General features: G+C 41.2%; 4 protein-coding genes across 4 annotated transcripts; 2 read left to right on the plus strand and 2 right to left on the minus strand.

Moving 5' to 3' along the window:
- Positions 1-14,837: 14,837 nt before the first annotated feature.
- Positions 14,838-18,781, minus strand: paqr8 (progestin and adipoQ receptor family member VIII). The gene is made up of 2 exons (XM_061704484.1): positions 18,658-18,781; positions 14,838-17,282 (listed from the first exon to the last, which is right to left on the minus strand). The coding sequence occupies exon 2, from the start codon at positions 17,231-17,233 to the stop codon at positions 16,157-16,159; it is 1,077 nt and encodes a 358-aa protein (XP_061560468.1). The 5' UTR covers positions 17,234-17,282; positions 18,658-18,781; the 3' UTR covers positions 14,838-16,156.
- A 1,141-nt stretch (positions 18,782-19,922) lies between these two features.
- On the plus strand, positions 19,923-30,897 carry mcm3 (minichromosome maintenance complex component 3). Its single transcript, XM_061704259.1, has 17 exons — positions 19,923-20,077; positions 20,297-20,409; positions 22,511-22,719; positions 22,810-22,940; positions 23,165-23,403; positions 23,610-23,718; positions 23,947-24,100; positions 24,660-24,791; positions 24,861-25,069; positions 25,144-25,318; positions 25,407-25,533; positions 27,169-27,319; positions 27,959-28,099; positions 28,179-28,297; positions 28,380-28,453; positions 30,204-30,303; positions 30,390-30,897. The coding sequence occupies exons 1-17, from the start codon at positions 20,003-20,005 to the stop codon at positions 30,586-30,588; spliced, it is 2,457 nt and encodes an 818-aa protein (XP_061560243.1). The 5' UTR covers positions 19,923-20,002; the 3' UTR covers positions 30,589-30,897.
- Positions 30,898-31,968: 1,071 nt separating this feature from the next.
- Positions 31,969-33,617, plus strand: il17a/f3 (interleukin 17a/f3). The gene is made up of 4 exons (XM_061704834.1): positions 31,969-32,133; positions 32,236-32,447; positions 33,270-33,413; positions 33,498-33,617. The coding sequence occupies exons 1-4, from the start codon at positions 32,119-32,121 to the stop codon at positions 33,607-33,609; spliced, it is 483 nt and encodes a 160-aa protein (XP_061560818.1). The 5' UTR covers positions 31,969-32,118; the 3' UTR covers positions 33,610-33,617.
- Positions 33,618-37,727: 4,110 nt separating this feature from the next.
- On the minus strand, positions 37,728-48,536 carry stmn4 (stathmin-like 4). The gene is made up of 6 exons (XM_061704703.1): positions 48,034-48,536; positions 43,571-43,633; positions 43,388-43,483; positions 43,114-43,319; positions 40,321-40,512; positions 37,728-39,069 (listed from the first exon to the last, which is right to left on the minus strand). Exons 2-6 carry the CDS (start codon positions 43,581-43,583, stop codon positions 39,010-39,012), a joined length of 567 nt encoding a protein of 188 aa, XP_061560687.1. The 5' UTR covers positions 43,584-43,633; positions 48,034-48,536; the 3' UTR covers positions 37,728-39,009.
- Between the last annotated feature and the right edge of the window lie 23,553 nt (positions 48,537-72,089).

Genomic DNA, 72,089 nt, shown 5'->3' on the forward strand with positions numbered 1-72,089 from the left:
TCCTTGTCCAATACCCTCAACTGCTCCCCATGTGCAAAGTCTCTCCCTGCTCCAGTGTGTGCCTCTAATAGTGTGTTTGCGGTGATCGTTTTTTTTTTTCATTGTGTCATCGTGACGAGCAGGCTCTCACACAAACAAATCCCCCACAATAACAACTGTAGAGGCAACGTTCATTCCCCTTTGGCTTTTATACAGATTCCTGAAAAGCAGGATAATGTTGTGGTCTCGCAATAAGATAATTGGACGTGTGTGGCCGTCATTGAAAGAGGTACTTGTTGGACAAGTGCTAAAAACGCAGCAGGGCGGGAGACGTCTGTCTCAAGTGCCAAAATTCACACCCATGTCCCACCTTTCCGGGTTTCCCTTACACACAAACACCGTCCCGCCTCTGTTACAAACCAACCCATTCCAAAACGGATCTGTTCATACCAGACCAGCAACAGATTTTGCCGGTAGTGTAAAATGGGCTATCATTAAAGCGGAAGTGTTTTATTTTTTTGCACTGCTACTGATGATTTATATTTCTCGTATTTCCTATGGTAAATATTGTTTTGAAATCCCAACAAATCTGAGGTCTACCAGTGTCCTCGAAACGTTGTTTGACCTTAAAGGTTACACTGTATTTGATTGCAATTATCCGGGCAACTTTTTCTCTACCACATATGTGAATTTAGATATAAAGCATTTGTTTCCCCCCACAACTGAAAACACCTGTTCCTTTATATTAAAAGACCTCTCTAGTCCTGTGAACATTGGCACTTATTCCATTGTTAAAAATGATGTCTGCAGAAACAAAATCTCCCAAAATAGAACCAGTAGTAATTTTAGGATTGTTTTCTAATGACATATTTGATTTTCAGCCAAGATTTGGCCCACCCACATTATGGTTGAAACCTGCTTTCATCTGCTCACGTCAGCGACAGAAGATGAGCACATTTCCTTATTCTAGTCCGTTGCTTGACAAAACGATTGTTCGTCTGTTATTTTTATGCAATATTAACCTATTTAAAGTGGTGAAAATAGTTTGAAATGAATGCTCATAAATGTTTGAGAAGTATTATCAAACTCTGCCATAATTGTCGCTTATATTGATAGTCTGGATGTTTTTTTTTCAACACTAAAAAGTGAAAATAGTGAGGTTAGATACATTTGAGTAGGCTCGTTATTGAGTATTATTGTTATTTTGATTGCATCACTCACCTTTGAAAAAGAGTTTGTGAAGATGACGTAACGCAGAGGTTTGCTTTTGTGACGTTAAAGGCTTTTTCTACGGTCGTTAGCATTAAATCTTAGACTTTGACGGGCACAACCGTCAACACAGCAAACACCAGCCGGCACGGCGCCATGTTCGTACCATTTTAATCAATGACAGCGTTATAAATTTCCAGCTTTTTTTTTAGCATATTCAATTAGCAGTTTAACATAATTTTGGGGTGCTGTTGTGCTGATGTACAATGGTATATGATAGCAATTTAAGGTATAATACCAACTTGAACAAAGCGGTGTTTGGAAACTTTTCCTGAAAAGGTTGTCATTTCGGTGCTGTATATAAAAATAAATATATAATGATAAATATATAACGCCCAGAGTCAACTAGGATAGCCTCTCCAGCTCGCCCGTGACCATAGTGAGGATAAGTGGTGTGGAAAATGAATGGATATATTATGTTATACAGAATATAAAATAAATACTTCCACATTATATTATAGTACATTCCTTTGTCCATACTGGTTATGCAGTGAATTTGGTCTCCAGCTCCATCACCGAGATCACACCAAGACATGGTGACGTATCCATGTTGCCGATGAAAAAGGGGTGTACCCAGTGTCGTTAGTTTTTATTTATTTATTTATTTATTTATTTTTTACCTATTACTGTTAAATAGATTGATATTATTGGAAATGACTGCCAGTTTCATTTTCCTGAGCAAACCATCCATAAAATCAACTTGTTCGGGAAATGTAGGCTATCTGTATGATATACATCCTTTAACTATTTATAAACTGCATAATTTCTTGAAGCCTTTGTGCCATTTACACAATGGTCACTGCACCAGACTATTGTCCTTTTTTTATTTCAAACTGCACTACATTGCTAGAGGAGTCAGCATAGTTTGCACAATTGTCAAAAAAACAAAAAGAGAAAAATAGAGATAAAAAATGTATCGGCATTACCACATTACTGGTAACCTCTTATTGCTCAGTGACTGTGTTTTTATGTTTTTATGTCTCAAAAGTATTCACTGTCAATTGACTCTCCGTTGTCGTACTAGAGCGGCTCCAACTACCGGAGTCAAATTCTTTGTCTGTTTTTGACGTACTTGGCAAATAAAGATGATTCTGATTCTGATTCCGTCTTAACTGGGGTCGCTTTTGGCTTTGACATGGTAGTGTTTCCTTTTAGTCCGGTCCTCGCTTCAAAATGGCAGCTCTTCACCTAACCAAGCACTGTGGTTCAGACAGACATTTTCAGAAATAGACACTTCACAAAACATTTTCTTGGTTATGTAATTTCACACTGGTGGGCAAGCCCGCCACTGACCCAATTTTGAATATAAATACTTAAGAAGCCAATTTGACTAAATATGTAACCTTTAAAAATAAAAATTTCTACAAACGTTCATTCCATTCCATTCCCTATAGATTAATCGAGCCACGTGTGACCGCAGTCAATTTGTAATGTGATGCATGTTTGTGCTGCCCCCTAAGGGCCATAAATAACATTGCAGGAGTCAGCAATGTTCGTGCAGAGGCATACCATAGCCCTCAGGATAGTCACTTGGGTGTGAGCGGAGTAGTATGTCTACCACACATTGGTATGAAAACTGGCATTGCAAGAATAACAACCCCACCCTACTTTGAATGTCTTTTGGTTCACTTTGAATTCTCATCAAAGTAAGTTGCCACTCCCAAGTCATAATAAGTGAAGTTTTAACAATTAAAAGGAGGCATCGACGACACTTTCGAGATTGTTTGTCGACTCGGAGCCTAAAAAGACCTGAAGAAAATGAATACTATAAATTCATTTGCATAATCTGACCACACTTTCATCAACAGACTGGGCCACGTATCAATATCAAAGTAGAATTTATTATATTAGATAAATGATAACAAAATAATACAAGCACAAACAGAGGTACAGTATCCCTGAAAAGAAAGCAAGCTTGCAACAAATGTTTAAAATGTCCCCTCTTAAGACAACGGAACACATGCGTAACATATCCAAAATCAAATTATTTTATGGTTAGCAGAAAAATAACACTCACAGTAGAAATAAAAAATTGACAGACAATATACAGTATTTTTTAACTTTTAAACCAGACCACCAGAGCAAAAATCTCTTTTTTTTTCATCAAATTTGCACTACCATTTTACAAATGTCTGATGATTTCTTTTCTCATACCACAATTAATTCATGTGCAACAATTTTTGCACAACACAAAATCAATGTACATATATACTTAATATATATAAATCACAGTCTTTGCATTCAATTGGCCTGTCTGATTGTATTTACTTAGTATGAACTGTGATATTTAAAAAATAATGATAATCTGAGAGTTTAAGCTCTGCAGTATGCACCTTAAAATCTACTTCAACATTGTGGGGGGAAAACACTGAATTATTGCATGGCTATCACTCTGATGTTCCTCTGCAAAAAAAAAATAATAATAATGGTATAGAAAATGGGAAACAATAACAACAATAAAACGTTTCTTGCTGAAAGTAGCCATATGTATGAATGAACATTAGATATTTGATTTGATGGCCTATTTCAACGGTGTCAAACTCATTTTGTCACGGGCCACATTGTAGTCATGACTTCCTTCTGAGGGCCGTTATGACTATGAACCCATCCATCCATCCATTTTCTGAGTCGCTTCTCCTCACTAGGGTCGCGGGCGTGCTGGAGCCTATCCCAGCTGTCATCGGGGAGGAGGCGGGGTACACCCCGAACTGGTTGCCAGCCAATCGCAGGGCACATACAAACAAACAACCATTCACACTCACATTCACGCCTACGGGCAATTTAGAGTTGTCAATTAACTTAGACTATGAACCCATATAAATGAATTATTGCCTCATATATTTATATGTACACATCAAATTGATGGATAACGACTTTTGAAATCAGAAGCTTATATAAATGTTTTCAACTATTACATTTCTTTTAAAAGGGGTGACTGCAACAACAAAAATGCTCGCAATATTGAAACAATATTACAAGCCAATTTACAATTTGGATATTTTCCTAAGAAACATGAAGTCGACGCACATCATTTGCTTCTGCGGGCCACATAAAATGATGTGGTGGGCCAAATCTGGCCCCCGGGCCATGGGTTTGACACCTGTGGCCGATTTGGTCACTGTAAAATCTGTTTCACCTTCATGAACAAGCAAGTAGATGATTTCGGATGGTGTCAGAATGCTTCATGACTAAACATCTTCTATATCCCAAATGAAAATAAAATAATAATAACTTCCTCTCAGTCAAACTGATTAAGAGCTGTCTGCTGTTTTTATAACACGTTTTTATTTTCCCAATTCACAATTTGGCACAGTTCCATTAGTGTTGTTTCAATGTAAACTTGCTTTTGTGGGCCCACAAAACAATTGTGCAGATAGTGCCACACTCAAAAATGTACACATTTAAATTGAATACTTAGCTAATTTGGGCAAATTTATGGCACTTTTTGCTGCATTCTTACAATCTAACTCTCTCAATAATGTGTTTTGATGCGACATTAGGTTTTAAAGTTTTTTTTCTTGAGGTCTGCCATTTAGCTAAAAGCCTGACATGGTGAAGTCAGTCTTGTAAAGCTGAAGCTGCCTCCATTTTGGACAAAGCCAACAGTGGGAAAACTGGATTTCATTGTAAAGGAATGCTCAGTGTTATTTGTCCTTATTTATGCCTCTTGAAAATCGGTGCTTCCTTTCAACAACATTGGGGGTTAGTGTAAAGGAGCATTGTGAGCGGGGGCTTAGTGGGTTATGTGGGTCGATCTTTCCAGAGTACTTTTTGGCATGTTTTTATGGTCCCTCCATGTTGCATAGTTTGAGTCTGGAAATTGTCAAGAGAATGTAAGCAAGTTAGAAAATGCAGTTTGCCCGACACTTGATAAAACGCTTGATTTCATGAGATAACTTACCTCTGCCGTCAACCTGTCGCAAAGATAGAGAAGAACAATCAATGCACAATGAATGCATTGTGTTGCCGTGCACACAGCCACGTGAGAACCACCTTCTGCTAACTAGCGACAGCTCTGTTTGCCTACTTTGAATTACATATAGTGGAACGTCCAAAGTCAAACGCACATAAAGTTGTAACATTTGGAATCTTTGGCTTTTCAAAAATGTCTCAAAAGTTGAACAAAGCATCAGAGTTCAAACTGCCGTCAAGATATCTATGAGCACATCATCAATGTAACTTTTTTTTTTGTCAGAATTTTACTATAAAAGTATTGTCAGATTAACAAATTAAAAAAATTCTCAGGAGCAAAGTAAAAAAAAAAAAAAAAAAAAAAAAAAAAAAAAGAAACTGTTTCCGTTGATCAGTGTTGACATGGATTTGGGGAGATTACACATGGTTTGCATACTTGGTTTTGATCAGACCGTATCCGTATTTGGTGCTGGTGTAATAATACTGCATTGTGTCAGACAACAATACAATACATCACTCTAATACGTAATACTATAATCACTTGATTTAACACTTTGAAGTATACCTGCGCTTAAAAAGAAATTACAAACATATACAGTACATTGGAGTTCAATCATTAACCCAACGGGGTCGATTACGATAGAGCAGTCCTGGGCAAAATACGGACAACGGGGCACATCGGCCCGTCCAGTCTCTGCCCGGCCCTCGCTGTCTTTATCAAGCCAAAACAAAACACAAAATATGGAGTGCTTTTATTTTAATGTGCGCACATGTGAGGCAGTACAAGCGAGCAAAAGCAACAACTTGTGTCAACTTAGCAACTATGACTTTTCCAACCACTCGAGGAACTATTTAAGTAAAAAGAAAAAAAAAAAAAAAAAAAAAGAGCCCCAAGCAACAACCTCTTGTGCTCCTTTGAGAACCAGACCAAAATGATGTGTACCCCTGTTTATACAACTACATTATATTAATATGGAACACAACTAAGGTTAGCATTTTGGCTTGGCCCTTGACAAACTTTCCAGTTTCTCCCAAGGCCCTTTTGGCAAATTAATTGCACACCCCTGCTATATAGTGTGACAAGTGTCGGACTACTACTGCTTTGGATTCAAGCTTGTAAAAAAATAGTGGCCTCTGAATATAGTTGTCCCTGTCAGGGCCTCTCTTCTGCTTCCTCCACGCCAACTCATAGCCGCTGTTCCAGGACTTGCACAACTTCAATTTTTTTTAATTTTTTATTTATTTTTTTTTAAAGTCAACAGTAACGCGATGAAAGTCGACTAGTCACTGGTGACGTCTTTAAAAACAACAAGAGGAGGGAATGCTTTGCAATAATCTCTATGGACAGCTACAAATTAGAACACAAAAGCATTGCTTGCTCGCTGTTGCGTGATGGGATTTCTTTCCTACCTTCCACACGTTGATAGCGTGGGCTGAAAAGTTGTTCAAAATCTTGCTGGGGAATGGCTTGTTCCCCTTTACTGGTTGTCCCATTATTGATTACATTTAACAAGATTACTGTACATGATTTAATTACAAAATGTATGTAACTGTAATCCATTACATTACTGGGAGAAAATGTGGAATTAGATTACAGTTGCTTTTAGAACATTTCCGTGATTACAATTATCGTTACATTTGAAATATAACCACCTCAATCTGAATCTTTATCTTTCCCTTGTCATATGTGACCATTTATTCTCTTAAACTTTCATTTTTTAGTTCACCACAGAAACTGCCTGTGTAGATAAGCATCTAACACTGAGCAAAATAGTGTATGCCTTCAGCGCGGTATTTCCTGCTTGCACCGCTTTGCTATTGTCTGTGATGCTGCTAAAACAAGTTATACGATTCTTGACTGTTTCCATTCTGAACATTGTCACCTAAAAACCATTGGATGCCTCCTGACTGTATGACGGTGTCAAGTCATGGATGGCCTGCACATCATGGAAAAATGACAAAGCAATAATTTTGGCACGAGTGGGAAGTAAGAGCAAATGAAGTTCTGAAAACAACTCTTATCTACCGGGGAAAAAATGTTTGGCATCATTCCTGGACTTGGAGCGGCAAGTGGCTTTGCTTTCTGCAGGAAGACAAGGAGCTACATTTTCTTAGTTGCTGTTGTAAAATGTTTGGCTTGATAAGATACAGCAGTATTATTGCTTCATAAGGGCCATTGTTTCATAGGCTTTACACGATCAGGATTTTTGGGGCCGATTACCGATCATCGATCAGCAAGGTTAAAAAAACGATAACCGATCACAAGATGGAGCCATGTGTCTATTTAAATGACTTGTTCATTTACTGTATATACTTGTGTACTGTATCTTAATCTATTCAGGTCATGTATTCTAATCAGTCAGGTCAAACCAACATTACAACATGACAGAAATAATGGGCGGTAACTTACTGTGATTAAATTACTTTATTGTAATTAAATGACTTCACACACACTGAAACTTTAGAGCACGATTCGACATAATGCTGGCATGTTTACGTACAACCTTTATTGCTAGCACGAGCTTGCTAGGCTACTAACGTTTCGTTGCCTGCTTGCCAGCCGTATCGTATTAAAAGTACGTGAATATACCTCAAGCAATCCCTGATAGTAACGTGTGTATCCGGTCACATTTGAGTTGACAAGATAAAGCCCAGTGATCGTAAAAAACGGGATACGGCGGTATCGGAATACAAGATTTTATTGCAGTAGTTTGACAAAGTCCAATTGCGAAAGAGCAAATTTGTCTTGTAGTCTGATCCAGGCATTACGCCTTGTTTGTCTCAGACGTGTTGTCTGTCCCAGACTCCTTGTGTTTCGCATCACCTGACCAAACGCATCCACAATGACAGTCAATACTCATCATAATGATCACATGATTTACATGTATTCAGATGCTTCGATGCAATTTTGATTTGAGACTTTGTATTTTTCAATCTGGAGTGATGTTGTAAACTTGCTATGATTCAAAAGGATTTGCTGTTGTTGTTGTTATCTATACATATTCTGCATTTCAATCTACCAAACTATTTGTGTTTTCAGCAACGCGGGTTTGGTGCAACTTCCTTTATTATGATTTTTTTTAATTGAATTTAATTGAAATGTTATTTCAATTTAATATGTTGATCGATTCAGAAATTACTTCAACTCTTTGTTCGCTCATTGGCAGGTGACACGTTAAGCTTCGGCGGAGGTTGACTCTCTTGAAGCGCTGCTTTCACATATTTTGCGTGTATGTGTTCATAAAGTGTTTGAATGAAGGGCATATTATGCTGGTTAATATTTTAGTTCATTTCCAACAATTAATCTTTTTTTTTTTTTAGCTTACAGTGTCTACTAATTCATATTAACTCATTCACTGCCAGCCTTCCCAGTTAACATGGATATTAGACTTCTCAAGCCGTCAATGGCAGTGAATGTGTTAATACTAATTAATCCTGCTTTCCAGCAATGTTTGTACAAAATGTCACACAGACCACATATTTTGAGTTTGCATGCTCTGGACCAAATCAGGCCAGCTGCAATTCCAGAGTGACAGCTTGCTAATTTAAAGGGTGCTGCTTCATAAATGGAATTCGGAATGACACGTGAGAGGAAGAGGAAGAATGACTTAGTTCATACCGTGGCTCCTCCGTTCACATCGTACGCATTGCCGGAGCTCCTGAGGATGACAACAAATAAAAGTTAGTACCTTGTTCTGAGGGTGTGACAGTGTGTGCGTACGTGTGTGTCCGGGGACAAATGTGCATACAGTCCTTTATTTACATTTAGGCGGCTCATTCTGATTGTCTGGACACTGTCATTCAAACAGTAAAACCTTAACTTAAACTTGAGTTAAAATAGATGCCACAAGTCTCACTATAAGACACCATATACCATATGACCATATACCATAATTATACCGTTGGTTGTGACCATATATTTGGTCACAACCAATTGAAAAAGAAATGATGTTAAAGGAATAAATGTGATGATGAGTCCTAGAAATATCAAGAAATTAATAAAAATAAGAAATGTCATATAATGCACAGTAGGCTACTTTAATATTTTCCTGGGGTTAACATTTTCAAAATGCAGATTTCCTAAGTGCTCTACTTTTGGGGAGACTTGTATGTACTGTATATGATTGTGATGTGATATGATGTATTGTATATCCATCCATCCATTTACAACACCGCTTATCCTGGTTAGGGTCACGGTTAGGGTGCGCGGTTAGGGTGCTTGAGCCTATCCCAGCTGACTTCGGGCGAAAGGCGGACTACACCCTGAACTGGTCCCCAGTCAGTCGCAGGGCGTATTGTATATCAAAACAATAATTTTTTAGCACGATGTGAGTACAAAACTTATATTGCAAACATTTAGTAAAATAAAATAAAAAATATAATCATCATCATTAGCATAAAAAACATTAGAAATATAACATCAGATATATACAGATACAGATAGGCACAGAAATGCCTGATGTCCAAATGTGGTCAATTTTTAATTTTTCTTTAACAAATCGATACTATCAGTCAGTTGCCACATTAGTTTCACAAATTCTTGACCAACGTGAAGTGCAGAAAAAGGTAAGCCTCTCTTCGATGATGCAATGTTATGGCTCAAACATCAAGCCATTTTTTATGTTTGAAAAGTGATGGTTTTGGAGATGCAAATATTCTGCCCGACGCCAGCGATATGTGTGACATAGTTTACTTCAATACCTTTCTTTCTTCATGTTTTTAAGCTGTTTTTTCCCTTTATTTTAAATGCTTTGAATCATGTGAAGCACGGCGAGTTACCTTGTGTATGAAATGCACTATATTAACGAATATAAACGAATTTGCTTTGCTTGGCTGATGGGCTGATTGAAATCACAGTCCAACTTGCTTATCGGGAGGTGTGGAACTAATCATATATACTGTACCAGATATAGTACCAATTTTTTTTGTACTGGTATCTGGTACTATATATGGTTCCTTGTCCTTTGAAGGACTTCAAAATATAGTCTCACTTCGATCAACATAGTTTTAGTAACTCATTTATTGAGTCATTAACTCCTATGTTTATTGTAATGACTCCGCCACAGCGGTGTGAAATGTAATACACATTCTTGACCCTGTGTTATCTCCCAGTCATTTTGCTTAATGAACTACAACCCCAATTCCAATGAGGTTGGGACGTTGTGTTAAACGTAAATAAAAACAGAGCACAATGATTTGCAACACAAATACATTTAATTAAATACACTACAAATACAAGATATTTAATGTTCAAACTGAGAAACTTAATGGTTTTTAGAAAATAATCATTAACGTAGAATTTTATGGCTGCAACACGTTCCAAAAAAGCTTGGAGAGGGTCATGTTTACCACTGTGTTACATCAACTTTTCTTTTAACAACATTCAATAAACGTTTGGGAACTGACGACACTAATTGTTGAAGCTTAGTAGGTGGAATTCTTTCCCATTCTTGCTCGATGTACAGCTTCAGCCGTTCAACAGTCCGGGGTCTCCGTTGACGTATTTTACGCTTCATAATGCGGTACACATTTTCAATGGGAGACAGGTCTGGACTGTAGGCAGACCAGTCTAATACCCGCACTCTTTCACTGCGAAGCCACGCTGTTGTAACACGTGCAGAATGTGGTTTGCATTGTCTTGCTGAAATAAACTGGGGCGTCCATGAAAAAGACGTTGCTTGGATGGCAGCATATGTTTCTCCAAAAACTGTATGTACTTTTCAGCATTAATGGTGCCTTCACAAATCTGTAAGTTACCCATGCCATTGGCACTAGCACAGCCCCATACCACCGCAGATGCTGGCTTTTGACCTTTGTGTCCATAACAGTCCAGATGGTTCTTTTCCTCTTTGGCCCAGAGGACACGACGTCTACAATTTCCAAAAACAATTTGAAATGCGGACTCGTCGGACCACAGAACACTTTTCCACTTTGGATCAGTCCATCTTAGATGAGCTCGGGCCCAGAGAAGCCGACGGCGTTTCTGGGTGTTGTTGATAAATGGCTTTTGCTTTACTTAGTAGAGTTTCAAGTTGCACTTCTGGATGTAGCGCCGAACTGTATTTACTAACATTGGTTTTCTGAAGTGTTCCTGAGCCCATGTGGTGATATCCTTTACACATTGATGTCGGTTTTTCATGCAGTGCCGCCTGGGGGATCGAAGGTCACGGGCATTCAATGTTGGTTTTCGGCCTTGCCGCTTACATGCAGTGATTTCTCCAGATTCTCTGAACCTTTTGATGATATTATGGACCGTAGATGATGAAATCCCTAAATTCCTTGCAATTGCACGTTGAGGAACATTGTCCTTAAACTGTTCGACTGTTTTCTCCCGCATTTGTTCACAAAGAAGTGAAACTCGCCCCATCTTTGCTTGTGAATGACTGAGCAATTCAGGGAAGCTCCTATTATACCCAATCACGGCACCCACCTGTTCCCAATTAGCCTGTTCACCTGTGGGATGTTCCAAACAGGTGTTTGATGAGCATTCCTTAACTTTCTCAATCTTTTTTGCCACCTGTCCCAGCTTTTTTGGAACGTGTTGCAGCCATAAAATTCCACGTTAATGATTATTTGCTAAAAACCATTAAGTTTCTCAGTTTGAACATTAAATATCTTGTATTTGTAGTGTATTATATATATATTATTTGCTCCAAAAAAAATAAAGTTTATCAGTTTGAACATTAAATATCTCGTCTTTGTAGTGTATTCAATTAAATATATTCAATTAAATGTATTCAATTAAATATAGGTTGAGCATGACTTGAGAATCATTGTATTCTGTTTTTATTTATGTTTAACACAACGTCCCAACTTCATTGGAATTGGGGTGGTAGATAACAACTCAAATGACTCCCATCTCTCACTACTGTCCCACTGCAGTTTCGTTCCTGTGGGTGACAAACAACTTGAGGAATGCGCTAAGCAGCAGATAAGAGTGTATTTTCATTGCCTCAGTTCGACCGGGCCTCTATGCCTGGTATGTTTGGCAGCAGTGGGTGTGGAAACTCGCTGACACACACATAGGTGTGTTCCAAAATATGTTCATGTACAATTGGGTCATTTGTCCGCTCATGTAGACGAGACAGTGAGTTCGAACAGTTGCTCCATGTTGTCTTATTTAGCAACTTTTTTTTTTTTTTTTTTTTTACACTTAGAGCCATTTCAACTCTTTAAACGTGCCTGCTTCCTCGTTTTTCAACAGCCAACACCTTTCCACAAAATTCACCTATCAAGTCTGACAAGTCTCAGTTTGGTGGTGTTGGAAGGAAATGAATTGCCATGCCGGACTCCCATTTTAGAACGGAAAATAAAAAAAGAATCAGATGGCATGTATAGTTGATATTTGGTGGTAAAGATTATTTCATACATTTAGCAGCCAGTGTTCCTTCAAATAGGGATCACCGTTGATGATCGAACTTACTTCTGACAGTCATTGCAGAGGGCCACCAGACTAATGCTGATGATGAGGAAGACGATGAGGGAGATGATGCCCACCTCAGCGGACGAAAAAGAAGACATCATGTCGAACATTGCAATCGGAGCCATTGTGGATCTGCGATGTGGTCAAACAGAAATGATCTGCCAACAATAAATCATGAGAAGATGATCATTTTGTCAGACATGTCACACAAATGAAGTGTCATACACACTGTGCAATATTGATCACTTACCAGTGTGTGCCACTTGACTCACTGCTGTTGTGTCACCAACTGCTGCCAGTCATTCAGCTCGAGTCACATTATTATGCGCTCCGGCAGGCAGGTGCTTGAAGGAGGGATTCATTTTCATTGGTGTCCTTCCTGTTTTGAAGGAGGTGCTCCCGCGAGCTGATAACCAGCCCATTGTGCTCGCACTTGCTGCATACGCTTTCCAAGTTTTTACACTGCTATTTCAATTGCGCCAATAAGCTTGTGCCATTCATAAACTGTATCATTACATTTACAATACAGTAGTACCCATTCCAACTGTGTATGTACTGTATAATAGTTATTTATATTACTTTACACGCAATTGCAATCAAGTTCACAGTAATGCTGCAACTTGTTTGTTGATTGCAGGCAGAGTAATTGTCACTCCCACCTGTCTCTCAGCTATGCCATCCCGTAATACTTGAGTATCTACGAGCGATGCAATATTATTGTCAGCTCAGTTTTTTCCTGAGAAGTTTTACATTTGGAAAGTCAAATCACTGCATTCATAAACTAGAACAGCACACAGTAGGGCGAAGACCTCTGCCAAGGCAAAACAAGATGAAAGATGTCTGTCTGACTTGTTGGGTTGTAAATTTATAATATTAAAGCCATTCATGCCCTGTAGGTGAGTGCCATCTGCTGACTAAGGTTGGTCATTGCCATACTCGGGCCCCAATGCTAGTGGACTGTAACAATGGAATATGAAATACTTCTTTTTACATTCCGCTTCATTCTGATTCTCACCAACTTAAAGGTTGCGTTAAAGACCCAGTGAAGTAAATTCAGAGATTTGTTGATAAGCAGATGACCAAGGTGTTAAATATTGGATATGGGACAGACATTTGCTACTAAATAATTCAATGTACAGGAGGTGAAGTATGAGTTTAGTCGCAACCAGAATCTTCAACATTGTTCATATGTGGTGTCATAGGAGACGATAATGGGCCTCTCATTTGTTCTGACACACCCTTGCATGTTTTAGGTGCGCCAAGATAAAGGTAGATAGTCGACAATGTAATAGATCCTATTTCATTGGGGTTAGAATGTTCACTGCTTACTAAATCTGACTGAGAGCTTATATAATGATTGGAGTAGTCGGTTTGTTCATTATGTTAATCGACACGAACTAGGATGCAGAAGGGAATTCAATATCATTATATTAAAAATTGGTACTTGAAATGGAAACGCTAACATCGATTGAAATGACTGCCATCCATCCGGAACGACTGCCAGCCTCAACTGGTCGCCAGCCAATCGCAGGGCACATAGAAAAAAAAACAATCATTCAGAGTCACATGCACACCTCAGGGCAATTTAGAGTCTTCAATTGATGTACCACATCTTTTTGGGAGGTGGGGGGAAACCGGAGTACCCGGAGAAGACTCACGCAGGAACGGGGAGAACATGCAAACTCCACACAGGCGGGGCCGGATTTGAACCCGCGTCCTCGGAACTGTGAGGCGGATGTGCGAACCAGTCGTTAACGTGCCACCTTGAAATGAATGAATAAATTAAAATGAATATTCATCCTTCCAGGCATCCATTTTCTGAGCCGCTTCTCCTCACTAGGGTCGCGGGCGTGCTGGAGCCTATCCCAGCTGTCATCGGGCAGGAGGCGGGGTACACCCTGAACTGGTTGTAAAATGAATATTACTGCAAATAATAATACCATACCAAATCAACGGGTTTATATTTCTGCAGCTGGGTGCATTTACTGTAATGGTTCATTTGTATAGATTAAACCTACTCAGTTGCTATCTGTGGCCTAATCTACCTTTTATTAGTTCTATTTACATCAGGCTATGTAATGTTTTTCCAGCTTTTAATAGTCATTAAATACTACCTATTGCCTTTTAGCCCATATATATGATTTTTAACCCAAACTGTTCGTTGTTACAGTTCAAATTGTATAAAGCGTGTTCTTTTATATTAGATCGCAGAACAGAGCGTAGACAATAAAGAGGAAAGCCAAGTTTTGCCACATTGTGTTTTATTAAACCAAGTGTTAATAAACTTGGGTAATGAACATTTGTGCAGAACACTGAGAAAAAATGTGCCTGAGCTGACACACACACACAATTAAACTACGATTGTGGTTGAGTTGAACAAAAATGCGTTCATCATAGTAAGCTATCGTTACATGTAGACAAGTCCTCTTTCAAAAGTGGTTTAAAATAAAATTGTGTTAGTCCTGTGGTTGAGAACCCATGATCTAAAAGATAAACACTCAAGTATGTTAGCTTTTTCTTTGGCTTTTTGTGTGTGGTCACCACAATAAGGTACTAGTGATGCCAAGGGGGGGGGGGGGGGGGGGGGGGGGGGGGGGGGGGATGACAAAGACCACACAACAGCAAACTAAACATATTGTAACATCAAACAATACATTGCTTTTGAGTTGATGATAACAGTCTGACTTTTCAAACACAATTTTTCCTATAGGAAATTGAATGAATAAATATTTTGCACTCTATCCAAGGCTGACCAGTCTACCAGATTGAATTGCTTTTGACTTGAGAGCTTCTATAACTTAACACAGTACAACAGCACTTATTACCAGCAAAATTTGTTGTGGCCTGTCTCAGCCACCGTACCGCACGTATACAAACGTTCATACTCACATTCACACCCAAGGGCCATTTAGAGTTTTCAATAAACCTACCACACGTTTTTTGGAATGTGGGAAGAAATAAGAGTACTCAAAGTAAACCCGCGCAGGTACAGCGAGAACATGCAAACTCCACACAAGAAGGCTGCAGCCCGGATTCGAACCTCCAACCTCAGAAATGTGAAGCGGATGTGCTAACCACTATACACTGTGATGCTATGACTGCTTATTTTCGTCAAATAATACTGAACACGACTGAGGTTAGCATGTTGGTGTGGCCCTCCACAACATTCCAGTTTTTCATGAAAATCCCACTTAAAAAAAAATAAAATAATAATAATAGGAAAACTCCAATGCTACTTTTTATTTTTTTGGTGGGCAATTGATGAATTTTTTTTTTTTTTTTTAAATGGATTCTCTTAAATTCATCAAACATATATGTCAGTTGGTTTTATACAGCAACAAAGCAGCAGCAGCGGTAGCTATGATTCATTGAGGAAAACTTTAATGAGTCTTCTGCAAGTCTGCATTGCAATAAGCCAAATATTTCTTCCTTGAATCAGCTGTGAAACATTTGGGATATGTCAAATTAACATCGACACGCCTGGAACTATGTTGTGATACTTAGCATTTATTTAGCATTTCGTTACTGGTTTTTATATCACTTGTTTGCCGAGTCTAGTTATACACACACGACTTAACTGTCTCGGTCTTTCCGACCCTGCAGTTGTTTCTGTTTGTGCCTCATTGTTACAAGTGCTGTCAAAATGCAACACAAGAACAGGGCGGGGAAGGATATACAGGCACACCACAGCTGACTCTCCCCGAATGTCTCCACCACTGTATCCCTCTGCCTGACATAGTCCTGGAAGAGAGCCTCAAGTTGAAACAGTGTGCACAGGGACAAAAACACGTGAAATATCTGATGACCTTGGCCCAGAAAGTCACAGCGGCCTGGGAAGAAGCGCTCGGGTATGGGGCAAGAGAAGAAGATGGCGCTCAAAAGGAAAGAGGCTATCTGGAGGGCATGGAAAGGCAGCGAGGGCTCCTCCAACCAGGTCGAAGTTGAAAGCCGGTGAATCACAGGACTGATGCCCAGCACGTACGCGAGAGCGGTGGGGATCAGCTGACAGATTTTACGACCCACGGGATACGGCCGCCGATATCTGGACTTGGCGAAACAACAGCCAGCGCAGGAAAGCCACCCCAAAAAAGCAGCGCCGGGCAGGAACAGGGAGCCGACGCAGCTGTCTCTCCACGCTGGCTCGGATGTGTAAAAATAATGTCCGAGGGAACATCCGTACTGATAAACAGCCACACCCACGTAGTCCATGAAAAAGAGGAAATAGTGTGCGTGCTCAGAATGAGATTGAAAGAGGTGAGCTGCCGCACTGAGGAACAAATATGTAAGCGAAGACACAAAAAAGAGGCATAATGGCAGAAAGGCTGCAGCAAAGGTGTACCCCAGGGTGCCTATGTTAGCCCACCACCGCCGTACAAGCACGAGAGCCGCCAGCAAGTGAGTCCACACATTGAGGGATTCGTTGTGTCTCTGGACGAGGCTAAAGAGGTAACAGTGCCACTTCTGATGGACGGGACGGTACCCCGACACGATGTACGGTTCCCGAAACAAGCTGGGGACTTGAGAGGAAACGACAGTGGGGGCGGGCAGAGGCAGGGAGGAAGAAACCAGGTCGGAAAGTCTGGGGAGTTGGCCGACGTGCTTTGCGCTTGGGATGAAGCCGCCGAGTCGCTGCAGAAAGTCTCCTGACATCTCTGCGTTGTGCAGATGGAAGACACTCAACTGGACAATGGAGGCAACACTGGAAGAAAAAAAATAGAAAACAATTAACTGTGGCTAAATGCCGATCAGTTGCCCATGCTCCTTTCCCACTGAGGGGTAACTACTCAAATCAGCACTACTGACTATTCCACTGACCTGACTAAAGAAAGCACTAAAAGGTACTAGTATATATATAGTACCTGGGCATTTGGGATTCTAAAGCGTAACATAAACCTACAAGACGCTCATTGGTCAAGCAGATGAGTTCATTTTGTTTGTATTGAGGATGCGCCGCTAAAATGACAATAGCAACACCTGTGCAAACGCTAGCTTGGTCCTGGCCACGGCATGATTAGGCCCCACGATCTCCACTTTTGCTGCAGGGGTCCGTTTTTCTTGTTGCCCTCAATATACTCTTTCAAGAAGTAAATACAGAAGACCTTCATTGGCCTCCATTATGCTTTTTGACATCTCATTCTGACTGATGTGGTAAATGAAGCCTGTTTTTTTTTTTTTTTTTGGGGGGTGGCAAAATACTGTTTACAGTATTTACTGTATGTATGGACTTTGGAAAAACAGTTCTTAAGTTACAGCTGTTAAAATGTCCAGTGTGTTAGGTCTAGTCTCATTTGTATCATCATATTATATTTATAAGAAATCACCTATTTACGGCAGTGAGGCATAGTGACAGACAGAGCAAACACATGCTCTTCTATTTGATGGTGGGACGTACATACAGTAATTCATGTATCCACTTTTTGTAACATTTTTCAATTGTAAAATATGTGCCTTGACTCCATAAAGGTTGGAAATCACCAAACTGGAGGATAATTGATGTAAAAAACAGATGGCTGAATGGCAAAGTAACCGAATGCATGACCCTTTATCATAACAGGTTGTAACCGCTCACTTGCTTTCTGGATTGTTAACTTAAACTTGAAACAATATGAACTCAATTCCATTTTTTTGGTTTGACGAAGAACTTATGAATGGGATCAAAGAGCCAAGGAAGCTGGCCAGCAAGTCGACCGCACGAGGCATTCCCAAGCCAAGATAACCAACAACAAAACATTCTTACTCCAACAATAAACAACAGTCGCGAGTCACAATAGCAGCGACATTCCTTCACCAAAGAAGATATGCAGTCAAACCTGGGAGCACCACATATAGGCACAAAATGATGTAGGCTACTGATGCCAATAAGGTTCATGCACCTGTGGAATTCTCAACACTTTTCAATTGTTGCTGATGCAAAGTAACATTGGACATGCTTTCTACAAGCCAACCGAGCTGCATAGTAACAAACGCATGGCCTATACAAGTATACAGCGTGACCTACATATGAAGCAATTCCAAACAACTCAGAAACACTTGATTTTCGCCGTGACGAAACGGAACGATTGAGCTGAGCGCACCTGTGTGTGGATGGAACCCGTTTGCCCACCCCTGGAGCAGCACGTCTCTGCAAGCATAAAACTACTCTTGCTCGCCTCTCACAGGAGCTGCACAGCCTGGAAACATGATGACGTGATGTGGAAGTTTGATTTGGGAGAGGAAGGGAAAAGGGTTACAACACAGCTGAGTTGGAAGTTTGTGGGCGGAGTTCAAGTGGTCAGGAACGCCCCCCCCCCCCCATTTAATTTTGCCTTCACTGATAATAATGCCTGCGATTGGCTGGCAGTTCAGGGTGGATGGATGGATGGATGGATGGATGGATGGATGGATGGATGGATGGATGGATGGGTGATGATAATAATGCTCAATTTAGATAAGCACTGCCAGGGAGGTATTGCAACATGCATAGTCATTTGGTTCTGCACTATATTATGTGAGTTAATGCCAATATTTTGCTCACGTTCTCTTATCAAATGAGTTATTAGACACAGCGCTCACTATTAAACAGTGACGTTCTGCACCAATGCACACATAAGACCCAATATGAAACTAATACTCATAATTAAGTGGGTGTGGTGACGACACAAAGTGGTCAACCAATAAACGAATTCACTACATTACCCATGAGCCCTGTAGGGGCGGAGACATGAAGTGTTTCCCCAGCCATTGAGCTAAGGCATTTAGTTTACGTTGGAAAAAGATCTCAGGGCATATCACCGAACAAAAATATAATAATAATAATAATAATAATAATAAAACTACATTTTGTAAGTAGAGTTCAGTTGTATTTAACTTTTAAATACAATACCTTAATTACATATAATCTTTTCAAACAGTTTGTTTTCATTTATTTAGGGAGAATTTCTATATGTGTTCTGTTTCATTGAATATTTTTTTGAAGTATCGTCATTTTCCTATATTTAAGCTAAGAATTAATGCTCAAATTCATTTTTGATGAATTTAAACTGTAATTTCATGTTTGTCATTAATTACGGGAGCGTCATAGTTCCAGTCTGAAAATGTGGAAAAAATGGACGTCGCCATCTGCTGGACAACAGAGACATTGTCTGATTTCAAGTTGCACTTCTCCAGTAGGGTGTCTCTTCCTGCTTTATTTTCGCGGGAGTTCTTCGAGGGGCTGGGTCACGTGGACATACAAAGCACTCTCATTGGCACAGCTACAATGTCACGCGGTGAAGGTGGCAACGCTTCGACCAATCGCGTGTTACGTTCCTCTTTGCGTCGGGAAGCCGTGGCGCGAAAAGTCTTCATTGTGTGGGCAAGGCTACACAAGCTTGCACATCTTTCCGAGTTGTGTCGCCTTCATTCGTTTTGGGTTTTTTCTTGTACACAAACTCTTACATTATGGATACCGACGTTGTAGACGACCGGTTGATGAGGGAGGCGCAGAGGGATTACCTGGACTTCCTGGACGATGATGTAAATTTCATTATATTACGAATTGTTTGTTAAACACATGCGGTCCCAACCCAAAGAAATAACTTGAGAACGTATTACTGTACCTCTTCTATTACTAGGCCACGAATAATACCATGCCGTATCTTATACTGTCTATATTGTTGTCTGGAAATGTTTTTTTTGTGATGAAATTGAAATGTGCATTTATTCTTTTTTTTTTTTTTTTTAAATCAATTTCAGCAAGATCAGGGCATTTACCAGAGCAAAGTCTGCGACATGATCAGCGAGAATAAGTCTCGTCTCATCGTCAACATGAACGACCTGAGGAGACGCAACGACGCGAGGGCTGCAAAGTGAGCAAACCTCTTGAAATGCGACAAACAACAAGCAGATGTGGTATCACAAAAACTGTCAGCTTGTTGTGTGTGTGTTTGATTGGGTGTCACATACACATAATTAGGGACTTTGTTAGTTGTTATACACACCCTATCAGAGGGTCCAATTCGACACATTGATAGAAAGAACACATTGACTGCCATTTGTCATTAAAATTAACTGCTGTTGCTAGTTTTGTCCACCGTAGGGCGCACTTGTGCCCACTTAAATGACATTGTGAAATTGGCTGTTACTCAGGATTTGATCCCTGTTATTGATGCATTAGTGAAGGTTAAAAGATGGCAGGTGTCAAAAGCAAAGTAAGCCTGCTTCATATAAAATGCTGTGCCACCTTTGCACTGTGAAGAACACAGGTCTGTGGAAATGAATGCCTCCTGTAGAAATTGTTTAAGAAACGGAATATTGCAAAATGGCAGTTAACTGCTTCAGTTCAAAAGTATTTATTTTGGTGGAACCCCTGTTTTGTTCCCCCCCCCCCCCACCCATGCACTGCCACAACTTGTGTGTTTTAAGGTTTACTTTTACAAAGGAGGGGGACAACTGCAGTGTCATTCTGAACAGTTCCCACTTTAGTTTGTGTGGTGTAACAGAAATGAATGAATGTTTTCCAACTGTAAAGGTAAATTATTTGCACCACAAATTAGAAATTGCTATTTATATCTTATTATTCCACAAATATACAGGTCTGGCGCACTTCAGAATCAAACTCTGGTGAATGTGGCCCCTGAACTAAAAGGAGTTTGACACCAAGCTTTAATCCACTAATTGTATTAAAAGGGTCTTTTAAAGACATTTTTGACAATTCTACTCTTCCGACTCTGTATGGGAAATCATCTTTTCATGTTACACCGTGTCTTTGTCCAATGTAGGATGAAAGTTAGGAAGAGCAAAATGAATTGGAAAAGACATTGTCCGACAATGACCTCACAAATGATCCTTCTAATTGTATTGTCAATGTTGCACAACAATTAAAAGCGGTTAAAACGGATCTCAGACAGCGAAAAAAGTGCAAAACAAGGCGCGTTATGTGAATTGTAAACAGAAAGATTTCAAAGATGCCTTAGATCAAGGGTGTCAAACTCATTTGTAGTTCAGGGGCCACATAAAACCTAAATTGATGTCAAAGGGGCAGGCCACGGAAATCTTAACATACCTCATATAATAATAAACAACAAATGTTTTCCCTTTGTTTGATTGCAAAACATCAATTAGGAAAAGGGGTAATTTAATTTTTTTTATTTATTTTTTTTAATTTCACAAAATGTTTTTCTTCAGTTTGTCATCTACCATGTGTGCATAATAACTGATCACAGTGATCTTATTTTCAGGCACAAAACTAAGTCACACGTATTTGGAACAGTAAAATATAGTAGTGCACTTTAAAACTGGTGAAGATGTTGAAGTATTATTATGAAGTATTATTACATTCCATTTTTTTGCAGGAGCATAATACTTCTCAGTTATTCTTAGTCCCCACCGCCACGATGTCTTTTGTATTTTGTCACTTTCAAATTCATCCTGCGGGCCGGATTGTACCCCCTACCTGGCCGGTTTTGACCTGTGGACCAGGTGTTTGACACCTGCCTTAGATATTGTGTTTTAGGTATGGTTGTGAAAATATTATATAATACAATAGATTACTGTAGATATTCTCCTAGGAAGATATAAAATATAGTATAAATATGAAGACTAAGGCTTGTATCCTAGATGTAAAATATAATAATGCACTCACACTAGACTGCATCTCACCCTAAACCCTAATGAGGACAAGCGTTTAATGAAAATGGCTAGATGGCTTGTAGTTTGCAGTGGTGTAGAACTGAACTGCAACATGTATATACTGTAGTGTTGAATTAGTGAGTAAATCGGTTTTAGATGAATGGACGAAGACATCATTTCAAAATCTTTGAGAAACTATTTCCACAAGAGTGGAAGCTGCATTTAGTCCGAATTGAATTGATTTGAGTTTCCCTTCATTTGTGTGTAATGGAAGTGTTCCAACACTAATGCTTCCAAGGTAGGATGTCAGCTGGCTCAGTGTTCCGCACTGTCTTCCAGGTTGATGAGCAATGCGTTTGAAGAGCTGATGGCCTTCCAGCTGGCCCTGAAGGACTCTGTGGCCTCTGTGGACGCCACCTACGCCAAACAGCACGAGGAGTTCCACATCGGCCTGGAGGGAAGCTTCGGCTCCAAGCACGTCACCCCCAGGACGCTCACCTCAAGGCTGCTGGGCAGCATGGTCTGTGTGGAGGGCATCATCACCAAGTGTGAGTATGTTTGTGATGTCATTGTCAAGTTTGAAGCATACAATGCAAATGATTTTTGTTAAAATATAATATCGCCTTGATTTGCCTCAGGTTCTCTTGTGCGCCCCAAAGTTGTGCGCAGCGTCCACTACTGCCCTGCCACCAACAAGACCATGGAGAGGAAGTACACAGACTTGACTTCTTTGGACGCGTTCCCTTCCAGTGCCATCTACCCCACCAAGGTAACTAAACACGTGCACGTTTTTGGTCTTTTTAAGATGGGCAAACATAAACCGATCGCCAATCAACATCTTAACTGATTTTTAATGTGTGAGCGGGCCAAAAAAAAGAAATCAAGCAAGTAGGCCTACTGCTCTTACAGTGTGTGGTGTACTTGAAATGACAAAAAAAAACAAACACAGCACCCCACGCTTAAGCTTCTTCCCTTTTGTGTCTTTCCTAACAGGACGAAGAAAACAACCCTCTGGAAACAGAGTTTGGCCTGTCCATCTACAAGGACCACCAGACCATCACGGTGCAGGAGATGCCGGAGAAAGCCCCCGCGGGCCAGTTGCCTCGCTCTGTGGACATCATTTTGGACGATGACCTAGTGGACGTGGTTAAACCAGGAGACCGAGTGCAGGTCATCGGAACGTACCGCTGCCTGCCGGGAAAGAAGGGAGGCTTCACTTCTGGAACATTCAGGTGAAACTGGATCTAATTTTCATTGCTAACACTATTATGGGGACCAATTTCTTACTTTGAAACATTTTCATGGTCATACGGACTTTACGGTATTAGGCATTTATTTACTCTTAATTTCCTTTTTTTTTTTTTTTTTTGGTTTAAATTCTTATTTATTTATATATAATATATATTTTTTTTACTTTTTTTCCCCCCCCCCCTCTCAGGACCATCATGATCGCATGTCACGTCAAACAGCTGAGCAAGGAAGCGTCCCCGTCCTTCAATGCTGACGACATCAGCAAAATTAGAAACTTCTGTCGCAGTCGCTCTGTCGTGAGTTTGCACTGTTGCTACGAGCGACTTGAAATGAGAAACGCTTGTTAGCCGACTTAGGCTGCGCTCACAGTGCAGGTCAATTCGGATTTGTTTTGATTTATTTTTCGCCCATATGTTGCCCATACGATTCTACCGTTTGTCGTGGTAGTTTTGTAGTTTTCTCCAGTGGTACGATATGGTGTAGTTTGCCTCCCTTAACGTGCTCGTCTTTCTGTTGCCATGCAGAACGTGTTTGATCAGCTGTCTCGCTCGCTGGCCCCCAGCATCCACGGCCATGAGTACATCAAAAAGGCAATTCTCTGCATGTTGCTTGGTGGTGTGGAGAAGGTCCTGGAAAACGGCTCGCGCATCAGGGGAGACATTAACATCCTGCTCATTGGTACGAGATCTAGCCTTGCTTCAGCGGCGTACATGCATGGCTTTTATTTAAATTAATTAATAAATTTTTTTGGACATTCTAACCAGATTCAGCTGTAGAAAATGTTTCTTTCCCCCCCCCCCCCCCCCCCCCCCCCCCCACACACACACACAATGAGGGAGAAATATCACCGTGTGTTCCCATTGCTCTACAGTGTGTGTTCTACCCGTCATAATTTGTTTTTCATCACGTCTTTTGTGTGACCAAGACTGACCCGCGAGGGGCAGCATGGTGCCTGAAAACACAAAGACGAGTAGCAGAGCAAGCGAGGTTAATTGTCAGCTTACTTGGTAACTACGTCGCGGGGGCAAACTTGTCATTTTTATTGAGGCGAACGACTTTGCGCGTGTTCGGGGACGTTGCAGGAAAAACTCAACACAACCATTTGCTCCTCTTAAGTTAGAAGCGTGCCGCAATTTGAAGGGTAAATACAATCTTATCTAGCCTTGGTGTATTTATCCTTTTTCTGTTTATTCTTCAAAAGCTCAAGTAAAAATGACTATGCATTCATGTCTTTCAGGTGACCCTTCCGTTGCCAAGTCTCAGCTTCTGCGTTATGTTCTCCACACCGCACCCAGAGCCATCCCCACCACTGGGCGGGGCTCCACTGGGGTGGGGCTGACCGCCGCCGTCACCACCGACCAGGAAACTGGTAGGAATTCATATGCTGTATATTCCTTCTTGTCCAATCCGTTCGCTTAATCTTTCCATCCGCCCCAAGGGGAGAGGCGTCTGGAGGCCGGCGCCATGGTGCTGGCCGACCGCGGCGTGGTATGCATCGACGAGTTCGACAAGATGTCCGACATGGACCGCACCGCCATCCACGAGGTCATGGAGCAGGGTCGAGTCACCATCGCCAAAGCCGGCATCCACGCCCGCCTGAACGCCCGCTGCTCCGTTCTGGCGGCCGCTAACCCCGTCTATGGCAGAGTGCGTTGCAGGAAGAAGCTCACGGTACCACCCGGTACTTGACGTGCTAACCGTGTGCCCTTTTGTGCCTGTAGTACGACCAGTACAAAACCCCCATGGAGAACATCGGACTGCAGGACTCTTTGCTGTCACGTTTCGACCTCCTCTTCATCGTGCTGGATCAGATGGACCCAGAGCAGGACCGGGAGATCTCGGACCACGTCCTCAGGATGCACCGCTACCGTGACCCCCGTGAGCAGGAGGGCGCAGGTACTGTGGCCCATCTTAATCCAGAAATTCAACAGTTTGATTTGAGATGTCACTGATTTTGTTCTTTTTTTAATATGATGATTTTTAGCGATGGCTCTGGGTGGCTCAGTCGACGTCCTAGCTACAGACGACCCGGACGCTATCGCACAGGAGCACGAAGAGCTGCAGGTCTACGAGAAACACAACAACCTACTGCACGGAAACAAAAAAAAGAGGTATACCCGCCACCTAGGTTAATTGACGACTCTAAATTGCCCGTAGGTGTGAATGTGAGTGCGAATGGTTGTTTGTTTGTATGTGCCCTGCGATGGAAGATGGATGGATGGATTGTTATCCAAAGTAAAAGCAGTTGTTTGCAAATGTTTTATTTTGATTAACCACAAAGATAATCAGATTGCTTTCATTGAGCACTACAGAAATCTGACAATACTTCCTGTTAGAGGCTGAAATGAGCTTGCATATATGCCACCTCTCAAATGAAGTGGGGGGGGGGGGATCCACAGTGCACTTTCACTGTTTGTTGAACGGACTTCAGCTGATTGACCTGATGTTACTTGCTTGGCCACACCCCTTTTAAGGCACACGTACAACACTACAGTTGTACCTTTGGGTTTGTCCCAATGTCGAGTAATTACACCGTATAAAACCATTTTCTTTACATTCTCTTTTATACACACAATAGCAGTGCTTTTTTTCATTATTTTAAAAAATTGTGGCATTTCGGAGTTGCGGTGGATTAAAGACACATCAATTCATTATAATGCGGAAAACTAACTTGATATACAAATAAATTGAGTAAGGCGCTTGATCAGGGAAGAATAAAATGCTTAAATCAAGATACTGCTGTATGTGAATGCTGAGACGAGCAAAAGTTTTATGCGGCTAATGTATTAACCTAAATGTTAGTCCTCCAGTTATTGTATCCTGTATTTATCTGCCACAGATTTTAGGAGGTAAAACATAGATCACATCTTTTTATTTGGCTCACCTTCCAGTCTTTTTTTTTTTTTCTTTTTTTTTTTTTTTTTAAATGGTACTTGATCTCAGCATGGGCCAAAAATTGTACAGGGGCTCCTCGGTTTACACCAGTCCCGACATGCGGCGTTTCGAGCTTACAAACGGCGCGCAATGAATTAGTTTGCACGTTGGCGTAATAACACGTCGGTGGCACAGGAAGGCGGACTCGGTTTTATAGTCGTACTTACTTTTTTTATTTTTATGTAGTTATAATAAAAAAAAAAATTCTTGTCAATGTTATGTCGTTTGACAATGGACAGTTTCACTTCAGCTGACCTAATTGGAAGACAGCTGTTTTTTTTGAAAAATATTTACGGTAGAGCTTTGAATCACTTGAAAATGTACAAATCGATTAAAGCTGGAGACCACGATTTCTGTCGCCCCCTCACTGTGCGCCGCGAACTGGGCCACTGCGGGAATGTATATGGTAGACTCCATTAAAAGAAACTCAAATACTGACAGCTACTGCAAAATGTTAGAGGAGCTGACAAGCTTAATCAGCAATTGTGTCATCTCCTTTAGTAGTGCCCTGGGTGAAAATTACTTTTTTTAACCAAAAAAAAAAAGTTGTGGATGGCAGGTTTAAGTTGCTCTAATATCACTCCTAAACTGCGAACAACCAAGGAACCTTTCGGCAACCTCAACCCCAGCCAAAGAAGGGTCCCACCCTGATCAGAGTCCCCAGATTATGCTTCCTCATTGTTGAATAAACAATCACATCTACTCTTTATTTATTTTTTTTGGGCATTTTGGTCTTAAGTCTCTCAGCAGTCACATTTGTGTCTCGAGTCGTTGGATGGATGGCTTGATGTGACGCATTCCGAATGTTGCAGAGACAAGATCGTGAGCAAGGAATTCATGAGGAAGTACATCCATATTGCCAAGGGGGTGACGCCGGTGCTGACGGAGGAGGCGGCCAATCACATCGCAGAAGAGTACTCGAGGCTGAGGAGTCAGGAGCAGCTCAGCGCAGATATTGCCAGGGTGAGCAGGGATGCGCACATGCACTCCTTTTTATAAAAGTAAAGCATATGCTGTAATCTTCTACCCCAGTGGTTCTCAAACTTCTTAATGCAAAGTACTACCCCCCCCCCCCCAAGAAAAGTACCACTATAATGACCACCATTAAAATATAGGAGTGTAGTAGACCTAAATATTAAAAAAAAAAAAATGGTTTTATTCCTGAAGTTATCTTACAAGAAAATGACAATTTTCCAAGAATAAAGTCAGTCTTGCATGAAAAATGTCAAATTACACAATGATAATATTACGAGAAACAAAAACTGATAAAACCAAGTTGTGATGCTATGGGGGGAAAAATGGCACCCCCAAGGTTTACTGGTATAAAGTTGAAATATCACGAGAAAAAAAATGATCAAAGACTGAATACTACAAGAACTGTCAAAACGTTTTACAATCAGAGGAAAAAGTTATTACATGAAAATACAGTTGTAATTTACATTAAAAAAAATGTAATTTGATGGTAATAGTCAGTTATAGAAAAACTCCAGAAATGTAGCCAATTAATTGTACCTAAAAAGTAATGATTCAATGAAAATGTGTTGCAAATAAAAGGTCACCGAGGAGCTCGGCAGCCTTGTTTAAATGTTGCCTCTGCCTCAGACGTCCCCTGTGACGGCCCGAACGCTCGAGACTCTGATCCGTCTGTCCACGGCTCACGCCAAGGCGCGCATGAGCAAAGTGGTGGAGATGGAGGACTCCGAGGTTGCGGTTGAGCTCGTCCAGTTCGCCTACTTTAAGAAGGTTTGTGCTGATGAAGTGAGCACGGAGAGCAAGTTGGAACGCTTGGACAGCAGGTGACAAATGAGTGCTTTTCACCCAGGTTCTCGAGAAAGAGAAGAAGCGTTCCAGAAAGGAGCATGCTTCTGGATCGGATGATGAGGAGGGGGACGTAGAAGAGGAAGCATCTACACAGCAGTCACAGAGATCTCAGAGAAAGAGGTATACATGAATACCGGTATTTTGACACGCTAGTTCGACAATCCGTCTTTTTGGGTGCAACGATAACCTATGTGTCCTGAAGGGGGCGCCGTGGGTCTCAGAGCAGCGAGCCCTACAGTCCCTACGACTTCAGTGAAGAGCAGGATGTGCCTGAGAGTAAGACATTTATCGCACTCGTATTGTTTGTTAGTTCATATTCTCACCTCAAATGGATTTTCAGTGGTTAACTTCATCATTAACTTGCTGGCACAATTTTTCTACATGTGCACTGTACTGAGATCCAAGACAATACCTATAACAAAAAAAAAAAATCTACTTTTACAACTGTTCCAAAAGTAATCTCTATTACAATAACACATTTGCAACTACGGTGAAACCCCCTTTTAACACAATGGAAATTTTCCAGACCCACCCTCTGAAGGTGAAAATGCTACTGTATAGTTTGAGTTGTCGTTTTACCCCTCCCACACACTTGACAGTCATTTAAACCTATTAAAACAGACTTTTAAAAGTCTTCCCGTAGCGCCTGTTCTAAGTCACTCGGGTCAAGAAATGGGAGAAAGTTGGCCCAGACTTCCCTCTCCCCACCCACTTCGTCCAGCTCTTCCGGGGGGATCCCGACACGTTCCCAGGCCAGTGTCCTGGGTCGTCCCCGGGGTCTCCTCCCAGTGGGATGTCTCCGGAACACCTCACCCGGGATGCATCCCCAGCCACCTCATCTGGCTCCTCTCGATGTGGAAGAGCAGCGGCTCTACTCTGAGATCCTCCCGGATAACCGAGCTTCTCATCCAATCTCTAAGGGAGAGCCCGGACACCCCGCGGAGGAAATTCATTTCGGCCGCTTGTATCAGAGATCTTGTTCTTTCGGTCACGACCCACAGCTCGTGACCATAGGTGAGGGTAGGTATGTAGCTCGACCGGTAAATCGAGAGCTTTCTCCTGAGAGTTGGAGATCACGGCTTGATTAAGCCAACAGAACCACCACATCTGCAAAAAGCAGAGATGCAATACTGAAGCCACCAAACCGGACCCCCGCTCCCTCCGCCTCGGCTGCGCCTTTAAATTCTGTCCATAAAAGTTATGAACAGAATCGGTGACAAAGGGCAGCCTTGGGGGGAGTCCGACCCTCACCGGAAATGAGTCCGACTTACTCCTGGCAATGCGGACCAAACAGGGACCGAACAGCCCGTATCAGGGGGTTCGGTACCCCATACTCCCGAAGCATCCCCCACAGGACTCCCCGAGGGACACGGTCGGACCCCTTCTCCAAGTCCACAAAACACATGTAGACTGGTTGGGCGAACTCCCATGCACCCTCGAGGACCCTGCCGAGGATGTAGAGCTGGTCCACTGTTCCACGGCCACGTCGAAAACCACACTGCTCCTCCCCGAATCTGAGATTTGACTTCCTGATGGACCAACCTCTCCAGCACCCCTGAATAGACCTTACCAGGGAGGCTGAGCAGTGTGATCCCCCTGTAGTTGGAACACACCCTCCGGTCCCCCTTCTTAAAAACGGGGACCAACACCCCAGTTTGCCAATCCAGAGGCACTGTCCCCGATGTCCACGCGATGTTGCAGAGGCGTGTCAACCAGGACAGCCCCATAACATCCAGAGCCTTTAGGAACTCCGGGCGAATCTCATCTACCCCCGGGGCCCTGCCACCGAGGAGCTTTTTAACTACCGTGGTTCCATGCAGCGTAAATTGTTTCTGGTCGGTGCAAATATGCTTCAGTTAATTTTTTATTTATTTTTTTTTTAATTCCCTCGAGGCATACATTTTTGTGCTGACCAATTGTTTGTGGTCTGTCTTTTTTTTTAAAAAAAATTAACCTTTCTTCCCCCCCCCCCCCCTCTACCGCAGAGCCCTTTTTGCAAGTCTCACATTGTCATTGTGCTCTTCAGTACAGGCTGCCACTGTGAAAAAAGCCAAGTCCAAGCCGGTGGAGGAGGAACAAATGGACGCCTCCTCACTGGCTGACAGCTCTGAGCTCTCTCCTGAAAGGTGGGTACCTAATTTCCACATTTTGAAACATAACATTAACTCCCAAAGAACAGTTCATTATTTTAGTTTTGATTTTCTCCCACTAGGCTGAAGGAGTTCAAGTCGTCCCTGTTCGCCGTGTTCCAATCTGCTCACGCTCAGTCTGTAAAGATGCCGGCCCTGAAGGACGGCGTCAACAAAGAGCGTCGGGTGCCATTCACGGAGGCGGAGGTCCGCGCCGCTTTGACTCGCATGCAGGACGACAACCAGGTCATGGTGGCTGATGACATCATCTTCCTCATCTGAGAGGAGGTGGAAGGTCATCTGGCAATTCCGTTCCATGGACTTCAAAAGAATCAATGTACATTTATAGGGTTTTTGCCATCTTTTTACAGTTTGACATGCAACTCACACTTTTTGGAGTCACACAGTCATTGAAATTATTAAGAGTCATTCTGCATCTGTATATCTATTAAACTGTTGCTGTTTAATAATGGTTACAAACATTGTCATACATTATCTGCAGTCAAAAACATGTTCCTACAAATTCTGTAAATAGAGTAGAAGCAATTTGTAAAACGTATATGACAGTACTTGTTACAAAAATAAAATACTTTGGTGCACCATGACTGGGTTGTTACAGTGAAATGCTATTCCAATATTGCTCATAAGATAAGCATTAGAGTTTTGTTTTTATGGCTAAGAGAGCCATAAAATGAGCCTAACCACAAACAACCAAATCACTTTTTGGGGGGGGGGGGGGGGGGGGGGCAAAGCCCCCCAACAATAGGCGTAGCGACGCCACTGCCAGGACGCACCCCGCATCTCACCCAAAATGAGCTGCGATACGCTCCAACTCACCCGCGACCCCGGTGAAGATAAGTGGTGTCGAAGGTACTGTAGATCAACGGGTCCGCTCGCTATCCCAGAATGCTTTGTGTTTGATCAAGTCTACCAAACCAATATAATATAATAATCATGGGTGATATTGATATTCATATGAATTCCCCAACTGAACCACTTAACACTTTCATTTGTTTTTTTGGGACAACAATTGATACTTTGTTTCACACGGCTAATACATGAACCCGCCCGTAATAATACTTCATATTTGGTTCTCCCGTATTCCTTCCATTTTCCTATATGTGGCCCTCGAGGGAAAATATTTGGAAATCTCCATGCTAAAACGATAATCTCTTGCCTACTGTACTTAACTTGGCACTTTTGTGCAATACAGAATCGGTCATTTCCTGGCCAAATCTTGGGTTCAAGTGAAACTTTATTAGCTTTGATGTGATCTTTTCGCTGGAAATGATTCAAAACAGTGGCAAAAAGAAGTTCTGTTAAGAGATTAATTGGGATGAGGGAGGAAGCTGCGGTGAGGCGAGAACATGGAAATTCCGCGCAGGAGGTTCCCGAGCCGGTTTTTGAATCCAGAACCTCTTGACCGTGAGGCACACGTGCGACTATTGCACATCATCTACATCTACACCTACATCTTTATATATTTATTGAATCGTTCTCGACTCAGCAACTTAAGCTTACCAAGATCATCTCATTGCACTGCTCCCTTTTACAGCTTCCTCTGTTTTCGAGATGCACTGATAATTATGTCATTTTGTCTTTGAACGAGTTCTGCTGATTCATTACCACAACCACAACACACTTTAGCGGTAGCGTGTGGGCGAAGTTGCTGTTGCGATGGAGGAAGAACAAACAAAGTTTAATCTTGTTAGTACATCAAGTGAGTGTCTTTAAAAAACAGCTAATGAAAGCAGAAAAGTACTGTAGAAACTTTATAGACACATCTAGAGCTCTGCTGTGAAGGTGGATGTCATGATCAGGTTTGTGGTGAGTCAAACGTTTTTTTGTTTTTTGTTTTCTCTATTATCTGCTTGTTATGGAGCCCCAATCGAAAAAATGAGAAAGCTCATTTTTGATTATATTTTTCAGTTAAGAGTTGTGTTGCTGCTGGGCCTGGCTCCTGTGCTGCACGCCGCCAGTGGGGGCCCAGTGGACAAAGTCCGCGGGGACCGTAGAGGTGGACTTAAGAGAAGGATAGTGAGACTGGTGGTGGAAAATGCGTTGCATGGATCAGGTGATCTGATGGTCACCACTTCTGCCCCAAATATTGCCAACATGTCTCTCTCACCCTGGACTTACAAGTGAGGGAAACACATTTATTCAAAATCATTAAAGAAAAGGAGAAATGGAAAAGAAAGAAGCAAGTCTCTTCCGGCTTCATCCAATGGGCATGTTTGAATAGAAGCGGGAAAAACTATGAAGTAGAGATTATTTTGTGAGAAGATTATTAAAATATAAAAATTATAAAAGTATGATTATAATAGTGTTTATATTATTATAACGTGTTTTCATCCTACCCCTTAATTATATTATTATATCACTAGCAGTACTCGAATGTATTACGAAGCCCCACCGATATGGATTCTTTTTTTTTTGGGAGGCGAATGCTAATATTTGGCAAAATAAAATTCCAATAAACAATTAATCGACCGATTAATTGAAGAACTATATAATGGATAAACTAACTCGGTTCCTTAAACGCTTACAACAATAAAGATATGAATTATAGGCAGAAGATTTGACAGTTTTTCAATACTTTGTCCTTTACCATTAAACTTAATATATAGTGAAAAATTGGCAAATATCTGTCGTCTTTGTGGTTGTTTGAATGTCATTCATCTTTGTCTGATGTTGTAATGTATTAATGTGTAAAATAAATCAATCAATTAAAAAATCGGCAAAAAAAATAGCCAATTTTTGCCTCGCCGATTCATCGGTCAGGCCCTACTGTGAACTATTAGACAATATAATAATCATAATAATAATTTGTATAACTAAATACATAGAACATTATTCCAATTCCGAACGATAAATGAGATGTATGAATCGTGAAATAGATTGAAAACTGCAACCATGTACAGTATATGCTCCAGTTCTGCCCCATGTTGTATTCTTTTCTCCAGCGAGTCCTGCGTGGCATCTCGTCTCCCTCGGGTGCTCTCCAGTGCGCGCTGCCTCACTTCTGCTTGTCTCAGCCACCCAAGCGGAGGGGAGGATGCGACCTTGGAGGTCAAACCTATAAAGCACCAGGTCCTGGTTCTGCACAGGTGGGCAATTGTGTGTGTGTGGTGCACACGGGAGACTGTAGATATAGTAATCATTTGACTGCATTTTGCTCCAACTTACTGCAGAGTCCAAAACCAAAGGCCAAATACCAACGCGAGGAAGAAGAGGAGGATGAAGTTCAGACTGCAAATGCAGACGATCACAGTGGGCTGTACATGCATAAGGCGCAGTGTTTGACTTTTTTTTTTTTTGTGCTCTTTTTTTGCGAGATGAACAAACATTTCTGAACGTTAGTGTTGGTAGAAAACGTCACCTTTGAGCCCTTAGTAGTAGGAAATTGTGGATTAAAATACAGTAGCATAAGCTTGAGTACCGTTTTTGTGTTTTGTCCCCTCACAGTTATTCCATTGTAACTTACTTTTAAGTAGTAGTAAAAATGGATGGACAGGTATCAACATGCATTTGTGAGGGCTGGAAGATGAATGGAATATCCTAAACAAAACTCACTGCAGCAGTTGCTGTTGTGTTTAGGTTTGTGTGGGCATTTCGACATTCACTCACTAGAAGTACTACTTTATTCTTATATTTTAGCCACCGGAAGCGGTAAAGCGTATATATTTTCGTGGCTCAAACATGAAGGAATGTGGAGGCATAAGAAAGTTGCGAGCAGGAAGTAGCATACATTTTTCAGGTTGTAGTAATGGTGTTTGATTGAGAGTTGACATTTGAGTGGGCCGTGGTTTCCGCACATTCAAGCCTACCGCGTTTGAGAGCGGAAGCAACGACTTGATTTTTCACGATTTTGAGGCCTCATTTGATCTAATTTGCAGTTGTTTTTAATAATTCAAATTATGAACTGTCTGCCAAATTTAAGTGGGAAACGTTTGCTGATCAATTTGTATTGCGTGAGTACTCTCTGGCAGGTAAGTGGCATGCCTCGCTGAGGACAAGCGCAGCTATTCTTCCACTTTGTGCTCCGCATTTCAGGCAGTATGTCGATGAGCAATTTCTCATTTTATTTTATCTTCATAAAAACAAAACAACAAAAAAAACCTGTGGATATCTGGAACAAAAAGTAACTTCTAACAAAGACTAGAGATGATCTCCTGTGGTGGTCTTCCACTTAGCACGAAAAATAAGTTTCAGTGTTTGATGCAATCTTTCCATGTGGAGCTGTTGCGGGATAGTGTAAGATCTGGCACACTTTCGGCGGGACATGCCAGCTTTTGCCGAAGTTCCGCAGCACATGGCGTACCGACGTCTGCGTCACCAACCTGGCAAATGCAGAAACATAACATAAAAGTTGTCAATAGCTTCACTTTCTCATCCGATTGAATGAGAAACTGTGTCCAAACGTTTGACTGGCAGTTTTTTGGGAGTATTCATAAAAAAAAATAAAAATTAAAAAAAAAAACAACAAACAAAAAAACAGCTAGATGATAAAGTATAAAGTCAGGGAAAGTCAGATGTTTCATGATTTTGGGGTGGCCGGCAGACCAGTTTCCCCCGAGAATAGCTCCAACCCTGCACTGAGCAGCAGCAGAATCACACGTCCACATTCAGAAGCAAAATTAAGCGGACCTCGACACGGAGCAGAAAGTAATGCAAACACGTTGCTTTTCATGCTATTTGCTGCTGCAACTGAATTATTGTTATTCATCGGGTCGTTATGAATGGGAATTGTGTTACTATTTTAGTTGTAAATAGGTGGAAAACCAAATAAGAGACGATGCTCTTCACAAATGTCATTCGTCACACTCATTATCTCCAGTACGCTGAACGTACAAAATAAATCAAACACTGATCTTGTAGCTCGCGCCAATGATAGGAGGTCAACTCACGACATTCTGAGCCGGATACGATGTCACAAGCTGTCAAAGCATGGAACGTTGGAAGCCCAGGAACAAGATGTCCTCTCCTCTGAGGGACGTGACAGCCAATTGGTGGGATGCCAGTTCGCAAAAGTTCTTGCTTGCCTATGCAAAGACATTTTAGCATTCATTCGATATCCTTGATATCCGGCTCAAGCTGCATTTACTCGTACGCTCTTTGTCCTCATTGGTAAGACAATTTGCCGCAATAGTAGAACAAGTGTGTCTTACTAGTAAGGTTTTTGCACTGCTAGCCACTTTGGCCTACTCGTCCACAATTAAGCCTTACTGGTATTATTAGCTACTGTATGTGTCATACACTAGTAGCCTCTTATCAAGGCTATTTTATTTATGTCACAAGAAGTACAAGTAGCACACAGTTACCAATTAATGCACAGTTTTGCCTACTAGTTATACATAGCTGTCCTACTAGTTTGCTAAAGTTGTCTTACAAGTGAGGACAATGAGCATACTAGTATATGTACCTTAAACTGGATCAAGGATACTGAATAAATACTCTAATGGCCTTCTTGAACTTTGGCATACTAGTAGGAAAACCTCCAGTATGGTACTAGTGAGGCAAAACTACTAGTAGGCATTTTGGTTGTATTTGAAGTGTCCATGAGGCTACCAGTGCATGATACATGCCTAATAGTTGGGCCTAGTAGTGTTACTAGTAGAGCACTATTATACTAGTAAGGTTTAATTGTGTAGGCCTACTCTCGGCACCCTAGTTGTTTTACGGGAGCGCTGAATTGTCTTACGAGTGAGGATCAAGCGCATACTAGGACATGGACCTTAAACTGAATAAAAATGGCCCTCCATCATTACCACTTCCAAATCTACATCTGCCTTGCTAACCCTGACAAATATCAAACACAGCGACTGTAAAACCTCAAAACTGGTGTGGTGGTAGCCGTGGCCGTGAGATACGACTGTCAGCTTCTTCGTGGCTGCATGGAGCCAGGATGTGGAGATAGGTATTGCCCTTGTTTTGTCTTTTTCGTTCGTTTTAGGTGATATTACGCGACTTACTTACAGAAGGAGTCGCACTATACCCCATGCAGCTTTGGTCTTACCTGATCACTATTTAATTCACGTAATACCAACATACAGGCACACAGATTGGAGTCCTTATACTTCATTAAATTAACTACAACCTGATGACCCAAGTGCGTCATGGAGGAGATGTGGAGAGCAAAGAGAGTTGGCATTTGAAAGTAAAGTGAAGCAAAAGAGATGACTAAATGGGACTCGAACCATTCTTTGTCCGTGTGTGTTACTCGCCAAGAGTCGCCAATGCGGACAAACTATCGGCTATTGGAGGACTACAGTTGCGTGTTTACTTTAAAACTCAGCTTGTAGAGAGTGATGTCATGCACGATGTGGTCACGATATCTTTTATTCTGGTGCCCTTATATTGTGGAAACGTGTGCTGCGGTCTTGACAAGTCCACATTTCAAATTGTTTTGGGAAATCATGGACGTCGTGTGCTGCGGGCCAAAAAGGAAAAGGACCATCTGGACTGTTATCAGCTCAAAGTTCAAAAGCCAGCATCTGTGATGGTATGGGTGTGTGTTAGTGCTCATGGGATGAGTAACTTGTACATCTGTGAAAGCACCGTTAATGTACACAGGTATTTACAGATTTTGGAGCAACATATGCTGCCATCCAAGCAGCATCTTTTAGGGATGTCCTGCTTATTTTAGCATGACAATGCCAAGCCCCATTCTGTATGTGTTACAGCAGCGTGGCATCCGAGTAAAAGCGTGTCAGTACGAGCCTGGCCTGCGTCGATTCTTTTTCTTCTTTGTTTTATTTATTAACCTTTAAGTACATTACCGGCACCTACTGTACCGGAGTGTGGATCAGTAATAAGGCAAGAAATAAAACTTAGTAAGAAAAACAATCAGAAACAAACACACACAAAAAATGCCTTGCTAGACCTATATCCTACTCATTAATCTTTTTTTTTTTTCTTTTTAATCAGTATTTAACTGAATTTTGATTGTTGCTGCAGCCCCAAGAAAATTTAATTTCTTTTAGCATCGTTGTCAATGTTCTTCTTTTGTTTAAACTGTACAAGCCCTGTGTTCATCCCATCAGCACATAGCAAACAATCTCATACTGGCTACGTACACGCCTTCACATTTACCAGTGTTGTGCTTTCCAATTTTATGAAGCGTGGAATGGAACACCTGGAATGTAAATGCGCTTCTATATATTTTTCTGCTATTCTTTCTGGTGCCAGCTTCCTTTTCTTTTTAAGCAGTTGATGTAAAATAATGGCTTTAGTTGAACTTTTTTTAATCCCCCCCCCAAAAAAAGTATGCCTATGTTCTTGTAACATTTTTTTTTTCCTTGTAAAAATCCAACTTTTTTTCTCATAACATGATTTCAATCACTGGTGCAGTTGTACTCCACATATTGCATGATTATACAAAAAGAAATAATGACAACCGCAGCCACATGAAAGTTCAGTCAAGCTGTTATTTTTTTTTTACTCAACATGCCAAATGGATACACTCGAATCGACACATTTTTCAAAATTACAGCGCAAACATTATCAGCGTTTCAAGAAAAGGCAGTATGACTCGACAACTCAAGCAAACGACATCAATCTTTTCTTTTTATTTTTTTTTTATCTCTCACAAACTGTGACACATGCCAAAGCTGAACACCAGCAAACCCAAGCACTTTGTCTACAAATCATCTTCAACATGTTTATTGTGTCCATCATGTATGCGTGTGTGCTTCAGAGTTGTGCTTGATAAAATAAGAGTGCAATTCGTGCTCTAAATCTAAGAGAATTAACAACTACACTACATTGAATGACCTATAAGACCCTGAAAATTCCCCCGTTTAAACTCCCCCGACCCAACTTCTGTTCAACGTGTACCTAAACAGTAAATGGTGACTCAACCTAACATGAAATTAGTCATTTTCACATTTTTATCCCTGGTAAGAATGCTTTTAATTTATATACAGAAGGAGCAGAAGCTGAATGTGTGCTTGCTAATTTCATTTACAATGCTACTCACTAAATGGGCTGTTTGCCTCAAGCTGGACTAATTATTGAATTTTGCTATTGGAAAAAAACCAAGCAGAGCAATTATAAAAAGCAAGAAGACTTTAAGTTGATTTTGATCCATTTACCCGTCTTCAATTATTTTATTCTTTTTGTTTTTACATTTATTTTTTCAATGATTTTCAGAAGGAAAAGACCCATAAACTTCATCATCCTGTCTCCATTTGTTGTTTTAGTAACGGGTACATCAAATGTAGAAGGCCCTTCTCTGGATCTACTCTAATGTCAGAAAAAAAAATGTTAATGCCTAAAATAAGTAGCATACAGTGACAATATCGTCAGGAAGTATCACTAAGACACTGATTCGTGTTATAACAATTCATAGGCCTGCAGCAAATTTGTCTATGATGTATGGTAATGTGATTTCTTTCAAAAAAAAAAAAATTGGATGTTCCATCCTCTGTTCGATATATGAAATGTTTCTGGCAATGCCCCACCCATTGTCACCCCCAAAAAAAGATTTCTTTTGTTCAACATCAAGAGTTAGTTAAGCTTAGTACGACTCGTTCTGGCATACATCAACATGAAAGCCTTCTCTCGTCTTTATGAGTTCTTATTTGCCCCTGGATTGCTTTGCACTCGTTTAAAAAAAAAAACCACACACACAAAACCCTTATCTACTCTTTATGGGCCTCGTCCTTCTCTCGTCAATCTCTCTTTCCCTCCATCTGCAGTCATCTATCGGCAGGCCTCCTCCTTCAGCTCCTTGTTCTTCCTCACCTCTTCTGCATGTTTGTCCTGCCGAGCAAACAGAGGGATAATGGCGGTGTTATAGAGCCATTTGCATTCACGAACACATTAACGTCTCAGCTCGCCTTCATGAATATATGAAGAGGAAACGGCAACAGAGTCTAGAGGAACAGAAAGTACTGCATTTGTCATTCTCTTCCAATATTCACCATACCAGTCCAGTTTATGATAATAACAATGTCTCGGTGAAAACTCAACTGGCTACACTTGACACCGAAGTTACACTAATTGGCTGTTACTCTCTGTACCTTCTGAACAGAACATAAATAATATGACACCATTGTTACACACTCATCGGCAGGCAGCATCAACAGTATGATCAAGATGAAAGCGTTGCACCATTTCCCGGTAGAATTTAATTAAAGTAGAGGTAAGGTTAACTAATGAACTGTTGTTTTGTGTTTCCAAGTTTCCAAACGCTATGACTATTTACTTTTATCCGCTGTGATGAACCCAAATTTAAAAAAAAAAAAGGAGCAGTGCAAGATAAAGCATCCATTTGTTAATGGCCATGTACTGTATGTGCTTCAATAAGTTTGTGCCACACGTATGCGGTGTGGGGTTTGTTAATCGGGTGTGACAAATGTAAATGTTAAACCTGTTCAATATTTACAATCTCACCCTTATGTGTAGGGTCAACATCCAGTTTGGCCGGGTCACTGGCCCTGGCACTTTTAGTTCCTATTCGGTAAATTATTGGTTCCAGTTGTGACGTGCAATCCCCCTACGCTGGGGATTGCAGACAGCGACACGTTGTTGCTGCAGTATCTAACACAGCGCTTTGTCGTCGATATGGGCCAATGCCAGCTGTCTTCAGTTCGGGGCAGTCGCCTGGGTTGCCTGGGCCGTTGCGGCGTCTTTACTCACCGGCCAGTTTCATACTACGACAGACATCTAGTTTGGTGGAGGAGACTAGCACTCTTCACTGGTGACATCGTTATGCCTGCGGTGTGCTGTGTTGGTCATCTCGAGTTTAGCAAAAAACTGCCATGGCAGTAAAAACATATTTGCCAATGTTTTTTTTCCCCTCATCATGTGTTGGGCCTCTCCCATTTGAAAAAGAAGGTAGGATGTTGAAAATCGGTATGTGTGTGTGTGTACCTTCGTAGATACATGCTTTTCATTGGACAGTGACAGTTACTATATGTGAAGCTAAGTGGTTGATGTTCTTCGGCCTAGTTCCCTGTTGTAGTATATTTGTACAAATGCTCAATTTTAAAATAATGGTGTCAACGGTACCTTCTCCTGCAGCCTCTCCATCATGGCGGCCAACAAGGCCTCCCTGTTCTCCTTGTTGGCCTCCATCTTCTGCTCCAGCTTCTCCTTTGCGTTCTTGATGAAGTTGTTGTTCTCCTCAAAGGCCTTCTGGATCACCTCTCGCTCGTGCTCCCTCTTCTCTGCCAGGTGCTTCAGCAGCTCGGCCTCCTGACACTGCATGCACATGAACAACCATTGAGGTGCAATCAACAGGCCGTGTCACAAAATATCCATCCATCCATCCATTTTATAACGCTTCTCCTCATTCGGGTCTATCCCAGCTGACTTTGGGCGAGAGGTGGGGTACACTCGAGACTGGCTGCCACTCACACTCACATCCACACCCACAGAAAATTTTGGCTCTTCGGTAAACCTAACATGCATGTTTTGGGAATGCGGGAGGAATTTAAAGTTAAAAAAAAAAAAGCAAGCATGACAAAAATTCCACACAGGACTTGGTCACCACTAGCACATCATGCTGCCCTCACAAAACATATTCAGCAAAACTGTGAATGCCAATGATTTTTCCAGTATCTTATAAAGCAAAGGACACAAGTCTTATGTCAAATCAGCTCCCACATCTGTTGAAATTAGCGAGGATCATAACACTAGACCAGTGGTTCCCAAACCTAGCTCTCTAAGTACCACCATCTTGACAAACACTAAAATACAAGTGTAGTAGGCCTAGGCGTTGACACAATTTAATATATATTTAATATTATTGCGTGTCACTGTAACATTATGCAGTTTGAATATGAACACTGCGCTGAAATTATAGGGGGGGGGGGGGGGGGGAACTGTACTTCAATAATGATTCAATTATTGGTTGCATTGCACATAAAACGTTAGATGAAAATTGTATCCAAATAAAAGTTTAAAATCTAACAGTTCTTAAAGATGAAATGCAAAAAATGTATTGTACTAAAAGGTTGGATACAACCGAACTGTTCGCACTCTCATTCACACCGAAGGACAATTTAGTGTTTTATATGAACCTAACATTTGAACCTAAGAAATGTGAGGCGGATTTAATAACCACTCACCCACCCTGCCACTATATACAGGATGTGCTTATACTGTACATTTAATTTCCCCTACATACATTCCCCCCGCCCCCGCATAATTCAACACCACAGTACTGCAACTTTTCTTTACTCTGTACCTGCAGTTTGTTTCGAGTCATTCTCTTTGTTTCTGTTAAGCGAGGTGGCCGTCGTCATTAATAAGTGCACCGCGCCCAAGTATAATTCAATGAATCGAATTAAAAGTAGTACGTTTATTTTGTTGTTTCGGGACTGTCGGTGACTGGTACACTGTGCCTGTGACCAGCTGCGTGGTGAGTAAAATAGAACAGTAAGCAGAAATGAATAACACGTTACCAAAAAAAAGAAGACAAGAAATGGACAGGCTGTAATTTATCTCACCTCACCTTCTCCTCCAGGTCCAATTTGCTCATTGAAATGAGCCGCCATGTACATCTGTGTGTCCTTGGGCGATTGCCCTTTTTATGTCCATCTTTTCATCGTTCCTTTCTCCCCTTTCCTGCCTTTATTTCCATCCACCCTCCCTATTTCCTCTTATCTGTTCCCAAACGTTTCCCTTTATAAATCAGTCAACACGCAAAGGCCTCAAGGTTCCGTTTTAGTGTTTGGGTTTGTCCATCTGGCTTTGTTGGAGCTGTCGTCACAGACAAGTCCAGTGCGATATCGCTGTAGATCGCTTTCACAATTAAGTAATTATAATTTATATTTTACTCAATAATAATCCTAAAGAAAATCCAAAACAAACGTTTTGAGAAGTACTGTGCGTCTTCTGAAATTAATTCAACATTCAAGTAGTGGTCAGGGGAAGGCCCTTGGGAGCCTATCACAACTGAGAGTGTAACTGAAAACGTAATAGCTGTAGCTTCTTTACTCTGAAAATATCATTAACAGTTGTACTGTATATGTTGAATTTATAGCTCATATCGACGCTCATCCTTCTGCCTCATGTATATGCCACATGCATATGAGGCATCGATATTCTAGCTGAGAAACTAAACATAATATACTGTAGAATAATAATAATATTTTTTTACTTTCCCACTACAGTCAATTTTATGGTCATGCTACTAAACATTGAATAAAATTAATGCGTCAATGCATCATGGCACTGGCTAATTGTGACTTTACGGACTTAGTTCCCTTTATGTAAGTAGTTGTGCATCCTGCAAGTTATGTTGTGTGTGCGCACAATATAATGTGTTTATTGAAATTGTGTTGTTGTTCTAACTTTGTCTTGCATAGTGACTCCGAGTTGAATTGGCAGGAGTGACCCTCTGCGAATAATCCAGCATTGGGGCAGCTCTTGTGATGCTCTTGTAAGAATGTGCTTTCCTAAAAACATAACAAAATTTTTTCCAACTATTACATTTCTTTGCAAATGGGGATTGGTAACACACACACAAAAAAATCTCTTTTGCGGGCCAGATCTGGCCCATGGGCCACCAGTTTGACACCAGTGAATTTCAGGATCTTCATTTAACCTAACGTTCATATTTTTGGGAATGTGGGAGGAGCTAATACCTGGAGAAAACCCATGCAAGCATGGAGAAGGTGACACCAAGATTTGAACCCAAAACCTCAGACTAGCCTTCGGTGCTGCTCGCCAGGTTTGGCCTTCCAACATTCCAGATCAGAATCTAAAAAAACCTTTGTATTGGGAAAAATGTTAAAAAAAAAAAACCCAAACGAGTAAAAAGCACCCTCTGCTGAGGCCAGGATTTGCCTATCCCACCTTTCGCCTCTCCTCGGCAGCCTCGAGCTTCTTCTGGATCTCCTCCAGGGAGGGGTCTCTGCGCTGAGGCATGGACGTATTGAGCTCTGGCAAGCTGTCAAACGACGGCGGCTTCAGGATGACCTCGAACGCCTGACCCGACGCCCTCTTATTCAGCTCTTTGACCTCCACCTCCTTTATGGCACTCCATCCCAGGTCCACCGCGTCTGAGATGTATAGATTGGTACTTTCCTCCATATTTAATGTTAGATTATGCTGAAAAGCTCTCTTTTACCTTCTGCTTTGTATGTAGCCTTCTCTACAGTCTGTGGCCTGAGGCAGGCGCAAAACAGAGACACCAGAGGGAGCTCTTTCACCTTCTCTTTGTAGGCTGGGTACGTAGTAGCAAGCACAATTCATTATAACAGGAAGAACAAGATTTATGGTTAGCATGATAAAATTACACTCTTTAATTTACCTGCAAGAGTCATCTTCTCAGTGGTTATGTTACTTTCCAAGGATGTCTAAGATCCTTCTCAGTCTGCATAGAAACACAGGGATAATTCAACGAAGCAGTCCCGAAGGTCACATTATGAACCATAAAATTTTTTCAAAAAAAGATTTATGAAAAGAATGAACAGGAGAGAAATCTTGCAAGTGGCCCCAGAAAGTGAAAGACAAAGGAAAAGGGAGATAAATCCATTCTCCAGGCAGGGAGTTTCTGACGGTTTTATCAAAGACAGAGAAGCCAACCGAGGAATTGCACTTACACACACACACACACACACACACACACACACACACGCACACGCACACACCTAATTATTGGCAAGAGACTAGAGAAATGTTTTTTTACATTTTTTTTTTAGGGTAAATATTGAGTAATCATCATCTGGGCACTCCCAAGAGCAAAGAAAGGAAAGGATTTGTACATTTCTATCCCAGCAGTGATGCACCAGCACATTAGTTAGCACTTCTGCCTCACAATTCTGAGGTGTGGGCCCCCCTGGGTACTCCAACTCCCTCACAAACTCCCTCCCCGCCCCCAGAAAAGCATGCATGTTAAGGGTTAATTGGGTTACGCCGCATCTCGCCCGAAACCATGTGGGATAGGCTCCAGCTTTTCCGTAACCATACTGAGGACAATTAAGAGGTCAAGGGAATGGATGGCCGGATGGTGGTAGGAGCATTTAGTTACTTAACTGCAGGTGGAAGGGGGTGTAACAGATAAGAGTGAAACAGACAGGAGTGATACAGTAGACATTATCACTTTGTAGATTACCATTTATTCAAATGTAATCAGAGATAAGAGATACAATTACATTAATTTTTCAAAAGGAAAAACATGTTGGGTAGAAGCATTTATATGTTCACACTGTACAGCTGATGGAGACCTAACATCTATTGGAGAAGACTGACTATATCAGGAAATACAGCAAAATTAAACATTGATTTCCTTTTAAATTTGTATTTGAAATTCCTTTGATGACAGCGATCGGATGTAGTGAGTTTCTATTATTATTATGATGATGATGATGACGATGATTGTCAATGTGCTGTAATGTTATCGATGTATGTACATATTCCGACCCAAAACACAATTCTTAGTTGTGATACCTTTCACTGACAATGGAATAACATCGATTCTGATTCTGACATTCATAGCATCTGATGCTATGCGACATCTATGCTCCCTCGACAATGCAATAACTTCCATTTATGGTTCACTGGTTTTCGGTCTCTTTACCGCTTTGCAATCACTGGCACCAATGTGTGCAAAAACATAAAGAGCCAAAGAAAAAGCGAGACTGTGAGAAATATTGAACTCTTTGCATGAACTCATACATACATATTTATGTAACATATATTATTTCCAGAAAGTTTGAAGTTTTCCCTACTCTTATTCACCCTTTTTTTTTGTACTGCATCTTCGAAATAAAAAGCTCAATCAATCAATCAAAATATTGGTCAACATCTGAATGGTACCCCTCTAGCGGCATTCAAATGTAGTGTTTCCACAGTACAGCCAAGTGGACCTTCCCATAGAAGAGTGCACACGCCCATGATGGTGGCTTTTCTCAGTGATCCCTTCCGTCATTAAAAAGCAAGACAGATATGCGACAAAAGTCAGTTGAACGTGTTTCGGACATCACAGAGGGCAGTTTAATTGAATCTGTGATGAGACCTTCCCCCCTGCTCCCCCCCCCCCTTTTTTTTTTTTTTTTTAATTTTTTTTTATGCAGACAGCCTAAATGCCCCATCGAGCCATCTGTGCTTCCATCTACTCCAAGGAAATAATTCATAAGCGAGATGATATATAACCTGTTCCCAATACTCATTTAAAACAACAAATACCACACTGTAATTTATCCTTTGTATGTGTTTTTTTCTTCTTTTCATTACAGTACTTAAAAACTGTTGTGATCATAGCGATTCGTTATTGGCTAAATAAAATATATCGCCAAAAGTATTCGCTGACCTGCCTTGACTCACATGATTTGAAGTGATATCGCATTCTCAATCCATATGGTTTAATATGATGTTGGTCTAACCTTTGCAGCTGTAACAGCTTCAACTCTTGTGGGAAGGCTTTCAACAAGGTTTAGGAGTGAGTTAATTTTTTGTGCATTCTTGCATTTTGCGTTTTCTTCCAGAAGCGCGTTTGTGAGGTCACACGCTGAAACACAAATCAAAGTTCATCAAGACACGGATGAGAGAGTTTGATGTGGATGACCTTGACTGGCCTGCGCAATCCTGACCTCAACCCGATAGAACACTTTTGGATGGATGAATTAGAGTGGAGGCTGAGAGCCGGGCCTTCTCAACATCAGTGTGTAACCTCACAAATGTGCTTCTGAAAAAAATGGTCATAAATTCCCATAAACACACTCCTAAACCTTGTGGCAAACCTTCACGGAAGAGTTTCAGCTGTTATAACCGCAGAGAGTGGACCATATCTGAGTCAAGGCAGGTGAGCGAATACTTTTAGCAATATACTGTATATAACTCTTGCTGTATCAAAATAATTTAAAAATACAGTATTTTTTTTTCAGCTGCACAATGGCCACAATTACTAACAAACTGGACTCCTACAGGTGTACCGTCATTCATGTTTCTGGATAAATGAAGGATTTTGTTTGAACTTTATTCACTGAACCCCCAACATATTCATAGTCCATGTGGAATGTGTCCAGTTAAAACTAAAATTAGACTTGCTAGCACATGTAGAAACGAATCACACTGCCCAGTTGGAGTGCTCGCACGTGCACTCAGCTGCTTCTCTCGGATGTAAGCTCCCAGGTTTCAGATCAATGGCTCGCTTAATGGTGGACAAGGAGTGATTCATCTCCTCTTTGCCAATAAACACAAAAGGCACTTCATTAGGTACACTTTGACAATGTAATCTAGCCATCATAATCAAATATCCATTCACATACAAACTCCACACAGGAAGGCTCGAGGCAAGATTTGAATCCAGAACCGATAACCGCTGTCCACCATGCTAGCCCAATATAATTTAACGCAGGTAAAAGGTGAGATTTATGATGCAGCGCTCGTATTGGATCTCTCCTGTTTGTCCACCTAAAGAAGTGTCTTGTTTAAGACTGACACACTAAGGAATCATGCCGTAGGCTATTGTGGTGTAAACATCCATCCATTTTCTCTCCTGCTTGTCCTGGAGCCTCACCCAGCCGACAGGCCAAACTACACGCTAGACTGGTTGCCAGTCAATCACAGGGACGGAACATACTGGCAGAAAACCATTTACATAATCAATGAGTGGGAACTGAACCACGCGCTGCACATGTGGAAATCAGGCAAGTTGTAATGTTGACAGCACTGGCTCGGGAGCGGAGAGGTAGGCAGAGATCTTCGCCAGTGACGTAGATAAGCTTGAGAAATTTGAATGACCTGATTTCAGGCCTCTCGGCAGAAAAAAAACATCTGGGACTCAGGAATAAGGGGATGATTTGAATTCATATTTCACATGTTTACGGAGGCACCATAGAGGCAATATTACTTCCCAGATACTAGAAAAAGTTGGTTTGGTAAAATTTGGGACCTTTAAGCAGTCACTTAAGTGGTCATCATTGCGACCTCCAGTGGACAGAATTTGCAACAATAGTTGCTTTTATTGAAACATTTCAGTTAATGTGTTCTCTCTCCCCAAAGACTGGACTGGACCTCCTGATGGGCCGGTTTTGAACCGCGGGCCATACGTTTGAGACCACTGGTCAATGCCATTGTTAATTCAGCACTTTTCTGTTCTGTTGTTATATGGTGCGTTGTGTACTTGTAGTTTGTCACACTGAATGGCAGTAGTCTATTTTTTAAACACTGCAATGAATTTATGACAACATACAACATCATATATAAGTTCCCAAGTGCTCATAGTCCAGTCATTATGAACCTTTATGAAAATACAGCCAATAACACTCATAAAGTGGGACCATTTAACGCCAGCGCAGCCTTTTTTTTAATTATTGCATAGTACATCCCTTGCCAAGTAAATATACACCCACAATGATCTGATGATTACTTATTATTATTATTATTATTATTATTATTCACAAGCCGGGTAAAATATCAAATGAGCATGAGCTTTCAAAAACCATAACCATAGAAACATACACACACCCATTTTGCTGAAAACATACATCACATAACCCCTGGTTCCCCCTCATACTACCTTTACTCCCCAAAATCAGAAACAAAGCCGCATCTCCACATATGGATGATCAATAATAAATGACGCACACTTTGTGGGTACGCTGAGCTCTCTCGGTAGAAGGAACAAGAACATCACTCTCCCCACCCGCACCCCAATTCAATCACATAGATGAAAACACATAATAGTCGGTATTACCTCAAAAGTCTTCAATAAACTACCGTAATGGAAATGAAGATCTAGCCCATTATGATGGAAGATGTGAGACTCACCCCCTCTGGCAGTCTCTTCTTGTTGATTCTGGGCTGGCGACTTCGGTTATCCCCGTCTGGCAGCACAGATTCAGGCACCGGGCAACAGCATCAGCAACAGCATCACTGCTGCCTCCATGACATCACCTTGGAGACGTCTCATTGGTCAGAGACTCTGCCAGCATCCAGGGCTCCCGGCCAATAGGAGCGGAGAGAAAGCATATGGGGGGAGGGCCCTCGACTCTTTGTGTAGTCATGCAGGGTGGGTGGCACAATCAGGGTTTTATCGTCTAGCGCAGGGGTGTGCGCATTTTTAGGGCTGTACGGATGCACTTGGGTGGCGGCGTGGCGGAAATGGTTGAAGCTGGGATGTGTGTTTGTGCGTGTGTCAGTGAGGGGCCCACTAAACATGCACACAGGATGCTCAATTATTTAACTCCTAACTGTAAATACAGGAGCAAGTAGGAGGGGTTTGGAATGGGAAACACATGTTGTTGTTGTTGTTGGCTACTTCCACCATTTGGTTTCTTACAACATCAAGACAAATACTTAATGTTGTATTAAAGCATCAACATGTTCAAGTTTGGCCCTAAAATGACAACTTCACTGCAAAAACTCAAATCTTACCGAGTAAATGTATCTTATTACTAGTTTATTTTAAGAGTTTTGATTCCACCCCCCCCCCCCTAAATTTTCAGCAAGACAAAAAGGTTGTTTTAAGAAACTTATCAAGTCAATTCATACATTCATTTAAGTGAAAAAAACATCTGCATGAATTGACTTGACAAGATTCATAAAAATAAGATCTTGTATCTTAGAACAAGTCTTTTTGTTTTGCTAAAAATTTAGAAAACAGTCAAAACGGTCTTAAAATAAGCACAGGACGATGTTTTCACCAGTAATAAGATAAATTCACGAGGTAAGTTTTCCTTATTTGCAGTGTTTAAAATCATTCAGACAGCACCTTTTTTGTTTTGATTTTATTATTATTATTATTATTTTTTAAATAACGCATCTTTCATTACCATGGCGACCTCAGATCACCTATTTTAGTGTTTCATAAAGGTGACCAGCCAGGACACCTCTCTTATTGCCGTAGCGCTAGCATTGGTTTCTACCTTTTTTTCAGGGTCGCTTTACTGGATACTAAAATGATTGATGTTTATCTCAATGAGAAATGTTGTCAGTTACAATTTGTTAGCAGTTGATGCACGTAAAAGTTAGATTAATTGACTTCAGACATTATCTTTGACTATCAACAAATGCTTGTCCAACAATGTGGATTTGTGTTTACAAGACCGGGCAAAGTGAGATTAATAAATAATTCTCCATCACAGCTACGTTAATGTAACAGACAAATCACTTAACAGCCATTGAGCTACAACAATTAATGATGGTGTCGATATTGAAATCTTTTTATTATCATTTATCATTAATACAACATCAATTTACAAGTTGCGCATGTTAGGAAACACCAAACATTTAATGAGACACTTGTATCCTGAATGTCTAGATTTTTTAACTTAATTGTTACTAAGATTATGCCAACAGTCAAACCTCAGTCAAACATGCATTACCAAACTAATGCATTTTTACCCAATCATCTTATCATCAGTGTTAGAATGATCATGTCTGTATATTGATGTGTGCTACTTTTGTGCATTTTATTCCCAGTCGATGAAATGAATTGAGTTGAAAAACTCCGATTTGCACCAATCGGCACCCCCGATAATAGGGTACCAGGCACAGCGGTGCAATGCCTAAATGGCATATTGCAGTCCAATGATTAACAAAGTAATGTCATTTGTGTGTGTGTGTGTGTGTGTGTGTGTATATGTTTGTGTGTGTGGTGTTGGGAAGATCACAATATTTTACTCTCTCTCAAAGTCTTCCTTTTGTTACATACGGTATGTTCACCATTGCCAAGAAATACATTGACAGATTTTCTTCCCCCCCCCCCTTTATTAGTGCTGTTAAACTACACTTTCTTGTTAAATTATCTATGATGTCATACCATTTATGTTTCTGATAAGTATTTCCCATTCCATTCCTTCACCTACACACCCCATCTGCGGTGGAAATTGTCACACAAAAAAAAAATGGAAACAACTCAAATCGATTATGAGGGTGTAGGGAAAGAAAGAAAGCAGGGGGGCTGTCACACCCTTTGATGCTGTATGCAGCTCACAAGCTACATGATGTCACCGCACCATGCACTGGCACACATGATGAAACAGCTGCATGTGAGAGGGCGAGAGACGCAGAGAGAGAGAGAGAGAGAGAGAGAGAGCGAGAGTGTGTGTGAGAAAGAGAGAGAGAGAGAGAGAAAGGCAGCAGGTCACAAAAGGGTGTGCCCTGTCGCCGTCTCCCTTCTGTCTTCTCCCCCTCGCGAGTCGCCGCCACTGATGGGAAGTGCACATGTGACACGAGCCAGCGTGCACGTCCTGGAAATGAGCTCACCGCCAATGAGAGGGGGCGAATACTGAGCGAGCAGGGAGTAGAGAAGGATGGAGGCAGGAAGGGAGGGAGGAAATAAGATCAAAAAAAGATTGTCTCAAAGATTCGTGGTGAGATGAGAGAGAGAGAGAGAGAGAGAGAGAGAGAGAGAGAGAGAAAGAGAAAGGAAGGAAATGGCCATTGAAGCAGGGAAGCTAGTCAGGGAACACCCAGGAGAGAAAAGATGCTCAGGGGAGAGGGAGTCCTCAAAATAAAGCGCTGGAGATGCAGAATGAAGAATCACACACTTTACCGAAAATGCAAGGAGATGAACAGTGAAATGATAAAGAAAAAAAGCGAAGACGAAACCTTCAGGAGTAAAATGCTGTGTAGGAAATACAGACCCCCAACAGCAAAAGAGGTTAAGTGTTGTATCTTCAGAAAAACACAATTCAAAACACAACTCAAGATAACATGCTGAGTTGCTCACTTTTCAAGTGTCTGCACGGATTAGCTTGAACGATTTTGATTATACATGAACAATAAAAGTGACTATCCGGAAAGCCTGCCCGCACACACTTCTGCGCTGAAAGCCCTGCTGGTTTACAAATTCAGAAAACGGTTACAGTAGCGAAAGGCCTAATCTAAAGTCTGACATCATCACTTTGTGTCTCAGGAGGAGATCATCAGTGTTACTAGTGCGTGTGTGTCTGTGTTTGCCCGTGCGCCGCGTGTGCTTGTTTTTCTTGTGCAGTATGTCGTGTGAATCTGCTTGAGTTAACAATTTTAACAAATGTTAAAATGTTATAGTAAATGTAAAGTTTATACACATATGCAGGCTAGCATTGCAGTCAAGAGAGATTATTCGTTAAATACCGGTGTGATCTAATTGAAACCGAAAGGCTTTTACCAGAATTGATTTGGAGAGTCAGGTTCTGGTGTCAAGGGGAGACAAGTTCACTGACTACTACTCCAGTGAACTTGAATCCCTCTCCCACTGAAAGTGAATAATGTGCCACTCAGTGAAAGTGTATTACAAACGGCTTACTGCAATGACATATACAATAGGCAATCCAAAGTCAAAACACAGTTTGTTGAATGCTGGCTGAGCTGAGATTTGTTTGAATTTAGCCATATTTTGTCACCGCAAAGGCAATACAGAGATCAAGTGGTTAGTGCGTCTGCGTCGCTTTTGAAAGGTTCTGGGTTTGAATCTTTGCACGGGCCCTACATGTTCTTTTCTCCGCCTTCCTCCTGCATTCTAAAAACATGGATTTTGGGATCCTCTGCCATTCCTCCTTGCAGATCCTCTCCTCTTCTGTCAGGTTGGATTGTGAATATTGGAGGTCAGCCATTTTCAGGTCTTTCCAGAGATGCGCAATTGGGTTTAAGTCAGGGCTCTGGCTGGGCCATTCAAGAACAGTCACGGAGTTCTTCTGAAGCCACTCCTTCGGTATTTTAGCTGTGTGCTTAGGGTCATTGTCTTTTTTGAAGGTGAATCTTCGGCCCAGTCTGAGGTTCTGAGCACTCTAGAGAAGGTTTTTGTCCAGGATATCCCTGTACTTGGCTGCATTAATCTTTTCTTTGATTGCAACCAGTCATCCTGTCCCTCCAGCTTAAAAACACCCCCACAGCATGATGCTGCCACCACCATGCTTCACTGTTGGGACTGTATTGGACAGGTGATGAGCATTGCCGGGTCTTCTCCACACATGCCACTTAGAATTAAGGCCAGCAATTTCTATCTTGGTCTCATCAGACCAGAGAATCTTATTTCTTACCATCTTGGAGTTCTTGAGGTGTTTTTAGCAAACTCCATGTGGGCTTTCATGTGTCTTGCTTTGAAGAGAGGCTTCTGTTGAGCTACTCTGCCATAAAGCCCCAACTGGTGGAGGGCTGCAGTGATGGTTGACTTTCTAGAACCGACTCCATCTCCGGAGCTCAGCCACAGAGATCTTTGGGTTCTTCTTTACCTCTCTCACCAAGGTTCTTCTCCCCCGATTGCTCAGTTTGGCTGGACGGCCAGCACTAGGAAGGGTTCTGGTCGTCCCAAATGTCTTTCATTTAAGGATTATGGAGGCCACTGTGCTCTTAGGAACCGTAAGTGCAGCAGAATTTTTTTGTAACCTTGTCCAGAACTGTGCCTTGCTACAATTCTGTCTCTGAGCTCTTCAGGCAGTTCCTATGACCTCATGATTCTCATTTGCTCTGACATGCACTGTGAGCTGTAAGGTCTTACATAGACGGGTGTGTGGCTTTCCTAAACAAGTCCAATCAGTATAATCAAACACAGCTGGACTCCAATCAAGGTGTAGAACCATCTCAACGATGATCAGAAGAAATGGACAGCACTGAGTTCAACATATGAGTGTCACAACAAACGGTCTGAATACTTAAGGCTGTATGATATTTCAGTTTTTCTTTTTTTAATAAATCAGCAAAACTTTCAACAATTATGTTTTTTTTTTCTATCAATATGGGGTGCTGTGTGTACATTAATGAAGAAAAAAATGAACTTAAATGATTTTAACAAGTGGCTGCAATATAACAATGAGCGAAAAATTTAAGGGGATCTGAAAACTTTCCGTACCCACTGTATGTAAAGACACAAAAGTGTGTGCTGCAGGTGTCGGAGGCCTTTTGCAGTGACGTGAAGTTTAGAACAGTTACAAGTCTCCAGTGCGAAGAACAGGATGTACAGGTCAACGAGGAGGAGGCATTCTTTCGAGACATATTTACGGTTTTCTCCCAACATGACAAAGTATAGCCTGGGACGCCCACTGGGGCCAGAATTGATTGTCTGCAATGCTGTTATGTAGTGAGAGGGAGTGAATGTACACATCTTAGTGTTGTGGTTGTATATTAATTTATAGAACATTTACAGTACCTTTCATGTCTGATATTAACAATTTGAGAACCAAGTTCTTAAGTACAGTATGTTTTAAGTGGTTCTTCATCTTGAAAAATAACATTATGGCTTAAAGTAAAAAAGTCTGATTCTTGTTTGTACAAATACTCTCAACAATAACTAACACAACATGAGAGGTGGTCCTCCTGGTCCATGATTACAGACCACTAAAGTTACGACAGTATTTTATTCTTCATAATACAAGCCAGTGTAACATCAAACAATTAAGTTGCCATTTAAAGTTAAACCTACTACATATTGTCACTCTTAAAGCACAACCATTTATTTTATTTCATGTCTTTGTACATACCACATTGGTGTGGAAGCACTCTAATTTGTGCTTCAGCTTTATTGAATCAGCAATGTGACCTTTACATTCAATTCTGGAACACAGGCGTTTTTCCACCTGTTGTGATTTATGATGAACACACTGTTATCTCTCAGTCACCCTCTGGTGTTTGGAACACAAATGCACACTTGACACTCTGTTCTCTTTTCAATGTTCTTCTGCAGTTTCAGCATCCACTGCAACAGTCCAATGCCTGAGTCATGACTTCCATATAACTGCAGCACAGTTTCATCAAACTGTGTTCCAAAGATGCTAAACTGCACTTTGTTTCATTTGCAGGAACACATATTCATCTAAGTGCAAAGTAGGAAATATGAAGAGAGTCATAGCAGATGTCTGAGTCAACAACAGACTTCGCTGAAAGGTGACTACTATTCAGTTCCTGTTTATGCCCATGAGACATGAGAGTGTATTTGGCTTAATACCAAAAAAGTGCTACTTTAATTTCTCCGGAGCATTAAAAAAAACAAAACAAAAAAAAACACTGTTATTATTGGACTTGTATTACCCATTACTAATATTACTGCATCATAGCGCAAAATATAACATATATTTCCTTACATAAGTAGTTGGTGACCGGGGGCGGATTTAATATTTCCTTCTAGAAATTCTTTGTCAATGGTGGGGGTTGGGGCCTCAGATGCTTAGGGCCCCTGGACAGTTGTCCACTTATTCCCCCCTGTTCAACAGCCTGTTACTGTCCAGCATCCAACGGAATTGGTTGTCATTTCATCACATGGTGTGAGAAAGGACAAATCTTTGCCAACATGAATGGATTAAAAGCACCAGACACTCGATCGATCCAAATATAGATAGTCAGTATCAGATCAATACTAGCGTGAAAATATTGATACAGTAGTTTCAGTTTTGCTCTTGTATGCACCACTTCGGTTTTATCAAACAAGCGACAGTCTCAGCGCTGAGCAGGCACACTTTGCGCTTCTTCCCCCCCTCTTGTGTTTCTATGTTGTGCTGTTACGTGACTTAGCAGTGCAACGCAAACGGCAAGCTGTACAATTTGTAAAAAGGCTTCAAGGTACAGTGGTAAATCCACAAATTCATATAAGCACAGGAAAAATTATACAAAAGAAAATATTTTGAGAATATTTTCTATTTACCAAAACACTTTGTCCTTATTCTCTCCTGGGTTTTAACTACTGTATTTTCACGACCATAAGGCGCACCTTATTAAAAGGCGCAGTCTCAGTTACGGGGTCTATTTCTGTATTTAACACATACATAAGGCGCAACGTATTATTTGGCGCAGGCATGCTAAAACATACGGTAGCATGCATGCATGCTAAAACAATGTTTTTAAAAAGGCAGCGGGAGCAAAACTGAGTTCAGTTGTACTTTATTGAAGTATTTAACAATGTACTCTCGTTATTTTTTTATCAATCCTCATCCACAAATCCATCGAAGTCCTCATGTTCTGTTTCCGAAATTAACAGCTGGGCAAGTTCTCCTTCAAACACGCCAGGTTCCCTCTCGTACTCGTCGGAGTCAATCTCGTTGCCGTGCGGCTCCTCAGAAATGATGCCGGCTTTTACGAAAGCTCGAACAACAGTTCAAACAGACACGTTAGCCCAAGCATCCGCAATCCATTCACATATGGTGGCGTAACTCGCCCGGCGTTGCCTCCCGGTCTTAGTAAAGCTGTGTTCGCCATCTGTCATCCATTGCTCCCACGCCAGCTTTTCCTTGTAATCCGCCGGAAGTTGCTGCGCCACGGTAGTCCTTGCCCGGATGCATAAATTGCGCCGTTTCATAAAACGAAAGCACCAAGACGGACCTCCTTGAAAATGTTCGATTTTCATTTCTTCTGCAAGCGTTATTGTCCTCAGTCGAATGGTGACTGTAGAGACGCTTCCCTGTTCTTTGCTCATTGATCCATTGCCCGAGTTGGTCTTCCAACTCGGGCCACCTCGACTTGTTTCCGCGCAAACTCAGCTTCGTCTTCGTTTTCCTGCTTCCTCCACTTGCGAACCATGGATTCGTTGATCTTGAATTGTCTCGCGGCTGCGGCTGCTCGATTCCCATGTTCCTCCGCGTAACTGACAGCTTGCAGTTTAAACTGTGCTTCCTAAGCGTGTCTCTTCGTTGGTGTAATTTTCGGGGGGGTTCCTTAGTCAAACCGATGTTGTTTTGCACAATGCACACCCCGGCTCTATATACTTACTGGGGGCGTGGCTTTAGCGTCCTCCTTCACGCACACTTCCCCCTTTACGTCCGAATGCTGTCCTCAGCCATGTCCGCTTTTCCTCTGTATAAGCAGCGTGTCGGCAGGAAATGCTCCCAGTCAGTCAAGTGCTCAAAAAAAAGTCACACAAAAAAAAAAAAAAAAAAAAAAAAAAAGTCAAGCTTAGCGCTCATCACACGACAACATTCATAGATGTTGGAACTCGGTGCACACATAAGGCGCGCCGCATTATAAGGCGCCCTGTCCATTTTGGAGAAAATTTAAGACTTTTAAGTGCGCCTTACGGTCGTGAAAATACGGCATTTAATAATAACAAAGGAATCATCACTAAAACCTAAAGGACACAAAAATAAATTGAGATTGAGCAATTCGATGATGGATCTACCTTAAATATCGGTATCGGTGTCAGTATCGCCGATACTGACACTGTATTTACTTGGTATCGGTGTCCATACCTAAATAAATATGCAGTTTCCAGACACTGCGATTGGAAGGAAAAGGGGAGATGCAATGATGTGGTAAGTGTCGCCTGGACACAAGGGGGCACTGTTGCAGAGGGACTGTTCACTTGACGTGGACAGAATGAAACAATACTGTCTCGCATCCAACGGAGTCGGTTGTCATCTCATTACATTGACTGTACGAACTGACTTTATTCACACTTCACCTTTTGTCTGCCAAATGCCAAAAATCTTTCTATATCTTATCTCTTTCTCTTATCTTTCTAGAAACATCATTTTCACCTGTGCTAATTTTAGGATTAATGCAATATGTTTACTGTATCATTGGTTTCACTTTAAGTGAAGGATTTGTTCTTCCACTTTCTTTATTTTGAAAATCAACCCCTACAATTGTATTGTGTTGAGTGGTGGCTTTGTCACTCAATAAGAAGCAGACTATAGGCCTTGGCAGAGATCGAAACTCCTTAAGTACTCTTCTCAGTTCACATGGCAAAGCAAACAGTCCAAACTCCGTTAAATAAACAGCACTCTGCCAGTGACGTGACATGTTAGTTTAAGTTGAACGAGTAGTTGTACTGCAGGCTAACCGTTGACATTATTAGTCGTACCTCACTGGATGGGTGGATAGGAAATAAATACAAAGCTAGAGCTAATATAAAGAATAATGAGCAAATCAAACAATTAAAGAACCCCCAATCATGATTAAACTGACAAAAAGTAACTTTGTTTTCCGCTCACATCTTTGATAAATGGTGTCAACCTCCCCCTGTTGTAACAAAGGCACATTTGAGGTTGCCATCGAGCATTAAAAACAGATCCAGGTGGTGACCCACTGAACAAACAAGCGCCTGGGTAGGACTGAACTGACATTTGACCTCTGTGGGCGAAAGGGTGAACGTTTCTCCAGGGGATGGACGAGGGCTTCCTTTTTTCAGATCAACTTCGTTTGGTGGAACCGTCATGGTCCTTTAACAAAATGTATCTTCCATTTAAGGCTTCTGGTGACCTCTGGTCCAGTAGTTCTTCGGTAAGGACAGAGCCAAACTATAACTCCAAGAATAAATCAAAACGAAAAGACTGATTTAAGGGCAAATTATAACTTAAAGTGGCTTCCACAATGTAACTCCGAGCTTGAAAATCTCAATTTGCGACAATGGACAGAAGTATTCGGGATGATGTGGTAAGCAGGTGAATAGATAATTTTGTAGGCGGAAGGATTACGGGATGGTTTAGTAGGTGGGTAAATTGATGGAAAGACGAATGGATGGTTGGATAGCTCGGTGAATGGATGAGTAGATAATTTGATAGGTGGATTATTAAATGGATGGTGTGATAAGTGAGTGAATGCGTAGTAGGTCAATGGATTTTTTCTTCTGTATTTGGATGAAGGAATGTTTAGAGATCGGACGAATTTGGTCACTGAGTGAATATAAGGATGGACGCTTTGGTGGGTGGTCGAAAGATGGAAAGATGAATTTGATATTTACAAAAAATATAAAAACACAAACTCTTAAAGCAAACTTTCATCGGTGACAATGTATATTAATGCTGGACAGCGGGCTTTAAAAATATGATAGTACATACAGTATTGTAGAACACTGAACTTTTTAACGGCTTCAATACAAATAGTTGGTGCCTGCCCGCTGACATTAAACAAATACTTGTTTCTGAAGATGCTTCTTTAAATGAGCCACACCAAAAGGTATGCACTGAGTTTTATTAGAAGCACATTTTAGTGTTAGCTAACAGTGTTAGCTTCTGATAACCGGCACATACGGTACTTAACTGCTCGGTGAAGTTATCGATGTGTACACGCAGTGTAATGTGTAAAGTAATGTCTACTTGAGTAAAAACAAAACAAAACAAAACCCATCAGTTTAGCCATATATTCTGAATATTGTTTTCTATTATTTTCTATTATTGGGACATGTTAACCTGTAACATAATAACTGTACCATATTTGTACAATAATGGAATCTTTGCAGTAATCAAGAGTGTGCTTATATTTTAAAAAGGACAACAAGATACGTAAATAGCAAACATATGCTTTACAAATTCAATTGGAGTGTAAGCTTCTAAAATGAGAAAATATTTCCTACCCCAGGCATAAAGCCAGGTACATTTAACATTTTGGTATATTTATACTGAACAGAACAGCAATCAAATCATTCAAGCATAGCGAAAGTAATTATATATGTCACTGAAAACGGTTATGCTACCTATACTCCACATATATTTGGTAAAACATTCTGAAGAGATTATTTTGCATTAGTTCGGCCCATTAACAAACACAGATGTGGGCTTGTGGAAAATAGAATTCCACCATCGGATCACGGGGCCTGCCATTCGACAACACACGCAGACACACACACACGCACACAATCATAAAGCGAAAACAGACCTCTACCACGCCTTTGATCACCTTTCACTTTGAAAGAGTGCTTCCCATGAATCATTGCTTTAAAGAGGTGCTCAGTGATCAGATGATGCGCTACGTTCCTCACATCTGCCTTATACAGTTGGGAGATATGTAGTGGGACTAACATGTCAACGCTGAATTGGTAAATACAGTATAAAGTAACATGACAGTAACATTACGATGCTGAGTGACGCTAATTGTTTTGTCATGGTGGCTACGATTGTCACAGTGGTTGCATCAGCCGTTACAAATGTCGAGTTTTGACTTCCTATTGTGAAATTATCAATGAATAACAAGCACTTTTAAATGTCAGTACTCTTCACTACATATTTAAAAGTAACAATATTTACTTATAGTTTTAAAATGACATCTTTGAAATAATCTTGATGATACATCGGCTTATTATATGGAGAATATCGGATGATCATTTGATAAAAAGACACTTTATCAGTCTCTTACTCTTTTTTCACTGTTGATATAAAAATATATGCAGCTGTCACGACAGACATACAGTATAATGCCTGGATTAGACTACAAGACAAATTTGGTCTTTCACGATTGCATTATGTCAGACTACTGCCATAAAATGTTGCCGTATCTCGGGTAGACAGTGTCAACACTACACGACATGTATTCCGATACCACCGCATCCCGACTTTTACGATCACTGGGCTTTATCTTGTCAAATCAAACACTGTCGGAGAGGCAGAACCAGAAAATGCGTCACCGGTCAATGCGACCACATACACCCGCTACCATGGCGACGTGAACAACAATGGATTGCCCTAGTGTATTGTATGGGGGAAAAAAAGAAAAAAACTGGGAAAAATGTTTTGGGGGTCGTCTCCAGAGCTGGGGAGAGGATGTTCATTCAAGGGTTGCATGAGGCATGTTCACATACGTTTACTTGTAATAAGATACAGCTCGCAGCAGGAAACAAAACGTTATGTAGCCTAGCAAGCTAGTGCTAACACTAACGGTTGTATGTAAACATGCGCGCGTCGTGTCGAATCATGCTCTAAAGTTTCGGTAAACATTGGTTTGTACGCGTGAAGGAATGTTGTCATGTACGTTGACAACAGCAAGCACGGGTGGCGATGCGCCGGTCACAATGCGCAATCCTATTGGTCGACGTCAAGGTGCGTTGTCGGTGAGTTGTCGTTGATATGTCACGTACCGCTTATCCTAATGCTTGACTTTTTATTTTGCCGTCATAAGGCTATCGTAGGGCCAAATCGTTGGTCGTGGATTATGTCACACTACAAGAAGTGTTGTTGTTCCTGACATAACATGTCGGGATGGGAAATCGCCCGCGAGTCAATATCGGGGCTAAAATCTTGTAGTCTGTTCTAGGCATTAGTGAGATTGTTAACAAATCAGTAAGAGAATAACCTTGACCATGAACTGTGAAAGTACCCTAAAAAAATACAGTCAGTTTCTCAGTAAAAATTCTTAGGTGTTTCCCTTTGTAGCTTACTTTTTACCTTTACAGTTCCCTGGTGTTTCCCCAGCGGTGCCGTTTATGGGCAGGAAGGACTCAAACCTTCCTCCTGCCCCTCCCTCCTTCTCTGGCTCAACATCACAGTAGCTGGATCTGCAGAGGGGGGGTGGGGGAGATGAAATACTGCATTAGTGACAGACCTGCTCTGTGAAAACACACAGATAAATTGATTGATGTATCACTTGGAAACGTATAGCCTCTACCAAATGTCCGCCCGTGCAGACACAGTGATGTGCAGGGGAAAAAGGGCAAAAGTGAGGTTTGCACACTTGCCAAATGTGTTCTATGAACTATATTTCTAGACGTATTAGGTGCGTCTGCTGTTATGTAGGTAAAAAGGTCATATCATGGATTAGGCAACAACAAAGAGTTGTGATGGCGCAACTACTTTCAGTCCAGTAAAAGTCACCAAGGTATTCACAAGACATTTCTGGCAAGTTAAACAAAAAAATAAAAAATAAAAATATATATATATATATATATATATATTGGCTGGCGACCAGTTGAGGGTATACCAGAAAATAGCTGGGATAGGCTCCAGCACGCCCGCGACCCTAGTGAGGATAAGAGGTACAGAAAATGGATGGATACATTTTGTAATGTTTTTGTAACTAATGATAGTTTTGTAACTTTTGATTCAATTTATTGTTTTGTTATTTTGTCAACAGGATTGCCCAAAAACTAGTATATACAGTGGCTGAAATAAGTATTTAACACTTCACCATTTTCTCATTAAATATATTTCAAAATGTGGTATTAACATGAAAATTTCACCAGATGTTGGGAACAACCCAAGTAATCCATACATGCAAAGAAAGTAAAACAAATAAACTCAGAAATTAAGTTGTGTCTTATAATGTGAAATGACAAAGGGAAAAAGTATTGAACACGCCATCTGGTATTTATTTAATACTTTGTACAAAAGCCTTTGTTTGCAATGACAGCTTCAAGACGCCTCCTGTATTTCATTGTACATACAGTACTTATATATATATTTCATTGTACATACAGTACTTGGCCAATAAAGCAAATTCTTCTGATATCATATATTATACATGGTCCTCGGTTGTGAACGGTATGCAAATAACTAGCTTGCATCACTTCTCGTGAGCAAGCCAACCACAGGAGTAAAGTTAAGAAATTGTTCTCCATTTTTCATTTGATTACATTTATGTTCATAGCATACAGGAAATGTGTTTTTATACAAATATTTACTGTAATCATGTCCGCTATTGCATTATCATAAGCTAGCAGTAGAGAGTGTTGGTACATTCAGGTTTATCAATGGCATCAGAATGGAAAAGCATGGTAAACCAAGGGCCTCTGTAACTGCATAATTTGCATGAAACTTTGTGAAGGGGTGGCACATGACACACATTTTGGCGATGATCTGGATAAAAGAGTTAGTTAATTATAGTCAATATACTTTCAGTTTTTACTGGTAGAGTCACGATCGAACCGTCTGTGGTGCCAGAAAATGATTTAACATTGGACCTCAACACCTTGGCCACCCGTTGTCACATATTATTGAAAAACAGCATTTGTCTTCCTGTGAGAAATTGTTTGCAGACCTCCTGAAAATTGACTCCCAGAGAAAGATGACTTTTTACCAGAGTTATATGAAGATTAAAAAACAATAATTTGTAGCTTTTTTTTTGTATACAGAGCTATTCAGGTACTTTATGTAATGAAAGCAAACAAAGTGAAAAGCATAATTAAACTTTGCTCAGCCACTATTGCTTTAAAAATATATACTTACTGTATTTGCTGTACCTTAAAGGTCCCATATTTTACCAAACCAACTTTTTATAGTATTTGGAATGTTGTATTGGCTCTATGGTACCTCAGTAAACATGTGAAATAGGAATTAAAATCGTCCACGCATTCCTGAGTTCCAGACATTTTTCAGCTGAGAGGCCTGAGTGGTCTTTTGAATTTCTCTATTTTACCTACGTCACTCGCGAAGATCTCCGCCTACCTCTTTACTTCCGAGCCAGCGCTGTCAACATAACAAACACGTGTGTTTGACTCACTCACTCTCACAAGTGGGTCTTCTACACGACGTCAACCAATCACAGGAAAGGGGGCAGACTTAGCCAAATATGGACAAAGCAGATACAAAACTGGGTCAAACAGAAGTAGCTGTCAGAGTGGCCTTTTCTGGACCTTAGTATGACAAAACCAAGGTTTTTTTTTTTTTTTTAATGAAATTGAGAGTTTTATATTAAGTACATGTTAGAGAGCAGCACGGTGGGCGACTGGTTAGAGCGTCAGCCTTACAGTTCTGTGGACCCGGGTTCAATCCCTGGCCCCGCCTGTGTGGAGTTTGCATGTTCTCGCCATACCTGCATGGGTTTTCTCCGGGCACTCCAGTTTCCTCCCACATCCCAAAAAGGTGTTTTAACATGTGTGACATGCTTTCATTGAGAGGATTAAGAGTTATACCATACTTTGCACACCCCATTTTTGTCTTGCTCAATTTAGCCCAATTTGAGCAGGCAGCCCTATCTCTTGCAAGTGAGCCAGCCCTCACCCCATCCCATTTACTGCTGGACCAGTGATGAGTACAGTATAGATATTGTTACCATGATGACAAGGGTCAGCGCTTGAGGTGGCTGTGCTTCAAGTCTTGAATCGACTGCAAATTCCCTATAAAACAGCTTGGAAAACAACCAAAAACACGCACCTCATAGCCACTGCATTCACAAATTTACTGTCTAGATCAGCGATGCGGCCTATAAGCACACTTGGAGTGGTCCCTCAATAATTTGGGGGCAGGGGAGTAATTATGTTTCATTTGTTTTAATACGTGGTGAAGGAAACATGTGGCCCACACTCATAGGGGCCTCCACATTAGTTTAAAAAAAATTATAAATGTCATATACTGCCCTGCAGTTCCATTATTAGAGCCGGGAGGGCGCTTTGTGTCCTCTCTCTCCCCCCTCCCCTCGCTGTTTTCAGCACCTGTCTTCAATCAGCCTCATCACCACCGGTGTATATAAGCCTGCCTGTTCCCGGAAATTCTCGCCAAAGTATTGCAGCCTCTCCTAGCGGTACCACGGTCCACCTTGCCAAGTAAGCTATACTGTTCCTGTCTTCCCTTGTTAACTCTTGTGTCTCCTCGTTCCCAGTGCTCCCCTGTGTTCCTGACTCATGTCGTTCCTGACACCAAACCAGCTGTCTGTTCTGTCCACGCTGCCGCCTGCCAACACATCCAGGACCACCTCCATAACCTTTCCTCAATAACCTTTCCTCAATAAACTGTTCATCATTTTACATCTGCTTCCGCCTGCTCTTGGGTCCAGCTACTCCCCACACGTGACATTAAATACTTTACGTTTCTTTTACCGTAAGCAGTTTTAAGTTGTAATAATACCATTCACCACTAGATAGCAGAAATCACTTCTTATAGGGCCCAATCTTCTCCTTCAGAGAAGAAGAGTCGTGACGCCTTGATGAAAATCAGCAGAAAGAGAGCGTAATGACGCAATGGTGAAAAGCTGCCGTCAGAGTAGACTTGACCGAGAAAATTGCAGTCCCATGTGGCCCCCTGGTGTCGCTGAAAAAAAAAAAATTGTGGCCCACACCATCATTTAAGTTGCCCTTCCCTGGTCTAGATAGCTGTGAGTTTGTTCTATGAACTTGGAACGTTTATACTTAAAAACAATGCTAACAGAGCAAAAGCGCAACCTAGGCTATCTGCCCCAGGTAGCAAATAAATCATGACAATTATTGCCTTCATTGTTGACACTAATCTATACAAATTGTGGAAGATCAAACTGCGCCCGACAGAGCGCTATGGATACCAATTGTATCTTAGAAATCAGCTAGCAATGCAATCTTGAGTGAGATACCTGATAAAATCTCTGAAATTGTCGCTCTGCCATGGAAAAAAATGTTTGGAATAAATTTGTTGTGATCATTACTAAATGCGGCGGCACGGTGAGCGACTGGCTAGAGCGTCTGCTTCACAGTTCTGTGGACCCGGGTTCAATCCCCGGCCCCGCCTGTGTGGAGTTTGCATCTTCTCCCCGTGCCTGCGTGGGTTTTCTCCGGGCACTCCGGTTTCCTCCCACATCCCAAAAACTTGCATGCAAGGTTAATTGACAACTCTAAATTTCCCGTAGGTGTGAATGTGAGTGCGAATGGTTGTCTGTTTCTATGTGCCTTGCGATTGGCTGACAACCAGTTCAGGGTGTACCCCGCCTCCTGCCCAATGATAGCTGGGACAGGCTCCAGCACTCCTGTGACCCTTGTGAGGATAAGCGGCTCAGAAAATGGATGGATGGCATTACTAAATGCAAACTTCTGAAGATGAACCAGTATCAATTCCAAATTTGTGCCTCGTGGATGGGGGTGCAATGTAATGCCCTGCTAAAGCTCTACCCCCTATGTCGTATGAATAATGACCTCTTTAATTTTTTTCCATGATCTCACATTACACAGGGCACATGTTAGCAAAAAAACCTTTAGGTCTTGAAATATTTACTATGGAAGATTCCAGGCTTTCACCGTATAGCACCCATAAATACTATGCGGCTGCTTGTCAAAATGTCACTTTAGCAGCATTGAGGAAGTTTAGAATGATGATATTGCACTAGAGGGACTGGGATCTATTGGAAGAAGTCTAGGGTGCACAGTTTGAATTGTATTACAGAGTGTAGTTATGTTTGACGAGTGTATCAAAAAGTGTATACAATGTCTAATTTGTTACTCCAGGCCAGTCTGATGTAAATAGTCTGATATGTTTGGTAAGCTGACTTCCGTCCATATTTGTTTAGTCTCAAGTATCCAGCTAAACATACATGACAACGCCACACTGTCGCTGCTGACCTTCACGATAAAGAGGCTGTACGTGCTCTTTTCCAAGACCAGCAGGGTCCCTGTGCTGTGCGCAGCAGGGGAAGCTCGTGAGGTCGCGGTCACAAGGTTTAATAGGTAGTGTGGAGAGGTCCCGCTCAGCTGTCGCTCCACGTTCTCAAGTCAATGGTTAACTTGCTGAGTCTCACACTGTGGTCACCCTGAGCAACACGAGCCCTGAACTGTGCACTCTTGTAATTGACCGAGACTAGTAACTCTTGCAACTCATTCAATTAATGCCAAATGGTTCATGCATGAAATTAATTGTTTTCGGTGAGGGGTGGGGGTGGGGGGATATGTTTGAAAAAGGTCAGACTAAAGATTCTGGGATGAGGATTATCTCCAAGTATCCACTTCATGGCAAAGATACAGTTTAGGTGATCACCTTTAAATTATCCACCCATGGAGGTCTCCTTGCAGTTCAGTATAAACAGACTTTTAAAGGGAATGAGAGGAGCCGATTTGATTGGATAGGCTTGTGCTCACAAATGTCTGTTTCGAATAAAGTTGCTGCTATTATAACCCTGCTGTCAGCTACCATGAAAATGTCAAGATCGAACATTAAAGGCAACAAATTCTATGAAGCTGGAAAGGGCAACTTGAAGTCACAAGAGAATACAGTGGAACCTTCAATGGTGACCCCCCTAAAATGCTGACAGATTGGAGTTCAACCACCATTTTCTGGAAAAATGTGCCTTAACAGTCAAAGAGAAGATGAAGGTTGAACAGGCACGTGTGCTGTGATGTGAGGTGTCAGCAAATCTTGTGAGACTTTAGATCACTGAGCATCCAAGCCATGAGTGGAAATTCCTTTTCCTGCCAGGGGCAGCAATTTCAGTTCTGTAGGCCTCTGAGTGCCAGACAAAATGTATGACAAAATACCAAGTATAGGTCTACAATTGTGGGTTGACATACTGACATTTTCAGCTAGTGGTCTGGATTTAGTTTACAGTGTTTTATGCAGGGCCATGTCAACAGGGATCAATTTGAAATTAGTGTAAGTGAATCTTCAATCAACTGACTGAGGACGAGTCCAGGGGTAAGTCTTGTTTTTCCTAAATTCAGCTGGAATAAGCGGAATAGAAAATGGATGGACGGACTCTTCAATTAAAACGCAAAGAAAAAAACATCGCCATATTACTAGGTTGTTGCGTCGTAAACATACAGAATATGGTAGTTAAGACACCTGTAAGAAATACTTGTATTGACTTTCCATTTTGGCCAAAACGTATTTCAACTTAATGAAATGAATGAAAGAATGAATGAACATGCTGTGTTGTTGAATAAAATGTTGTGCAATATACACAGTATTTTAATTGGGATAGAATACCTGACAGCCATTCCCTCACCATGGATTCTCTGAGCAAGCATCAGTGTTTCTGTAAATTACCTTATTTTATTTTTTTTTAAGAGGAGCTGAGGAATTTTATGAAGATAAAGTTGGGAGTCACAACTGCAGCACTGATAAGGCTCTCTCACAAAGAGAGCCTTATCAAACACAATCTGAAAGGGACATGAATTAAAGCAACACAGATTCTAAACGAAGAAAGCAAGTAAGAATCGGAAGATCTTGGAAAAACTGCCCACAGCTGCTGCATAAATTAGAAAGCAAGGGGAAGACATAACAGTGAACGAGAGGGGGGGCAGCACGTGGTGATCCAAGTGATGTCTGGCTTGCTCGTGGTGCCTGCAGGTATCGAAACTTCAAATACTTCAAAGCAATAGAGGTCATGACATTCATGGATAGACATAGTACTACTGGAAATTTAAAAACGCATGATTGCGCACATTATGACCACTTAAACTTTAGAATGAGATGCAACACAAGAGCTCCTATATATAGTATATTTGGCCTTAACAAAAAAACAAAACAAAACAAAACTAGTGACCATAATGTTGTGGCTGATTGGTGTATAGGCCCAATATGAACCACTTAAGCAATTGCAGGAATATTTTATAAACAGTGGAACTGTCGTAACCAATCTAAAATGTGAAAACAATAAAACGGTACTCTAGCTTTGATAACCGATGATGATGTGTATGGTGATGCTGGGTTCTTAACGCATTGAATGCGTTAAGAATGCGTCTGCTGCAATTACATACATTTCTGTATAGCAGCGATTCTCAACTGGTGGGTCGTGACTCAAGAGTGGATCGCGGACCCATAATGGGTGGGTCACTGACAGCTCCTAAAAGATTATAGGGGGGGTCCTCAATGGGACCGATAAACAATGTTTCAAGGTAACGAATGGCGTGCAATGAACTAGTTTCCGCAGCGCCATAAGAATACACATTAAAAAACAATACATGGTCACTTGGCACAAGAAGGCACCCTCGCTTAATGCTATAATTACTGTTATTCATAGGATTGTTTAATATTTATCAAGTGTTTTTTATAATATAATTATTACTTTACTCCCTAGTTAGTGTGGCTTAGTGATTGATAGTCTACGGGACAGCACACGGCCAACTTCGATACAAATTCTGTAAGCAAAAAACTTTACGACACCCTGTCCAGTTTGTGTATCCCAGATCGGACTTGACTTTTCTTTGGAACATTGTTTTTGTTGACTTTCCTAAAAAGAAAAGATCGGTGCCAGGATGAGTGAAATTTTGTGGCCGTATTTTGTTCATTTGTGATAGCTAATTTTACTTTTTTCATTTTTGTGCATGAAGTTGTCATGTTCATCCTCTGTTTCATAATAGGGTGCTCTGAAAGGCACTTTAAACGTACGCATTTGTTGTTTAAAAATATGACATACATGTTTTGGACCAATTTGTTTTCTTTATTGTTCTTCACCTTTGTAAAAGGGGGTTGCGACTTGGCAACCGTAGGAAAATGCGGGTCCCAGGATGACAACAGTTGAGAACCCTTGGTGTATAGCCTACTTTTGCAGGTTTGTCTCTAAACACCTCATGTTTAGACAAACCCTTTGAGGGAAAAAATGCAAAACACAACATTGAGGGATCGTGCAATGTGATAGTTTACACAATTTCTTTGTGAAAAAACAAAAAAAAAATAACAAGAAAACATCTGACATATACAACCCCTGTGGAGTTCACCTTTGGAGTTTCTGCAACATTTTTTCCACAATAACGGGTCGGCTTTAGTACCTCTCTCTGCATTACCTTTCTAAGGAGACAAAATAAAGGTTGGGGAATAAAAGCAACTTTTTTGAGAAATCTCATAAAAGTTTCACGAGATCTCGCAAAGCTTTCATTCGTGTTGAAGAACAACACAACAAAGTCGCACTTCTGGTTCGGTTTCACATCACATAGTTGGTTAATTGGCCAAACTCAGCAGTGTTGACCACACACATAAGGATAATCTTCGGGCCTTTGCTGACTATGATCAGAAGAGCGGAACATTTATTGAAATTGTGTTTCTGATACTCCAACATGTTTCTTTGTTCTTTTTTTTTTTTTATCTTGTACATTATCTTGTACATTAGAGCTGAGATATTGCCCACCCACACTTGAACAGTGTTAAGACCTACCCACAACGCAGAGTAGCTACCGTGTCAAATGTGTGTTTAAAATTATATTTGACCTGTGAAAGGAATAGCTAAGGGCTATTGATGTATTGCCATTATTTCGCAAAATCTGTGAAGCAGTAAGCTAAATAAAGATAAATGAATGATGTATGGAGCAACTTAAAAGGGGAAAGTCACATTTCATTTCAGTTATTTAAGTGAAGCATTGATATGTTCACTTGCAGGAGACAGATTTATTGGAAATGGCGTTTGATGATTCAAAGGTGATGTCATCGAACGAGCGCTGCCTGTGATAAGTTTGACCACATCGTCTGCCAGCTCGCAGGGATAAAAGAAAATCCACCTACTGTATTCCCGAGTCTTGCTGCTCTTCCCACACAGTTCACAGTTGGCACCCACAGAGCTCACCGCTCGCCAATGTTCCCAGCACATTCACTCATGGAAAATCCCATCATTACTCAAGAACAGTCTTATTTTGCCTGTGAGACCAATGTTGCTCCTAGGCTCCCTTTTAAAGTTGTGTAATTTACTTTTAAGCAATTGTAAAAATGAAGCAACTGCGTTAGACATGCTTTTGTAACTTGAGCCTCAAAAGACATGGTCTGAAACCAATGAATGTACAGTGCATAAAATCCCCGTGTACAATTTGTCTCTGTTTTAACATAAAGACTTCAATGAATATTGTCACATCGTTTTAGTGTGCAAAAACCTTTGTAGTAGCACTTCAAACAACTCTAAAGGGTAACATTAGCACTGATACTAGTACTGATTACACAACAACAGGTGTCCTGGCCGCGTTGCTGGGATACATAAACATTAGCTATACAGGCTCGCTGTTCAGGACGTCCATATATACAATCGCTATTTGGGATGGACATCTCGTTCCATCTGCGTAGCCTCCCCTTCCCGCGATGCAGGAGCCAATCATGTTGAAGCGGGGCGGGTCTTGCCGAGAAAGGGTGTGGGATTTCTAAGAATGTCTGTGAAATGGGGCGTTCCCTTTCCGGGTGTTTCGTCTTTTGCAATTTGTTTCGTCTTTGGTAAAAAAATGTATGCTTTTGTTAATGTGTTTTCTGAAATGTAAAAGTGTTTTGGATTTTGTTCATTTGTTTTCTGAAAGTGTTCTAGACGTGTTTCACAATTTGTTATATTGTTTTGCACTTCCAGGCCACCGTATGAAGGACAGAATGAGAACAGTATTTTACAACAGATTCTTTTTGTCGAGGGACGACTATTATGCCTTTTAATTGTTTGATTCTGCATGGATATGAGGAGGAAATGTGTGTAATTTGGTTTTAAAACTGCAGAGGGAAGATTACAGCACTGACTTCATTTTTTTTTATTCATACTGTACAACATCCTAGAATGAGCTTCTATACTCACGTGACACTCGAGAATAGTTCCAAAAAAAAAACAATGCAAGGAACTTTGTCAAGTCTAAACTTTTTCACACTTTTCTCCGAAGTATAAAGACATTTGTTACTGGAGCTGTGCATGCACTGAGGGTACTGTAAGGGTGATTTTGCTTCTTTGGACTCATTCAGAAGACGCAAGTTGCGAACACTGCTGTGTTGTCTGTTAATACTAACCCTTCAGATGCTAAAAATAACTGTCTCGGTGTGTTCGGAACACTGTTCATTCAGTACTTGTGTTTCCTTTCCATGAAATATCAGTCCTATGTCGTGCTTCGTCCCGTCGGCTGCTGCTCTCCATGGATTCGGGGCAGTGGGCGTAGAGGACCTAAGGATGAATGCTGGGCTTTGTGCGCTGGCACGTGTGGGACGCCATCACCTCCGGGAGAAGGAAAGAACGTGGTGCAAAACACACCGAATTTCTAACATTTCCATTCATACTGTAAGTACTTACATCTAAGAAACTGAAGGAGTTTGGAAACTCCCTGTAATCCAACACATTGCCGTATATACAGTACTTCTCAGGGGCCTCTCACTTTGAGGGAAATGTGCAGAGCACTGAAGAGCAGACCAGTGGTTTACCAGTCATCAGTGTGGATATTGAGGGGGCCTGTATCTGTTTCAGCATAACAGCTCTCCTGAGCTGGTATCAAGCAGTCGGAGACTGCGTGCCCCGCCAAAACCATACACATCTGAAAAGGACAAAGAGGGCCTTTAGAAAACAAAACATTCCAAGTTGCGGGAATGCAAGGGGAAACGCAGGTAGTGTGGTGTTGGCTTTGGATGCAGTTTCACTGTTGTGGTGCAACTGAGCCATGCGCACACGGCTACAAGTGCGGGGCGGCACCGCTGGCGGTTTTACGGGACTGTCCGCTCCTCCCAGCACATTCAAATACGTGTGTGTCCTTTTCTCTTCTTTCTTTTTATTATTTGTATTTTTTTTATTAGAAGCAGAACACACACACAAAGGCGGTCTTTCTTCCCGAGAGCCTGTTGCTTTTTTTAAACTCTCATTAAAGCTGCTCCCTCCTGCCAGGCTTATACACCAACATGAGGGAAGCTGGTGATGGGCAAGCTTGAGCAGAATGCAGTCAAGCACACGTTTGCTCTGAGCAGACCCCAAATGTTCGAGACTGGACTCTGCCTTTTAGGGAGTTAGGAAGAAAAGACAGTGTCTTGGCAACACTTATAAAAGTGGGATTACTGGATTAACTCAATTTAGTGACAGTAAATTCCACAACACTTCCTTAATTTCTTCTTTTCTCTTTTGTTTTGCTCCTTTCTTTGGCAATGGTAGCCATAATAAAAATCAATAATCCAGTCCAGGCTACTGTTTTTGCTGCTGGAAACATGAAACATATGACTTCCTGTGGGGATTTTTGCAGAGATGGTCCTACCTGGCACCACATTTGGATACATCTGTGTCAATGTTTTCCCTCATTGGATATTGGTGGAAACGCAGATGTGGATTATCAGGCCGCAACACACGAGCAGGCTGCTATCAACGTATTTTTACAAAAATATAAATGTTATAGCTTTTTATGTGTGACATTGATAATAGCTAGAACAAACACTGGCATTGTATTTGCAGCCACCCCCCTTGATTTAACCTCAGTAGCCCAAGGCAAAAAGGTCATTGGTTTCTCACGAGCAGTTGATGGTGGCGTTAAAATTTATGTACTATAATTATGAGAGAATCCTAACATTTTTCCAGAAAAAAGAGCCTCAATGTGGATACGCAAGCTCTGTGCACCTGGACAAGAGCTTCCCTCACAGACACACTCCAGACAAATGTTAGCTTTGCGTGGAAAACACAATATTTTGGCATAATTTTGACACGGTAAACCATTAGGATTAGTGCACACTATTTTCATAAACTTAAAATTCTTTAGCCTAAAAGCTGGGGCATAAAATGTGCAAATGCAAGCTCAATTCCAAGATGGTGGACAGACACCTGTCGGTGCTGTTGGTTGTGCAGTATACGAAACAGGAAATCGAGCAGTGATTTGCAGCTCCCGAATGGTCACACAGCCGTTA

This window comes from Phycodurus eques, chromosome 18 (assembly GCF_024500275.1).
Source record: "Phycodurus eques isolate BA_2022a chromosome 18, UOR_Pequ_1.1, whole genome shotgun sequence".
NCBI classification, from domain to species: Eukaryota; Metazoa; Chordata; class Actinopteri; order Syngnathiformes; family Syngnathidae; genus Phycodurus; species Phycodurus eques.

Coding starts and splice junctions, on each gene's coding strand:
- paqr8 (XM_061704484.1), bottom strand. CDS start 17,233: ATGTCAGGAGACTTTCTGCAGCGACTCGGCGGCTTCATCCCAAGCGCA.
- mcm3 (XM_061704259.1), top strand. CDS start 20,003: ATGGATACCGACGTTGTAGACGACCGGTTGATGAGGGAGGCGCAGAGG. Junction 24,792..24,860: donor CACCACCGACCAGGAAACTG/GTAGGAATTCAT, acceptor ATCCGCCCCAAG/GGGAGAGGCGTCTGGAGGCC. Junction 27,320..27,958: donor TCAGCGCAGATATTGCCAGG/GTGAGCAGGGAT, acceptor CCTCTGCCTCAG/ACGTCCCCTGTGACGGCCCG.
- stmn4 (XM_061704703.1), bottom strand. Junction 43,320..43,387: donor GGCTACATACAAAGCAGAAG/GTAAAAGAGAGC, acceptor TATACATCTCAG/ACGCGGTGGACCTGGGATGG. Junction 39,070..40,320: donor TGGAGAGGCTGCAGGAGAAG/GTACCGTTGACA, acceptor TTTGCTCGGCAG/GACAAACATGCAGAAGAGGT.
- il17a/f3 (XM_061704834.1), top strand. Junction 32,448..33,269: donor CTCTCACCCTGGACTTACAA/GTGAGGGAAACA, acceptor TCTTTTCTCCAG/CGAGTCCTGCGTGGCATCTC. Junction 33,414..33,497: donor CAGGTCCTGGTTCTGCACAG/GTGGGCAATTGT, acceptor AACTTACTGCAG/AGTCCAAAACCAAAGGCCAA.